Genomic DNA, 72,089 nt, shown 5'->3' on the forward strand with positions numbered 1-72,089 from the left:
GGCTTGAGGCCCAATGGGCCTTGTGTGTGTGTGGAGCGCCCATAAGGGCATAGTGAGGGAAGAGAGAATTCATTTCTCATGTTCTTGTGTTCTTGAGAGAAAGGAGAGAGCTTGAGGAGCTAGGGCAAGAAGAAGAGCTAGGGATTCAAGAGCTTCGTCGTGTTTTCTTCGAATCCAGGTAAGAGAGTAGATTTCATATTCGTGGGTGACTCGAGGAAGGGGAGAATGTCGATTTCTCCTCACCCGAACTTCCTCCACCCCATTTTCGTTTTTGTTTGAATGGATTTTCTTAATGGAAATCGATTCTAAGGTTCATAACATGTTTAACATGCTTTTATCATGATGTATGAACGAATTTATTGGATAAAAATGAGATTTATAAAGGATTAAACTCAAGAACTTTGTGTTCTTGAGAGTTTTGAGTAAAAGTGATAAATCCCTACTTTTTCGTAGTAAAAATGGTAGATCGGTGAAATGAACCGTCCTTTTGTGTTTAGATATGCTTGTTATGCTTGAATATAAACTTATTTGGGGTTTATAACATGAAAAATGGGATTTTTGGGTGATTTGGTGTGGAAAACGCAGGTTTTGAACTGTCCTGACAGGAGGCGCTCGCTAGGCCTTCGCTTAGCGAACGTGTGGCGAACAGCTCGCTGCATGCTCGCCATGAGCAGGTGATCCTCTGGTAAGCTTCGCTAAGCCTTCGCTAAGCCTTCGCTTAGCGAACAGTTCGCCGATTGCTCGCTACTGGTTCGCTTAGCGAACAGCACTGTGACAGCAACTTTTTGATAGTTGTTTTAAGTGCAATTAGGCACTTGTAGCATGGATTTAAGGTATCCTAACATGCAATTAGGTGTTTATAACCATGATTAATTGTATTGTGATGATAGTTGTTGATTATATGTGTGGAATATAATTGTTGTCGATTGTGTTGATGATGTTTGTTTAAATGTCAAAGAAGTATATTAAGGTGTTAATCAACTTAATAAAGAAGGATATCGAATTATGTTATTCGATAAAGACGTATATTAAGGTATAGTGTTATCTTAATAAAGACGGAATGTTGGATAGTGTTCCACATTTATAAATGACGAGCTTAATGCTAATTAAAATGATTGTGAGTAAATTCATGAAAAACATATACATGCATTCATGAATTGTTGTTGTATATTGGCTTGTCCAATAAAGACGGATATCGAACTATATTGTTCGATAAAGACGAATATTAGAGGTGAGATACTCTAATAAAGACGATGGTACCACATGCATTAGAGGTGTCTAGAGGACATAGCATGAATGTGAAGCATTAGATTGCATTAGGGATTATGTGTGCATTTTATGATAAATGATGTTTCACACATACTTGGTAAATGTTGATTGTTAATCCGTATGTGAGGAGCAGAGTCCGTCATGACTATAAAATGAACAACGCAGGGTCCGTCATGACCATAATCTGAACAATGTATTTGTGGTGTTAGATTACATTAGGAACTTTATATATATTCCTATTTGTAACTGAGTTATGTGATATTTGTGGATGTTTTGGTATTGTCCGAGACGACGTGAAACTATATGTTTGGTGTATTTTGTGGATGATTGATTTGGTGATAAATGAAGTATATGCATGATATATGAATATGCATGAATGATGGTGATGTATATGTATAATGTATGATTATGCATGTTTTTATGAAGAAGTGTTTAAGTACCATTTACTTACACTTATATTTTGAGTATGTTATCTAACTCTCTTTTATGTGTTATGTGCTGGATCGTTGGGGGTCCAGATTGACAGGTTTTTGTGGTATTCGATGTCGAGTCGTCGGTGAAGCTCTGCTCTGATTGTGACACGGGAAAGGGTTGTATTTAGACTATAGGGTCTTTATGACTTTCGATATTTATTTGTAAAACTATACATTTTGATAAATGATTATTTTGTATAAACACTGTTTTTACTAATTAATTACATTAGTATTATTTTGATTGAAGAGTGTAATGCTCGAACCATGACTTTTATAATAACAAACTTTGATTTTCCGCCGCGTATTTTGAGAAAGATTTTACTAAAGGTAGAAATATATAAATAATGGGTTTGGGTGTTACAATTGGTATCAGAGCCCCGTTGTCTTCGGACTGTGTGGGTTATGTGTCGATCAGAGCAGGTCTGTGCAGTCAGACCAAGTGAGTGTTGTGTGTCAGTCGTGTTTGTCTAACGATTTGGTTGTGTTTGTTTTGTGAAATCACTTATGTTGTTCATTTAGGAACTATGAGTGGTGTGAATTGGATTAGATTATCCATTCTTTTGTGGAGTAGTAGTGTGAGTGCTATACTTCTATCTTTATAATAGTTGTATATGCTTAGAGTTTAACCTTTTTGTAGTTTAAACTTGGTGGATTGATGCTTATTTGCTAATTGTTGACGATCCGGCATGATATAAAACTGCATGTGATGATCCGGCATGATATAAAACTGCATGTGATGATCCGGCATGATATAAAACTGCATGTGACTATCCGGCATGATATAAAACTGCATGTGGTAATGATTTGAAATAATTTTAAAAACTAATATTATTTCTTGAAGATTTTGGTGAAAATATAGAGTTATTTTCTTTTGGGTGAGTGAAAATTAAATTTTCAAAATGGTGAGAAGAGTAGGATATTAATGTGTCCTGGTATGTGTTTGTTATATGTTTGTTTATAACATGTGCTAGATGATTACTAGGCATTTGAATTGATATGCGTTTTATGAGTAAAAACATGAAGATCTCATAATTCTATGTCGTCATTGTTGATGCATGATTCTAATTGTGCTTTCAAGTCTATAATGATGATATATGCTTGATGTTTTGGATTTTGTGGATTAGTGATTCGAGAAAACGAGAGTTTAGTGAGCGTAAGTTCAAAACCGTAGCAGAGCACCCAGATTTTTGGATGTGCTCGCTAGGCGAAGAATGAACCTCGCTGAGTCTCGCTAAGTCTTGCTAAATCCTGTGAATGTTTTTGACTTGTCTCGCCGGGAGCTCGCTAGCTTTTGCTAAGCGAGGGAGCCAGACAAGAAATTTATTTTGTTGACGTCTTGTTCTGAGTTGATTGAATGTGAGTATGAATTATTGCTATGCAATGTTCATTTTTCTTGTGTTGTTTTGATTTCCTAACTTTGATAAGTGAGGGAAGTATAGGTTACTTGGATGCCTGCATGATTTTGTGTAAGTGTTTAGGTATCGTGGGTTAGGTTTTGTCCCTTGTATGCGACATGCGTGTAAACGATGTCGATACTAGTTTCTTCTTAGGAAGAATATGTTTAGAGACGATAGAACCGTTAGGTGTGAGCACCGGAAGTTCTAGTGGAAGAGTGTAGGTGGGTTTGAGATAAGTGGGGGAGGAGGTTATATCCCTCCGAGATGTTTTGAATGTGAGAAGATGAGATGAGTGGAGATGTTCTTGAAGCGGAATATTCGGGAATTGGCGACGTTGTTCGAAGTGGAATGAATGGGCGCAACAAGTTGTGAGAAACCACTAGAAGGGAAGTTGTCAGACCAAGTGTTTCGCCGTGGGGCGTTAGTGAGATTGGTTAAGTGAGATGAAAAGTATTCGGAACGGTTGGAAATCGAGTGTTGCACTAAAAGTATGGAGGCGTGTTGTGTGGACCAAAGTTGAAGTACCTATTCGATTAGTAGGAGTCGAATATGTAGAAAAGGAAGTGATTAAGATTCTTGAGGAGGTGATGATTTTGAAGTAAGTTGTCATCCAAGTGGATCGGATGTTGTAGCGGATTCTTGAGTAAGAAGATTTACGTGAGTCGTGCATATGGTAGTATGTTGAATTGGTTGAACAATTTGGAATTCTAAGTCTAGTGTGTGAAGTGATTTTCAGAAGAGATTTGAGAAGCTTAGAGAAAGAGATGTGAAGATTAGTGAACCGTTGGTGTTAATTAATCAAGGAAGGGAAGTAAGTTTTAAAGTAGATGAGAATGGAATTGAGAAATATCATAATAGGATTGGTATGTTTGTTGAATCGTTGGAAGTAAGGATTGTATGAGTAGTCGAGTTTATTCGAAGGTAGAAGTAGGATAACAATTCGAAAGATTTTGTGAGAGGCTTGCCGAAGAAAGGGTAATTGGATTTGGATAATGACCGGACAATTTGTGTCACATGTTGAACGAGAACGTAGAGATCCTAGAGGTGGAGATGAAGCTAAATGAGAGGTATCATTTTTGAATGATGAAGAATAAGAAAGTTAGCCGTTGGAGAACGTGTTGAGAATGAGTAGTAGGAGGTCATGTTGGAAGTGACTTGTGTTAGGTGAGAGTTTGCGAAAAGGATTACCGCACATGTGAGTAGATGTCGTGTTTTAACACATATAGTAAGAAGTTGAAGGCTATGCCTAAAGTAAGTGTCAGAGAGCATTTTGTAGTGCCCAAAAGATAAGAGTGAGTAAGTATTTGCTAAGGAATTTGGATTCATGGAATGGAAGAGTCGGTAGAGACTAGTTTTGTTAGATGCATCGTGGATGTTGATGAGGTATGGTCACAATCGGTGACAATGAAGTAAAGGATTTTAAATTGTTTCATCATGGATGATGAAACGGTAGTGACTTGGTGCATAACTTAAAATGTATTTGGACGAGAATTTTGGAAATTTTCTAGAGATGTCATATTGGGATTAGACAAGGAGTCATGAGTAAGAATACTAAGACAAAGGTTGATTAGAATTTAATGGATGGGATTAGATCGTATGACGAGTATTTGAAGCCTTGTGGATTTAATTCAAGAGTTTGATTTTGGTATCGAATGTACTAAGGGGGAGTTTAAAGATAGCTATCCATAGAAAGATGATGATTGGTAGAGGTCGGAGGTGAATAAGAAACCGATGGGTGAATAAACGAAGAAGAGTATACTTGTTGCAATGCAAGATGATGAGGAACATGGATAGATGGATTATGGGCGAATTGAAGATGTCGTTTGGAATCAACAAGATAGAGGTTATGATTGTTTGGAGAACCAATTTTAGGCGGTAGCCTAATTTTGAAGTGGCGAATTACTAAAAGATTAAGAAGTGGTATTGGAAATTGTTTGTGTTAAGGAATGCAAAGGTTGGTTGAGAGATTACTTGGGAACAGAGTAGTCGTATTGGATTCGACTCAATGTGAGAAAAGGAATTTGACGGTTAGAGACGATAGTTTTTAGCATGTGTCAATGAAGTTTGAGAATGTTAGTCATCAAGTGATATGTTGGAATAAGATTCGAATATGAATAAGTGATGTAACACGGTTAAGTGATTGATGAGGGAATCAAAGATTTATGAGAATTATGGAGTTGTGGAAGTATTCCACGAAAGTATCTTTCGGAGAGTTCGATTGTTTGTACCTGTTTTGGGGTAGAGTTGTGAGTATCGTAGAATGTGAGTCTATGGATGTTTCGTGCGAAGTTGACGTTTTAGCGGTTTGATAAGAATGGTTTATGCCGATATCATGATTGTTGAATATTTATCGACAAATTGAGGAACTGGCCGTCCTTGATCTCTTGTTGATAAATGGACAAAAATTGTGTTGGATGGAATAAACTAATTTTGTCATACTTGGTAATGTGTAGCGTTTTGAACGTTTCGTTGGGGCGTCGGATACAGGAGTTATCCGGAGTTGTTTTAGTAGCGTAATTTTCGAGGGCGAAAATCTTTTAAGTGGGGGAGAGTTGTAACGACCCAAATTTATTATTCACTATTTAAGTGTTTAATTATTTGGTGACGTGGTTTTTAAGTAAGATAGTAACTTTAAGTTATTTATCGAGAGTTTTAGTTAACGCGCGAGTTAGTGAGAGTTATCGTGTTATTGGGCCAAGCCAATTGGGCTTGAGGCCCAATGGGCCTTGTGTGTGTGTGGAGCGCCCATAAGGGCATAGTGAGGGAAGAGAGAATTCATTTCTCATGTTCTTGTGTTCTTGAGAGAAATGAGAGAGCTTGAGGAGCTAGGGCAAGAAGAAGAGCTAGGGATTCAAGAGCTTCGTCGTGTTTTCTTCGAATCCAGGTAAGAGAGTAGATTTCATATTCGTGGGTGACTCGAGGAAGGGGAGAATGTCGATTTCTCCTCACCCGAACTTCCTCCACCCCATTTTCGTTTTTGTTTGAATGGATTTTCTTAATGGAAATCGATTCTAAGGTTCATAACATGTTTAACATGCTTTTATCATGATGTATGAACGAATTTATTGGATAAAAACGAGATTTATAAAGGATTAAACTCAAGAACTTTGTGTTCTTGAGAGTTTTGAGTAAAAGTGATAAATCCCTACTTTTTCATAGTAAAAATGGTAGATCGGTGAAATGAACCGTCCTTTTGTGTTTAGATATGCTTGTTATGCTTGAATATAAACTTATTTGGGGTTTATAACATGAAAAATGGGATTTTTGGGTGATTTGGTGTGGAAAACGCAGGTTTTGAACTGTCCTGACAGGAGGCGCTCGCTAGGCCTTCGCTTAGCGAACGTGTGGCGAACAGCTCGCTGCATGCTCGCCATGAGCAGGTGATCCTCTGGTAAGCTTCGCTAAGCCTTCGCTAAGCGTTCGCTTAGCGAACAGTTCGCCGATTGCTCGCTACTGGTTCGCTTAGCGAACAGCACTGTGACAACAACTTTTTGATAGTTGTTTTAAGTGCAATTAGGCACTTGTAGCATGGATTTAAGGTATCCTAACATGCAATTAGGTGTTTATAACCATGATTAATTGTATTGTGATGATAGTTGTTGATTATATGTGTGGAATATAATTGTTGTCGATTGTGTTGATGATGTTTGTTTAAATGTCAAAGAAGTATATTAAGGTGTTAATCAACTTAATAAAGAAGGATATCGAATTATGTTATTCGATAAAGACGTATATTAAGGTATAGTGTTATCTTAATAAAGACGGAATGTTGGATAGTGTTCCACATTTATAAATGACGAGCTTAATGCTAATTAAAATGATTGTGAGTAAATTCATGAAAAACATATACATGCATTCATGAATTGTTGTTGTATATTGGCTTGTCCAATAAAGACGGATATCGAACTATATTGTTCGATAAAGACGAATATTAGAGGTGAGATACTCTAATAAAGACGATGGTACCACATGCATTAGAGGTGTCTAGAGGACATAGCATGAATGTGAAGCATTAGATTGCATTAGGGATTATGTGTGCATTTTATGATAAATGATGTTTGTCACATACTTGGTAAATGTTGATTGTTAATCCGTATGTGAGGAGCAGAGTCCGTCGTGACTATAAAATGAACAACGCAGGGTCCGTCATGACCATAATCTGAACAATGTATTTGTGGTGTTAGATTACATTAGGAACTTTATGTATATTCCTATTTGTAACTGAGTTATGTGATATTTGTGGATGTTTTGGTATTGTCCGAGACGACGTGAAACTATATGTTTGGTGTATTTTGTGGATGATTGATTTGGTGATAAATGAAGTATATGCATGATATATGAATATGCATGAATGATGGTGATGTATATGTATAATGTATGATTATGCATGTTTTTATGAAGAAGTGTTTAAGTACCATTTACTTACACTTATATTTTGAGTATGTTATCTAACTCTCTTTTATGTGTTATGTGCTGGATCGTTGGGGGTCCAGATTGACAGGTTTTTGTGGTATTCGATGTCGAGTCGTCGGTGAAGCTCTGCTCTGATTGTGACACGGGAAAGGGTTGTATTTAGACTATAGGGTCTTTATGACTTTCAATATTTATTTGTAAAACTATACATTTTGATAAATGATTATTTTGTATAAACACTGTTTTTACTAATTAATTACATTAGTATTATTTTGATTGAAGAGTGTAATGCTCGAACCATGACTTTTATAATAACAAACTTTGATTTTCCGCCGCGTATTTTGAGAAAGATTTTACTAAAGGTAGAAATATATAAATAATGGGTTTGGGTGTTACAATTGGTATCAGAGCCCCGTTGTCTTCGGACTGTGTGGGTTATGTGTCGATCAGAGCAGGTCTGTGCAGTCAGACCAAGTGAGTGTTGTGTGTCAGTCGTGTTTGTCTAACGATTTGGTTGTGTTTGTTTTGTGAAATCACTTATGTTGTTCATTTAGGAACTATGAGTGGTGTGAATTGGATTAGATTATCCATTCTTTTGTTGAGTAGTAGTGTGAGTGCTATACTTCTATCTTTATAATAGTTGTATATGCTTAGAGTTTAACCTTTTTGTAGTTTAAACTTGGTGGATTGATGCTTATTTGCTAATTGTTGACGATCCGGCATGATATAAAACTGCATGTGATGATCCGGCATGATATAAAACTGCATGTGACGATCCGGCATGATATAAAACTGCATGTGGTAATGATTTGAAATAATTTTAAAAACTAATATTATTTCTTGAAGATTTTGGTGAAAATATAGAGTTATTTTCTTTTGGGTGAGTGAAAATTAAATTTTCAAAATGGTGAGAAGAGTAGGATATTAATGTGTCCTGGTATGTGTTTGTTATATGTTTGTTTATAACATGTGCTAGATGATTACTAGGCATTTGAATTGATATGCGTTTTATGAGTAAAAACATGAAGATCTCATAATTCTATGTCGTCATTGTTGATGCATGATTCTAATTGTGCTTTCAAGTCTATAATGATGATATATGCTTGATGTTTTGGATTTTGTGGATTAGTGATTCGAGAAAATGAGAGTTTAGTGAGCGTAAGTTCAAAACCGTAGCAGAGCACCCAGATTTTTGGATGTGCTCGCTAGGCGAAGAATGAACCTCGCTGAGTCTCGCTAAGTCTTGCTAAATCCTGTGAATGTTTTTGACTTGTCTCGCCGGGAGCTCGCTAGCTTTTGCTAAGCGAGGGAGCCAGACAAGAAATTTATTTTGTTGACGTCTTGTTCTGAGTTGATTGAATGTGAGTATGAATTATTGCTATGCAATGTTCATTTTTCTTGTGTTGTTTTGATTTCCTAACTTTGATAAGTGAGGGAAGTATAGGTTACTTGGATGCCTGCATGATTTTGTGTAAGTGTTTAGGTATCGTGGGTTAGGTTTTGTCCCTTGTATGCGACATGCGTGTAAACGATGTCGATACTAGTTTCTTCTTAGGAAGAATATGTTTAGAGACGATAGAACCGTTAGGTGTGAGCACCGGAAGTTCTAGTGGAAGAGTGTAGGTGGGTTTGAGATAAGTGGGGGAGGAGGTTATATCCCTCCGAGATGTTTTGAATGTGAGAAGATGAGATGAGTAGAGATGTTCTTGAAGCGGAATATTCGGGAATTGGCGACGTTGTTCGAAGTGGAATGAATGGGCGCAACAAGTTGTGAGAAACCACTAGAAGGGAAGTTGTCAGACCAAGTGTTTCGCCGTGGGGCGTTAGTGAGATTGGTTAAGTGAGATGAAAAGTATTCAGAACGGTTGGAAATCGAGTGTTGCACTAAAAGTATGGAGGCGTGTTGTGTGGACCAAAGTTGAAGTACCTATTCGATTAGTAGGAGTCGAATATGTAGAAAAGGAAGTGATTAAGATTCTTGAGGAGGTGATGATTTTGAAGTAAGTTGTCATCCAAGTGGATCGGATGTTGTAGCGGATTCTTGAGTAAGAAGATTTACGTGAGTCGTGCATATGGTAGTATGTTGAATTGGTTGAACAATTTGGAATTCTAAGTCTAGTGTGTGAAGTGATTTTCAGAAGAGATTTGAGAAGCTTAGAGAAAGAGATGTGAAGATTACTGAACCGTTGGTGTTAATTAATCAAGGAAGGGAAGTAAGTTTTAAAGTAGATGAGAATGGAATTGAGAAATATCATAATAGGATTGGTATGTTTGTTGAATCGTTGGAAGTAAGGATTGTATGAGTAGTCGAGTTTATTCGAAGGTAGAAGTAGGATAACAATTCGAAAGATTTTGTGAGAGGCTTGCCGAAGAAAGGGTAATTGGATTTGGATAATGACCGGAAAATTTGTGTCACATGTTGAACGAGAACGTAGAGATCCTAGAGGTGGAGATGAAGCTAAATGAGAGGTATCATTTTTGAATGATGAAGAATAAGAAAGTTAGCCGTTGGAGAACGTGTTGAGAATGAGTAGTAGGAGGTCATGTTGGAAGTGACTTGTGTTAGGTGAGAGTTTGCGAAAAGGATTACCGCACATGTGAGTAGATGTCGTGTTTTAACACATATAGTAAGAAGTTGAAGGCTATGCCTAAAGTAAGTGTCAGAGAGCATTTTGTAGTGCCCAAAAGATAAGAGTGAGTAAGTATTTGCTAAGGAATTTGGATTCATGGAATGGAAGAGTCGGTAGAGACTAGTTTTGTTAGATGCATCGTGGATGTTGATGAGGTATGGTCACAATCGGTGACAATGAAGTAAAGGATTTTAAATTGTTTCATCATGGATGATGAAACGGTAGTGACTTGGTGCATAACTTAAAATGTATTTGGACGAGAATTTTGGAAATTTTCTAGAGATGTCATATTGGGATTAGACAAGGAGTCATGAGTAAGAATACTAAGACAAAGGTTGATTAGAATTTAATGGATGGGATTAGATCGTATGACGAGTATTTGAAGCCTTGTGGATTTAATTCAAGAGTTTGATTTTGGTATCGAATGTACTAAGGGGGAGTTTAAAGATAGCTATCCATAGAAAGATGATGATTGGTAGAGGTCGGAGGTGAATAAGAAACCGATGGGTGAATAAACGAAGAAGAGTATACTTGTTGCAATGCAAGATGATGAGGAACATGGATAGATGGATTATGGGCGAATTGAAGATGTCGTTTGGAATCAACAAGATAGAGGTTATGATTGTTTGGAGAACCAATTTTAGGCGGTAGCCTAATTTTGAAGTGGCGAATTACTAAAAGATTAAGAAGTGGTATTGGAAATTGTTTGTGTTAAGGAATGCAAAGGTTGGTTGAGAGATTACTTGGGAACAGAGTAGTCGTATTGGATTCGACTCAATGTGAGAAAAGGAATTTGACGGTTAGAGACGGTAGTTTTTAGCATGTGTCAATGAAGTTTGAGAATGTTAGTCATCAAGTAATATGTTGGAATAAGATTCGAATATGAATAAGTGATGTAACACGGTTAAGTGATTCATGAGGGAATCAAAGATTTATGAGAATTATGGAGTTGTGGAAGTATTCCACGAAAGTATCTTTCGGAGAGTTCGATTGTTTGTACCTGTTTTGGGGTAGAGTTGTGAGTATCGTAGAATGTGAGTCTATGGATGTTTCGTGCGAAGTTGACGTTTTAGCGGTTTGATAAGAATGGTTTATGCCGATATCATGATTGTTGAATATTTATCGACAAATTGAGGAACTGGCCGTCCTTGATCTCTTGTTGATAAATGGACAAAAATTGTGTTGGATGGAATAAACTAATTTTGTCATACTTGGTAATGTGTAGCGTTTTGAACGTTTCGTTGGGGGGTCGGATACAGGAGTTATCCGGAGTTGTTTTAGTAGCGTAATTTTCGAGGGCGAAAATCTTTTAAGTGGGGGAGAGTTGTAACGACCCAAATTTATTATTCACTATTTAAGTGTTTAATTATTTGGTGACGTGGTTTTTAAGTAAGATAGTAACTTTAAGTTATTTATCGAGAGTTTTAGTTAACGCGCGAGTTAGTGAGAGTTATCGTGTTATTGGGCCAAGCCAATTGGGCTTGAGGCCCAATGGCCTTGTGTGTGTGTGGAGCGCCCATAAGGGCATAGTGAGGGAAGAGAGAATTCATTTCTCATGTTCTTGTGTTCTTGAGAGAAATGAGAGAGCTTGAGGAGCTAGGGCAAGAAGAAGAGCTAGGGATTCAAGAGCTTCGTCGTATTTTCTTCGAATCCAGGTAAGAGAGTAGATTTCATATTCGTGGGTGACTCGAGGAAGGGGAGAATGTCGATTTCTCCTCACCCAAACTTCCTCCACCCCATTTTCGTTTTTGTTTGAATGGATTTTCTTAATGGAAATCGATTCTAAGGTTCATAACATGTTTAACATGCTTTTATCATGATGTATGAACGAATTTATTGGATAAAAACGAGATTTATAAAGGATTAAACTCAAGAACTTTGTGTTCTTGAGAGTTTTGAGTAAAAGTGATAAATCCCTACTTTTTCGTAGTAAAAATGGTAGATCGGTGAAATGAACCGTCCTTTTGTGTTTAGATATGCTTGTTATGCTTGAATATAAACTTATTTGGGGTTTATAACATGAAAAATGGGATTTTTGGGTGATTTGGTGTGGAAAACGCAGGTTTTGAACTGTCCTGACAGGAGGCGCTCGCTAGGCCTTCGCTTAGCGAACGTGTGGCGAACAGCTCGCTGCATGCTCGCCATGAGCAGGTGATCCTCTGGTAAGCTTCGCTAAGCCTTCGCTTAGCGAACAGTTCACCGATTGCTCGCTACTGGTTCGCTTAGCGAACAGCACTGTGACAGCAACTTTTTGATAGTTGTTTTAAGTGCAATTAGGCACTTGTAGCATGGATTTAAGGTATCCTAACATGCAATTAGGTGTTTATAACCATGATTAATTGTATTGTGATGATAGTTGTTGATTATATGTGTGGAATATAATTGTTGTCGATTGTGTTGATGATGTTTGTTTAAATGTCAAAGAAGTATATTAAGGTGTTAATCAACTTAATAAAGAAGGATATCGAATTATGTTATTCGATAAAGACGTATATTAAGGTATAGTGTTATCTTAATAAAGACGGAATGTTGGATAGTGTTCCACATTTATAAATGACGAGCTTAATGCTAATTAAAATGATTGTGAGTAAATTCATGAAAAACATATACATGCATTCATGAATTGTTGTTGTATATTGGCTTGTCCAATAAAGACGGATATCGAACTATATTGTTCGATAAAGACGAATATTAGAGGTGAGATACTCTAATAAAGACGATGGTACCACATGCATTAGAGGTTTCTAGAGGACATAGCATGAATGTGAAGCATTAGATTGCATTAGGGATTATGTGTGCATTTTATGATAAATGATGTTTGACACATACTTGGTAAATGTTGATTGTTAATCCGTATGTGAGGAGAAGAGTCCGTCATGACTATAAAATGAACAACGCAGGGTCCGTCATGACCATAATCTGAACAATGTATTTGTGGTGTTAGATTACATTAGGAACTTTATGTATATTCCTATTTGTAACTGAGTTATGTGATATTTGTGGATGTTTTGGTATTGTCCGAGACGACGTGAAACTATATGTTTGGTGTATTTTGTGGATGATTGATTTGGTGATAAATGTAGTATATGCATGATATATGAATATGCATGAATGATGGTGATGTATATGTATAATGTATGATTATGCATGTTTTTATGAAGAAGTGTTTAAGTACCATTTACTTACACTTATATTTTGAGTATGTTATCTAACTCTCTTTTATGTGTTATGTGCTGGATCGTTGGGGGTCCAGATTGATAGGTTTTTGTGGTATTCGATGTCGAGTCGTCGGTGAAGCTCTGCTCTAATTGTGACACGGGAAAGGGTTGTATTTAGACTATAGGGTCTTTATGACTTTCGATATTTATTTGTAAAACTATACATTTTGATAAATGATTATTTTGTATAAACACTGTTTTTACTAATTAATTACATTAGTATTATTTTGATTGAAGAGTGTAATGCTCGAACCATGACTTTTATAATAACAAACTTTGATTTTCCGCCGCGTATTTTGAGAAAGATTTTACTAAAGGTAGAAATATATAAATAATGGGTTTGGGTGTTACAGTTCAACAGGCTACAGGCTCGGAGGATTGAAACAGAGAGGATAGCTCAAGAGACGGTTCTGCTGTTAGAATATCCAGAGGATGCTATTTCTACTTCTGACAAGGGCAAAGCACCTATGGAGCCAGATGTGGATGATAAGCTGAAAGTTCTTGAGGAAGCTATTGGAGCTCAAAGGTCTGATCATCAAGTTCTTGCCAGCAAAGTGGACTCATTGGATTCCAAAGTGGATGGTCTTCACGCCAAATTTGACCAAATTCTTGCCATCCTCTCCACCTCTAAACCCTAGGGCTCTATGTCTTTGCACAATTTTATATTTATTTATGTTAAAGATATTTTGTTTTGATGTTAGCATTTCAAACACTTGGTTGTTTTTAATTATTTATGTTCTTGTTTATATTGTCTTGCATGTTCTTGATTGTTTATACTTTCTTATGCAAACGATTTTTTTTTTTACAAGTACCAAAAGGGAGAGACAAAGAAAAACAAGAAGTTAAATTCAAAATTTTTCATTAAAATTTTGGCTGAAACGCCTTGATTACATTAGCAATAAGAAAAAGAAAACCTAGTTCTACTCGGATGAAATCTCGGATGAAATCTCAGATTTTTTCTCAGATTCATCTGAGGAGATTTCAATTGGCTCTGGGTCTTCTTCTTCTTCTTGTTCCTCCTCAGGAACATAATAGCTTGCTAAGAATTCAGCGTAGTCAGCATATATTTCATCTTCTTCAGACTCTGACTCTGAAGAGATGATGATGATTTCTGCTTCTTGCTTCTTTTTGTCTTCCTCTTCTTGTTTCTTGTTTTCTCTCTCACGTTCTTCTTCTTTCCTTCTGCGTACTTCTGCAATGCGAGTACTAAACCTCTTCATTGTTCTTGATTTCTTTCTCTTTGAATAATGAGTTTGATTTTTTTTTTGTGAAGAACGTTTGTTCTATCGTAACGTATTTTTAGCCACTTTGGCGCTTTGGTTTTATCTTTTGAAATTAATTTCACCTCTCGTAACACCCAATTCCTATCTTTGACTGCCTTGGTATTTTCACTTTTGACTGTTGACCATCGCTTTTTGATAATGACAAAAGGGGGAGTAGTTACACGCATTAATTGATATGTTTCAAAAATCTGAAACCACGCTTAAAGTTGTTAAGTTAATAAAGTTTGTTACAAGTATTTGTTTTAATTTTTTTTATGTGGAGACTAAGTGTTTTAACTGAAAATAAATTTCATAAGTAAGGATAAGTTAAGAGTGCAATCTTAACTTAACCTTATGTGACTTAGGGGGAGAGCTTGCAAACCTCCCGTCCTGAAGAAAAATATGGAATTTTATTTTACTTTAAAAACTACTTAATCTTATACTAAATTAAAATATCATGGATAAAACTTAAAGCTAAGGCTTTATGGAGTATCAATCTTAGGGGGAGCTTGAAAACCTCACAAACTTAAGAGAAACATGATAAGCTAATTTAACAACAATTGTCAATTAATACTTATGTTTGTCATCATCAAAAAGGGGGAGATTGTTGGAACAAAATTGATTTAAAAATGTTTGCCCCTAAATTTATTAAGGTTTTGATGATAACAAAGTATTAATGTACAATTGGAGATACCAAAAATTTATTTTAAGTGTGCAGAACTTAGATACAGACAAGCTCTGAAGAAGGCTCAGAAGTTAAGTTCTCAGAGTTTCGCAAAAACTCAGAAGATAAGAATCTTCAGAAGTTATATGCGTCAGAGGATGAAGACATCAAAACTTGTTAAAGTCTGAAGTTAATCAAACTCTGATGTATATCTTGGATTGTGTGAAGATTCGTATTTGAAGGTCAACTCTCTTACCAATGAAGAAAAGGACCTCTCAACCTTGATCAGAACAGCTACTTACATTTTGTCTGTCCATAAGGGAGAACGTGACTTGTCTGACTTCTTAGCTGAATAAGGAAAGTCTTCTCTGCACATGGTCAAAGTTGCTGAAACTCTTACTCAGTTTTAGAAACGACCAAACTGCATCAAGACAGATGCATGAAGACAAAAGGTTATCTTCAACAACGGTCATCTTTGCAACGACTCTTTCTCAGTTATATATATATACTAGAAGAATCAGTTTGCAAACTACAACAATCACAACACGCGCTCGAACAAATTCTCATTTGCGAATACAAGCTCTGAACTCGTGATTTTCACTCTTAGTCCAAATACTCTGTAGTTTTATATACTCACTGTATTTGATCTTAAAGGTTCTCTTAAGAGCATTTGTATTACAATCAACGAACTTTATTTACTTTGTTAGATTGAGAAGTCTCTTGCTGTGTGCTTGAGCATTGTGGTGAAGTCTCTTGTTGTGTGCTTGAGCAATTGTAATCTTGTGTGATTATAGTGAAATCCCTTGGAAGTGCAAGGGGACTGGACTACTCTCCATGTTGTAATCGTTGTATTTAAGTGATGGGGATTTAAATAATTTTTTTTGTTATCTGCTGGAAGTGTTCTAAGTGTGATGTGTTATGTATCATCGTCAGTTGTTATCTGCTCTAAGTGTCCTAAGTCTGTTGTTATCTCGTTTGTAGGAAAATATTGAACTTGTGCAAGTAACCACAATTAGCCCCAATGCACACGACTAACTGAAAAAATAAAAAATACACAAGAACAAAGCTTGCCTGAAAATACCACCACATGAAGCATTACCTGGATTTCCACAAGAAGCACCATCAATATTGCACTTTATCCAATTCAACAAAGGCGGCTGCCAATAGATTACTTTGATAACTGGAACTTTTGGGTGATGGATAGTAATTCTAAACATCTTAAAAAAGATAAAATTTTTGATAGCATTAGATGAAAGTTTACTAGTATTGTTACCAGTCAAAGAAGTGTCAACTATTATCATGGATATTGCAGATTTCCAAGATATAATTGTATTATTGTACCTTGCTTGATTCCTTACTAACAAGATGGTGTTCAAAAAATTAATGATTGTCGCAGTCAAAGTGACTTTACACTGAGGAGACCAATTCAAATCACAAAGTTTCCATATGTCCTCCATTGATTTGAATTGCAAAACCAAGTTTAAGCAACTAGCAGGCCAAGACCAGAGTTTAATTGCAAATTCACACTCAAAGAAAATATGAAAAGAGGATTCCACATGATTATTACAAAGATTGCACATAGAGGGAATTGAACAACCTCTAAGCATGAGATTCTCATCCGTTGGCACCTTATCATGCATAAGTCTCCAGACCAAAAGAGATTTAGATGGAGGTATATCAGGACTCCAAATGATTTTTGCCCAATGTAAGTTGATCGCGTGTTTATCAACTTAACTGCAAGTATACAGTTGTGTCGCGTAGTTTTAAAAGATTATCGAACCCAAAGGACCAATAATCGACCTACCGTTATCTAGTGTTGCTTTGTAAATCTAAGGCTAATGATTTAAAGGGTTTTGAATTTTTGAATAATTAAAATAAGAGAAATAAATATTTTTTAGATTTTTAATATGTAAATAAAATATTGCTAGGACGTGCTATTAGTTGCTTCAGAGGGTTCAATGCTTAATTCGTGCTAGACAAACTGTAAAATTTTCGAAACTATATTGATTTAAAAATACTAATCTCAGCTCTCGCAAATCTTGAGCAGCATTATATAATATAAAGGTGATGCTTAACTCTCGTTCTCACATCCGCTAATAAAATACTCTTTGAAAAGCAATATAATTTGATTAACTCTAATCCCAACTCTCGTTGCGAATTAGAGTTAATGTTCAGTTTTTACTATCTAGTAGAAATCTCACGCTCTCGCTCTATTGATTTTTACTTTAATTAATTCTCACTCTCGTGACGAATTATAATCAACGTTTAATTAAAAACTGCTTAAGAAAATAAAACAGTCGTCAGTTTTAAAGAATTATATTTGATTTAAAAACACTAATCTCAGCTCTCGCAAATCTTGACTAGCGTTATACTTAGATAAAATAAATGCTCTGCTCTCACGCGCTCACTTACCTATATAAGTACCTTTGAAAATCAATATAAAACTCATCAATCCTAAATAGCTCTCGCGGACTTTAGAACTAACAGTCAGTTTTAACTATCTGGCCCTAAACCTCAACTCTCGTCAATGTTGGTTTATTGCGTTTAAAACAATCCTCACTCCCGTGACAAATTGTTTGAAAACGTATTATTTAAAACTGGTGGTTGAAAACTATTAAGCACGAATTAACTACCGAACCCCTATTAGCTACTAACTACACATCCTAGCAATGCTAAATTTAGCTAGACATAACTAAAACTAAAGACATAAAATAAATAAATAAAAATAAAGACATTAAATAAAAACAGAAAAATAAAATAAATAAAAATAAGCATAAAAATAAAGAAAATAAAATAAAGAACCTGAATTAATAAAAGAAATCTTGAGTACGGACACCGACAGCGCAACAGCAAGAAATAAAAATATTAAACTAAGAGAAGAAACCAAGAATTAAATCTAGTCTCAATTCTCTTCCTCAACTGTTATAAGTTGGTGTGTGTTTAAAGTGTAAGAAATGACACATATTTATACTAAAATACAAGTGGGGGGATGAATGGTTTGGCTGATGTGGGACTTAGAATGTGTGGCGAGAGCCACACGATTGAACAAAAGGGAACGGCCAAGATTAAAGGGAGTGGCGAGGGCCACTTGGTTGAAGCTGGCGAGCGGCAGGCTTGCTGCTTTGTGGGCTGGCGTGTTGATCTTGTGGGCTGCATATGTGTGGCCCAATTGGCTGCACATGTGTGGCCCCTTTTTGTCCATTTTTGCTCTTTTTTAGTCCGTTTTTGCTCCTTTCTTCGACTCGAATGATTTTTATCTGATAAAATAAAATACCAGGAATTAATAACGATTTATTATATAAAGTTACGAAATTAAAATAAAAATAACTGAATTATTATATTAATTTAACTAAATAAATAGTGCATTTTCCGGTGTATCAAACTCCCCTAAACTTGAACCATTGCTTGTCCTCAAGCAATTTAGCTTGCATATAGAAAACATTTGAAATGCGAAGCAACTCACACACACAGACTCAGAGAAAAATAACATCACAAGTACTCATACGTGGTCAGAAATTCAAATCGGCTAAGATTAATTAGTTAGGTTCTTTATACAATCAAGAAGGGTATTTCAACGACACACAAATTTCTCCCTCTTATACATACCGAATTTGGATCATGCCGTTGTACTAAAATCTAAATCTTTGCTTTGTTTCATCCCTTTTCATTCTAGACACTCACATTAAGACCCTTTATCTATGTCACACACATGGTAAGAAAGCCGGTTAGCGTCTTTATTCATCTTTTTCAACTCGCAATTAGCTTGATGATGCAAAAAAATTTGTATGAGCAATCATATAAATATTTTTTCCAAAGTTTAACCGTATTACCACAGTATGACCTTATATTATTTTTTCTTTAAGGTTTAACCGTATTACCACAGTATGACCTTATATTATTTTTTTTCTTTAAGGTTTAACCGTATTACCACAGTATGACCTTAAAAATTTGCTTCGATGATTCGCTTATATTCATCGACAAACTTACTTAATGTGTGACTTTATAGATGGTGTCCGACTGGATAGATAAACTACTAAAGGATTCCAAAAATTTAAATCAAGAGATTTTGGCACGATGGTTATTCAAATTGATATCTATACTAGGGAGACTTCTGGGTGTTGGAAAAATACCGATTTTGTTGTAAAATTCCCTAATTTCCTTAACTTAGCCTCTCGTCTTTTCTTAACCTTTATACTTTCTAAGTGAGCTATTATCCTAAGTCTTTGGAAAATTTTTTAATTTGGCTCAAGAAAAGGAAAAATTTAGAAAACCAAAGAATATACTATAAATTCAATTTTTTTTATTATGCGAAAGGAAATAAAAATTCAAATTCAAATAACTAAAAAAAGTAAATAAAGATAGTAGAATGCTCCCCTAAACTTAAATCCAACAGTGTCCTCACTGTTGTGACTTAAGAGTAGAATTGGAGCGTAAAACCTGTGATAGATCATGAGGGAGGCTGTTGATAATTTCGGAAATTGTTGAACTGAAGCCTCAAACCGCCTAGCTCTTGTATGACATTGTCGAGTTGTTGCTGACGGTGCTCTTCTGAGCTCTCCCTTTCTATGATAATAGCCCTGCATCTCGTGTTGGTTTTGAAGAATTTGGTTTTGCTGGGCTTGCATGAATGTCATTTGTTCCATCATCTCCTCTTGTTGTTGGTGCATGGCATAAAATAATCCATCGCGCTCTTGATTTAATGCATTTTGGGCGCGTATCTCATGGAGGACATCATCGATAGTGCTTTGCCTTGATGAGGAGGAACTACCTGCAAAAAGTGTTAGAAAAATGTGTAGTGTGTGCAGGTGGAACAATGCTTGCGGAACAATGCTTGCGCCCCCACCAGCAGCACCATTTGGAGAAATGTGCGTGGGAGCTCTATTAGTCACAGGATCATCAGAGATAGTCATAAAAAAAACAAAAATAAAAGAAAGCAACAATTAAACAAGAATTAAAGAAAACTCATAGGTTGCCTCCCATGCAGCGCTTTGTTTAACGTCGGTTAGCTCGACTTCTTAATCCTTTAGATTAGTATGGTGCCTCTTCCAAACTCACGTTCTTAAAATTATGCCCAACATCCTTAGGTCTCCATTTGAACATGTCAAACCATCTCATAGGTGTTTTCCTTTTTCCTTTCTTTTTCTTGGAGGCAAACGAAGATGTTTTATTTTGGAAGATATTACTTTCTGGGTGGGCTTTTAGTATGTCGGGAGGTACTCGTTTAAAGGGTGTGTTATCGAAATTTGTTTCAGCTATGTCGAGTCTATAGCAAGAGCTTTTCTTTAAACATTTAGCTAGGTCGTCATTACCATTTTCATGAGTCGGAGGGATGGGAGTTTTTAGAATTTTAGAATTTTTGGTTTTATCTTTCTCCATCTCTTTTCTACATTCTTTGACGACGTCTAACATATAGCAACTATCTTCAATGGCCAATGTGTTCATGAATTGTGTTACGATAAATTCAACTTTTTCTTCACCTATTTCAAAGGTGAGCTTTCCTTTTTTCACATCTATTATGGCACCGGCGGTTGCTAAGAATGGCCTTCCTAAGATTATGGGTGTATTGGAATCTTCCCTAATGTCCATGACTATAAAATCAGTTGGGATAAAGAATTGACCTATACGTACTGGCACGTTTTCTAGTATACCTAGGGGGTATTTGACAGAACGGTCAGCGAATTGTATTGACATTTTAGTTGGTCTCAATTCTCCCATTTTCAATTTTTCACATAAGGCTACGGGCATTAAACTGATACTGGCTCCTAGATCACATAGGGCTCTATCTATTACGTACTTTCCAATGACACAGGGTATGGAGAATCTTCCTGGGTCTTTTAACTTAGGGGGCATTTCGTTTTGTAATATGGCGCTACACTCGGCAGTGAGCATGACAGTCTCATCATCCTTGATCTTTTTCTTATTAGTCAAGATATCTTTAAGAAACTTGGCGTACGAGGGCATTTGTGTGATAGCTTCCGTAAAAGGTATTGTGATGTTTAGTTTTTGTAGAAGCTCTACAAATTTCTTAAACTGCCCTACGTTTTTGGATTGTACTAATCTTTGAGGATACGAGATGGGTGGTTTATATGGTAGGGGAGGAACGTAAGGTTTCTCTTTCTCTTTGGTTTCCTCTCCACTATCCTCCTTTTCTTTTGGTTCACTCTCCTTCTCGGTTGTCTTATCAAAATTGGGTTGCATGGCAGGATTTTTAGTTCTAGGATCAGCTGGTCCATCATATTGTGTCCCACTTCGTAATATAACAGCATTCACATGTCCCCTAGGGTTTGGCTGAGGCTGGCCAGGAAATATGCCTGCAGGAGCAGAGGTAGATGCTTGTTGTTGTGCCAGTTGGGCGATTTGTGTCTCTAACATCTTATTGTGAGTGGTCAAGACATCTAACTTGCTTGTTATTTGCTTAATTTGCTCACTAGTTTGAAGGTTGGTTTGAGCTTGGGTAGTTATGAAGTTTTCCATTAATAGTTCAAGGTTAGACTTCCTAGGAGCAGGGTATGTAGTATTTTGGAAACCTGGTGGTGCTTGAGCAGGTGCTTGGGCGGGTGCATATAAAGCGTTGTTGCTCTTGTACGAAAGGTACGGGTGATTTCTCTAGTTTTGGTTGTAAGAGTTCCCTTGAGTGTAATTCACTTGGTCGGTCGGAGCTTCGGTTAGAAGTTGACATTCAGCGATAGCATGACCTTGAGCTCCGCACAACTCACAATTTTGTGTTGTTGCAGCCACGGTTGCTTTGGGTGCGGTGGTTAGACTCTCTATCTTTTGAGTTAAGGCATCTAACTTGGCGTTGATGTGGTCTATGTTGCTTATTTCATACATTCCACCTTTCGTTTGAGGTTTATCTACTGGTGCTCTCTCGCTTCCCCATTGATAGTGATTTTGAGCCATGCTTTCGATAAGCTGATAGGCTTCATTGTAGGCCTTATCCATTAGTGCGCCACCAGCTGCGGCGTCTATGGTCAATCTTGTGTTGTACAAGAGACCATTGTAAAAGGTATGGATGATTAACCATTCTTCGAGCCCATGATGAGGACATATCCTAATCATTTCTTTGTATCTTTCCCATGCTTCGAAAAGAGACTCGTTGTCTTTTTGTTTAAATCCATTAATTTGCGCTCTTAACATAGCAGTTTTGCTGGGTGGGAAATATCTGGCTAAAAAGACTTTTTTTTAACTCATCCCATGAGGTGACTGAGTTAGATGGTAGGGACTGGAGCCAAGCTCTAGCTCTATCTCTTAACGAGAAAGGGAATAAACGAAGTCTTATAGCTTCGGGACTGACACCATTTGCCTTCACGGTATCTGCGTATTGCAAGAATATGGACAAATGTAAATTGGGGTCGTCCGTGGGGTTTCCGGAGAATTGGTTTTGTTGTACGGCTGACAACAATGAAGGTTTAAGCTCAAAGTTATTTGCTTCAATAGCGGGGGCAGCGATGCTATTGTGCGGTTCTTCTTGCGAAGGAATAGCGTAGGACCTTAGCGGTCGTTCTTGTGGGGCTTCAGCCATAACTAAATCGGGAAGAGGAATCTCTAATTGAATATCTAAATTTCTACGTCTTAAAAGACGTTCGGGTTCGCTAACTAGTTGCACCAATCTTTCGCCTCTAGAGCGAGTGCTTGGCATGCAACAAACGAACTAATCGGGGTAAAATAAAAATAAAATTGCCTTAGTCTCTACGGTGTAACACTGGAGTTACGATATCGACTAAATTGGTCCCCGGCAACGGCACCAAAAACTTGATCGCGTGTTTATCAACTTAACTACAAGTATACAGTTGTGTCGCGTAGTTTTAAAAGATTATCGAACCCAAAGGACCAATAATCGACCTACCGTTATTGATAGAAATTTAGCAAGTGTACTAAATAGCCGTCAAGTAGTATAATAAAATCGTTCTCTCCGCAGGGATTGTTGTAAATCAATTGTAAATTGAAGACATACTCATGTAAATTGACATAAATTGTAAAAGGGGGACTTGTTTGGTTTCAAGTTTAAATTTTTAAACTTTGGAATTGCTTTGGTGTTTAGATTGATGTAAGAAAAGTGATTGGTCCTTTTTGGGTCATCTAATTACTATTTCTCTTGGTAATGTCATGTATGATAACGAATTAGTCAAATTAGTTTCATGATTTGATTAAAACATAATTGATTATGCCCAATGTCTTGGTAACATAATCCTCTCTCATGATCATCAATCCCTAATGTCTTAGTAAGACCTATGATCATGTGAGGAAGAAAAACTTTAATCTTTTTATCTCAATTAACAATCCGAAATGTCTTAAGTGAAAGTTAATTGATTAATCATTCCTAGATCGATGATTTATTCCTATCGTCATAGTAAAACAAATCATTGCAATCATCATATAAGTCGCGAATTCATACAAAGCATTAAGCACAAAGAACAATCAATAGAAACTAACTTCGTAATTCATTAATCATATCATATGACAATCACATAATTCAAGATCAAGAGTAATTAGAATCACCTAAGGACCAATCATGAGAATTTAGCTAGACATTGCAAATTCAAAAATTACATCAAATAAAATGAAAGATAGCATGATTACAAGAAGAATCTTGATGTGTTTCCACACTGGAATCCTTGCTTGGTCGCTCTTGATCCTCCAAAAATCGCTCCAAAAGCTGTTCTTTCGTGTAAAAATTCGATAATGATCCAGATCTGATGTTTCCCTTTTATAAAACTGATCAAAAATAACGTTTTCCGCCTGAGGCACAGAATTTCCGCCCCAGGCGTAAGAAGTTTCGTTTCAGGCACAAGAAATTCGCCTGAAACGGCAAAACAGTGAGCAAACCAGCTTCTTCAGTGAAATTTCCGCCCCAGGCGCAAAGAATTCCGCCCCAGGCGTAAAAATACTATAAAATCCACCAATTTTCATTTGCTATCTTCCTTCGCATGTAGCTTCAAATCAATGTCTTATTCTTCATGATTTAGGTCAAAAACCTCTAAAAACACTTGAAAATGGTCTTTATTTCCATGTAATGACTAACGTCATCACAACCCCAAACTTGAACTTTTCCTTGTCCTCAAGGAATATCTCAATCTCTAGGAAAACAAAACACTACCTCAATCCATCTGGCTAAACAAAATCAAACCCAATCAAGTTAGACGTAATTTGCATAACATTTCAATGATCAATTTCGTCATGATTCAAATACACACAGTTTCAAATTTAAGCAAAACAAAGAGCATCAAACAAAGATTGACCATACTTAATCTCTTCACACCCTCACCGACTCTCCTGTTTAAGGGTAATATAATCACTCAATCAACACATCATAACTAGACTACTATAAATTTGCAGACATTCTCAAAAATCAATCACCATGTCATGAGCACACACATTAGAGGACTTTTAAAGGTTATAACGTGGCCTGGTTAAAAGGTGGATGGTGGCTTTTCTGGTAAGTGAGTAAAAAAAACTTGAAGTTAGATACCACTGAATTGAATAGATACAACACCCCACCCCACTTTGTAAGAATTGATACTAGAGAACAATTTTCTTTCACAAAATTTTCTTTCAAGGAATTCCTTTTTGTTTTCAAGAAGATCACCATGGTTATTTTTTTTTTATTTTTTTTTATTTTTTTTTTCTTCTTTTTTTTTTTCGATACTTCTTTTCTTGGTGAACTTTTGAATTTTTCTTTCATAAAATTTTTTAGTTCTCTAGTATACCCACCCCAAACTTAAGTTGTTGCTAGTTCCAAAAGCAACCCCAAACTTAGTGACATGCATTGTGCAAAAACACTAAAGGTATCTAATTCTCCAAGAAAATCAATTTTTTTTTTTTTTTTATATTATTTTGATAACTTGGGTCAGATAACAAACAAACATTTTTCTTTAAGCTCAAAAGGGGTTAAACAAAGGATAAGCAATGATAAGGGTGGCTAGAACAGGCTCAAGGTACCAAACAACTTGCCTCGTGTGTACATCACAACAATAAATCAATTAAAGAGAACATGCGCAAATTCTAGAGACATAGCTAAGTGTGGAATTCTCATAATCATCAAAAGAAATCAGTGTTTGGGCTCAAAATCTCACAGTTTTTGCTGAATTAAACTATGGTCAATATTTGTGAGAGTCCCTAAGCCTTGCCTAAATTATCACTATGATGCATCAGAAACAATCAAAAACATCACAAATTCATATCACGCATTTGGTCAACAATTTTGAATCTAAGATGATAGCCAAACAAATTTCAAATAGTGTGAGGTTTTCAAAAAGACTAAGACATTCAAGGAAAACAAAATGACTAGCTCAAGTACTTATTATAGACCAAAATCAAGCATGCAACAATTTCAACAAAAGAATCATAACACACAGGCCAAAAAGAATTCATAGAGGAGGAGAAGGAAAGTAAGATGAATGGCACAAAACCTCAATCCTGCTCAGGCATGTTATGATCATGATCAAAACGAGGCAAGTTTCCAGGAAATTGCATTGAGGAAGACCCTCCTTCATCCGGAAGGCCAGCTGCCCTCCTTTGGCGAATGTAGGTGGCACGGTTCACTTCAAGTGTAGCTGCCATGCTCCTAACTCTTTGATTATAAGCTTCATCAAAATCATGCATTGTTGGATATCTCGGATAGAAATATGCCGGGACTTGCTCTCGGTAACGCATGGATTCTTGCCATAAGGCGGATGAAGTGTCATAGTGGTCCGCCATATCAATGCCCTGTTGAGTACTCATATCCATCTTCCACACCATATCCGCAAGAACATTCGCATCAAATTGCGGAGCTGGAAAACTCTCCATTTCCGGAGCTTGTGGCATGTCATGGTGCATCATATTTTCAACATTCTCCTCCCTTTCTTCACCTCCTCCCTCAACCGTGTAATCCATCACATCATCCACATCAGCAAATGGAATGAATGTCTTCCCAAAGGTTTTCCTTCTCACATCTCTCACAAAAGCCGTAGTGACTTTTCTAGGTTCTTCTATTTGATCATCATCAAAAGCAGCAACATTTTGATCAAGACAAAGTTTTGTGATCAAACAGAGATGTGTCAGACTATATGAATCGGGATCTTTCTGGATAAGTGAAGCCAAATCATCACTCAAAATTGTGCCCAAATCTATGTCTTCACCTAGCAAGATAGCTTGAAGTGCTAGCCCTACATCCATAGGAATCTCAGAATTGTTCCCACTTGGCTCCACGTTGTTTAGCCAAAATTCAGCCCAAATCCGTGGAATATCCAACAAATGAGCGGTTTTAAACCGCTGGGGTGGGAGCTGTCTAGATGGTCTCACCCACATACTTCCAGGTGCAGTCAACTGAGATTTTAATGCCTCACGTTTATCTGATGCCATGATTGCCCTATTCTCACGTCGATGTTTCAAAACACAGAATTCAGGAACAATAAAATGGAACACCCTATTGATAGCTTCCGGGGAATAGTCTACATCTACCCCGCGTACTTTAGCAATCCGCGGTGACACATTTTTCACTCGCCATGCATTACTCAAAAATTCTAATGCTAAAGTACGATTCCCAGACCTAAGACAGAAATTAAATTCATACCAATGCCTGTTGCGGAATTCTGCTTCAATTAAGGGATATGCTAACACTTCATCCGTGAGACGCCTTTCGGGTTTGAAATCCTTACTTTGGAGAGTCTGGTACCGATTGAAGGCCGTTTGACGAACAAAGCGTGACCGAGGAATTTCAGTCACAACCGGTGGTGGAGGAGGTGGTGATTGCTCTCTAGGCGGTGATGGTGGAGGAGAAGGCGAAGGTGACGGTGTAGGAGTTCGGGCTACTCTCTTTTTTTTTACCACCTTTGATCTTGATTTTGAAGACCCAACTTCAACTTCTTTGTCTTTTGAAGATTTTTTGAATATGTTCTTCATGGTGAGAAAGGTAAAGATTGAAAAGGGTAATGGTTTATGGGTGATTGATGGAAAAGATGAAGATTTATGGTGTTTTTGGGTGAATTTTCGTGTACGGTTTTGAAGGGTATTTTATGGTGAAATTTTGGGAATTATGGTTTTAGGGTGAAAGATGTAAGGATTGGTGAGGGTAGTGGTTGTTAGATGAGGTTTGTGGTGGTTATTGATGAAAAAGATGAAGATTTATGGTGGTTTTGAAGGATTTGGGAGGTTTGGGTTCAAGAGGGTTTTGAGATTTGGGGGTAGAATTTGTGAAAAAGAATGGGTGAATTTGTTGTGGTTGTTGTTTTAATGAAGGATTTGTGTTGGATTTGAAGGTTTGGTTGGTTGTTAATGGAGGATTTGTGTGAGAAAGAAGATGAAGTTTTGTGAGAAAGGATAAGGTTTGTTGAAGGAGATGATGTTTGAGAGAAAGAAAGAGGGTTTCACGTGAATTTCTTCGCCTAAAACGAATTTCTTACGCCCAGAACGTGACTTTTTCCGCCCCAAACGGCAAAACAGTGAGCAACCCTTTCTTCAGTATGTTTTTTCCGCCCCAAACGTAACTTCTTCCGCCCCAAACGTAAAAACTGTGAGCAACCCAATTTCTTAATGATACTTTACGCCCCAAACGTCATTTTTTTTCACCTAAAACGTGAAAACAGTGAGCACCACTTTTCATCATTATTTTTGCGCCTTAGGCGCAATATTTCTGCCCCAAACGTCAAAACTCTCAGGATTTGAATTTTTCTGCTCCTTTCTTACGCCTTAGGCGAAATTTTTGTGCCCCAAGCGTAAATTCCTGATTGTGACACTTTTCACACTCCTTTTTTTTCCTTTTCAATTTGACCTGCAAAACACAAAAATCAAAAGAAAAACTATTACGGTTAAATAAAACCTTGGGTTGCCTCCCAAGCAGCGCTACTTTTAGCGTCATTAGCTTGACGGTCTCGAAACCTCAAGGGTCTTCGAAAAGTACTGCCACCTTGTGGCGATTAAAATCTCCTCCTTTATAAAACTTGAGTCTTTGTCCATTTACTTTGAAAGATTTCTCCTCCTCTCCTGGTGTAAAAATTTCCACAGCCCCGTGTGGAAAAACTTCCTTAATGACAAATGGACCAGACCACCGAGACATTAGCTTACCCGGGAACAACCTTAAACGAGAATTGAATAACAAGACTTGCTGTCCTTTCTTAAACTCCTTTCTTACCAACCCTTTATCATGATACTTCTTTGTTCTTGCTTTAAAAATCACGGCATTTTCATATGCTTGCATTCGCCATTCTTCAAGTTCATTCAGCTTAAGCAATCTTTTCTCACCCGCAAGACCTGCATCAAAATTTAAAAATTTCACAGCCCAATATGCCTTGTGTTCTAGCTCAACCGGTAGGTGACATGATTTGCCATAAACTAGTTGGTACGGAGAGAACCCCAAGTGTGTCTTGAACGCGGTTCTATAAGCCCAAAGTGTATCATTAAGCTTCATTGACCAGTCTTTCCTTAAAGTAGAAACCGTTTTCTCCAGAATTTGTTTCAATTGCCGGTTAGATACTTCAACTTGTCCACTTGTCTGAGGATGGTATGGAGTGGCCACCTTGTGCTTGACATTGTATTTCTCCAATACATTCTCCAAGTATTTGTTACAAAATTGTTTGCCTCCATCACTAATGAGAATTCTAGGAACCCCAAACCGAGTAAAAATATTTTCTTTAAGGAACTTCACCACAGTATGAGAATCATTTGCTTGGCAAGGAATAGCTTCCACCCATTTTGTAACATAATCTACACACACCAATATATGAAGGTTAGACCGTGAAGATGGAAAAGGTCCCATGAAATCAATCCCCCAACAATCAAAAGGTTCTACTTCGAGCATTTGGTTCAGAGGCATCTCATCCCGCTTTGAAACATTGCCAGTCCTCTGGCAATTATCACATCTTCTAGCAAACTCTACACAATCTGCAAACAGTGTCGGCCAAAAGAAACCACTTTGAAGCACCTTTGCTGCTGTTCGTGGACCACTGTGATGACCACCATATGGAGAACTATGGCAATGCCACATTATGCTTTGCGCCTCTTCTTCATCAACACATCTACGGATCAAGCCATCTTGCCCCACCTTAAATAGGTATGGATCATCCCAAAAATAGAAGTTAGCATCTCTAAAGAATTTCTTCTTTTGCTGATAGGAATAGTCCTCCGGAATTTCATTTCCTGCTTTGAAATTAGCCATGTCAGCAAACCAAGGCCTTTTAGAAACCATCAGCAATTTTTCATCCGGGAACTCTTCGTTAATGCACTTCTCTTTTGTGGTCACCATTGGATTTTCTAACCTTGACAAATGGTCAGCGACCACATTCTCCACACCTTTCTTGTCTCTTATCTCCAAATCAAATTCCTACAAAAGTAGTACCCACCTCAAGAGTCTAGGCTTTGAGTCGCCTTTTGTGATGAGGTACTTAAGTGCCGAATGATCTGAAAAAACAACAACTTTCGATCCAATCAGATAAGAGCGAAATTTTTCCAAAGCGAATACTATTGCAAGCAACTCTTTTTCAGTAGTTGTGTAATTGATTTGGTTTTCATTCAAAACCTTGCTTGCATAATATATAGCGTGGAAAAATTTCGCATGTCGTTGGCCGAGCACCGCTCCAACCGCATAATCACTTGCATCACACATTAATTCAAAAGGGAGATCCCAATTAGGTGCAACGATTATGGGCGCGGTGACCAACTTTTCTTTAATCACAACAAAAGCATTCAAACATTCATCATCAAATTTAAATTCATTTCCCTTCACAAGGAGGTTACTTAAGGGCTTTGCTATTTTCGAAAAGTCTTTGATGAAACGCCGATAGAAACCGGCATGACCCAAAAAACTTCTCACTCCCTTAACATTAACGGGAGGGGGCAATTCCTTAATAACCTCTATCTTTGCTTGGTCAACTTGAATGCCCTTTGAAGAGATTTTGTGTCCAAGCACAATACCTTCTTTAACCATAAAATGACATTTTTCCCAATTTAAAACTAAATTGGTACTTATGCATCTGTTCAATACACCATTCAAATTGGCTAAACATTTATCAAAAGACTTACCAAACACAGAAAAATCATCCATAAATACCTCGATTGTGTCCTCCATCATATCAGCAAAAATAGAAAGCATACACCGCTGGAATGTGGCCGGTGCGTTGCACAACCCGAAAGGCATCTTCCGGTAAGCAAATACTCCAAAAGGACAAGTAAAAGCTATTTTCTCCTGATCCTCTGGGTCTACCACAATCTGATTGTACCCAGAATATCCATCCAAAAAGCAATAATAGGCCTGCCCTGCAAGCCTTTCCAACATTTGGTCCATGAATGAAAGAGGAAAATGGTCCTTCCTTGTTGCTGAATTCAACCGCCTGTAGTCTATACACATCCGCCACCCAGTGACGGTGCGAGTGGGTATCAGTTCATTTTTTTCGTTTCTCACGACTGTCATACCACCTTTTTTCGGGACCACATGGACAGGACTTACCCAAGCACTATCCGAGATTGGATAAATCATACCAGCTTCTAGAAGTTTAAGAACCTCTTTCTTTACCACCTCTTTCATTGTTGGATTTAGTCTTCTTTGAGGTTGCACCACAGGTTTGTATTCATCTTCCATTTTTATTTTATGCATGCAGAATCCGGGACTAATCCCTTTCAAATCAGAGATGCTCCAACCCATGACTTCTTTATTTTCTCGCAAGACTCTAGTTAGTTTCTCTGCTTCCAAAGAGCTCAACCTGCTGCTTATGATTGCCGGTTGTGAAGCATCTTCTCCTAAGAAAACATATTTTAAGTGAGGGGGGAGCTCTTTCAACTCCGGAATAGTAACTTTTAGGTCCTCCTTACCACTAGCTTTCTCTTCCACAGCATACACATTTTCAAAATCTTTTTGTGCTTCTTCTTCTTTACATGACTCAAGTTGACGGAGACATATTTCGATCTCTTTGTCCCATTCCTCCTCTAGATCATCAATAGAATTTACAATTACTCTTTCTAAAGGAAAGGAAGGTGTTTCTTCAATTAGCACATCTTCAGACACCTCCTCTATGACATCAATCTTAAAACATTGTGGTTCATCATCATGATGCTTCATGGCTTTGAACACGTTAAACATCACATGTTCTCCATGTGTCCTTAACATAAGCTCTCCCATTTCCACATCAATCAACGCTCTCCCGGTAGCAAGAAATGGTCTACCCAACAACAATGGTTCTACATCTGCATCATCTTCCATATCAAGGATGACGAAATCAGCCGGAAAAACAAACTCAGCAACTCTTACCAAAACATCATGAAGTACGCCGTAAGGATGTACAATAGAACGATCAGCTAAAGAGAGCTGCATCTTTGTGGGTTTTGCAACAGCTCCGGGTATCTTCTTCATCATTGACAATGGCATTAGGTTGATGCTAGCTCCTAAATCACATAGAGCTCGACCAACGGAGATGTTACCTATTGAACATGGTATGGTAAAGCTTCCAGGATCCTTCTTCTTTTGAGGAAGTTTCTTTTGGATTATGGCACTACATTCCTCTGTCATCTCCACTGTATCATCATCAAGAGGTTTCCGCTTCTTTGTCATAAGTTCTTTCATGAATTTGGCATAGACAGGCATCTGTTCCAACACTTCAGCAAAAGGAATGTTAATTTGGAGATCATGAAGCATCTTCATAAACTTTTTGAATTGTTGGTGATCATTAGCCTTTGCCTTCTTCTTGCGCGGATATGGCAATTTGGCATGGACAGAACTTTCTTTCTCCTCTACACCCTTGCCTCTCTTTTCAACTAACTTCTCATCATTCTCTTTTTCAATTTTTTTATCTTTCTCATCTTCAACTAACTCCTCTTTCTCAATCTCAATCATTTTCTCCAACTCATTTTCAACTTCTCCCTCATTCTCATTTTCAACTTCTCCCTCAACATTATTTTTTTCTTTCACTCCCTCAACACTAGACTCACTCTTTTTCTTCGTTACAATCTCAGGTGAAGGAACCACTCTATTTCTCAAATTAATCGCCTTGCAACTTTCATTCCTCGGATTATCCTTTGTAGAACCTTCAAAACCATTATTTTGAGTAGCCGCGAATTGCCTTGACAATTGCCCAACTTGAGTTTCCAAGTTCTTAATTGAAGCTTCATGATTCTTGTTGGCAATATCTTGGTTGGCTTTCATTTGATCTTGGCTAACCTTCATAGCTTCGAAGTTCCCTTGAGTCACCTTTATGAATTGAGTAAGTGTATCCTCTAATTGAGAAGGTCTCCTTTGTTGAGAGTTTTGTGAAGAAGATTGTTGTTGAGATTTATTTGAGTTTTGATTTCCTCCCCAACCAAAGTTTGGATGATCTCTCCAACCTGGGTTATAAGTGTTTGAATATGGATCATACTTTGGGTTGTTCCTTTTGAAGTTGGCTAGGTACTTTGCCTCTTCTGACCCTTCAGGAAAACATTGGCCATTAGCATGCCCTTGTCCACAAAAATCACATTTCACTTCATTAGCTGCCATGACTGGCATCTGGGAATTTGGAGTGCTAGTGAGGTGTTTCAACACAGCTGCCATTTGAGAGTTCATCAATGTAGATTGGGCCAAAAGAGCAGTTTGAGTATCAAGCTCTAGCATGCCTGCCTTCTTCTTTGCACCACGATCATTTTCAACTCTGTACTCATTTTGAGCCATGGATTCCACCAACTCTCTAGCTTGAGTTTGATTTTTATTTTTCAAAGATCCACCTGCCGATGCATCTAGAAACATTCTAGTTTGAGCTCTCAATCCTTGTGTGAAATGCTGCATTTGAGTATGACTATCGAGCCCATGCTTAGGACACTTCTTCAGGCACAATTTGAATCTTTCCCAGACATCATACAATGTTTCGGAGTCTCCTTGCTCAAAACTTGTAATGTCAGCTCTTCTTTCAAGATACTTGTGAATTGGAAAGTACCTATCCATGAATTTCATCTCTAGCTCTTGCCAAGTAGTGATGGTGTTAGGTGGTATTGTGTCCAGCCAGTCTTTAGCTCTTCTAGTTAACGAGTACTTGAAAAGCCTTAATCTTTTATCTGATTCAGATACTCCTGGTGGGTCTGTATAGTCATAAGCTTCATAGAAATGCTCCAGGTGGAGATTTGGACATTGTGTTTCTGCCCCTGAGTATTGATTCTCTTTGAGGGCGCTGAGCACTGAATTCTTGATATCAAATGACACATGATTCCTCGGTTGAAAACCCAGATTGGCAAGCTCTCCATTGTTTCTTTGCCCATAGTCACCTACCGTCCTCTCAGGCACAACTGGTGGAGGTGGTGGTGGATTCTCAGCCATGATGTTGGCTTCGTTTTCTGATGTGTTTGGATTAGAAACCACTTCTTCACTACGTTCTTGTGCAACACCTGCTAATCGGGCAACCTCTCGGGCTAACCGAACCGCTTTCCTGTTTGCTTTAGCTGTTTTCTCTATTTCAGGATCAAAGATAAGTTCTCTTGCTACTTTCCTACCTTGCATAAACAACCAGAAAATACCTTAAGAAGCAACTGCACTACACAAGAATGAAAATGAAAATAAAATTCAGAACTTATTTTTTTTTTTGTATATATATTTATAATTAAAATAAACAAAAACTTAATCAATAAAACAATAAAATTTAAAAAGTATGAATCAATTGCCTTGTTGATTTGATCAACAATCCCCGGCAACGGCGCCAAAAACTTGATAGAAATTTAGCAAGTGTACTAAATAGCCGTCAAGTAGTATAATAAAATTGTTCTCTCCGCAGGGATTGTTGTAAATCAATTGTAAATTGAAGACATACTCATGTAAATTGACATAAATTGTAAAAGGGGGACTTGTTTGGTTTCAAGTTTAAATTTTTAAACTTTGGAATTGCTTTGGTGTTTAGATTGATGTAAGAAAAGCGATTGGTCCTTTTTGGGTCATCTAATTACTATTTCTCTTGGTAATATCATGTATGATAACGAATTAGTCAAATTAGTTTCATGATTTGATTAAAACATAATTGATTATGCCCAATGTCTTGGTAACATAATCCTCTCTCATGATCATCAATCCCTAATGTCTTAGTAAGACCTATGATCATGTGAGGAAGAAAAACTTTAATCTTTTTATCTCAATTAACAATTCGAAATGTCTTAAGTGAAAGTTAATTGATTAATCATTCCTAGATTGATGATTTATTCCTATCGTCATAGTAAAACAAATCATTGCAATCATCATATAAGTCGCGAATTCATACAAAGCATTAAGCACAAAGAACAATCAATAGAAACTAACTTCGTAATTCATTAATCATATCATATGACAATCACATAATTCAAGATCAAGAGTAATTAGAATCACCTAAGGACCAATCATGAGAATTTAGCTAGACATTGCAAATTCAAAAATTACATCAAATAAAATGAAAGAAAGCATGATTACAAGAAGAATCTTGATGTGTTTCCACACTGGAATCCTTGCTTGGTCGCTCTTGATCCTCCAAAAATCGCTCCAAAAGCTGTTCTTTCGTGTAAAAATTCGATAATGATCCAGATCTGATGTTTCCCTTTTATAAAACTGATCAAAAATAACGTTTTCCGCCTGAGGCACAGAATTTCCGCCCCAGGCGTAAGAAGTTTCGTTTCAGGCACAAGAAATTCGCCTGAAACGGCAAAACAGTGAGCAAACCAGCTTCTTCAGTGAAATTTCCGCCCCAGGCGCAAAGAATTCCGCCCCAGGCGTAAAAATACTATAAAATCCACCAATTTTCATTTGCTATCTTCCTTCGCATGTAGCTTCAAATCAATGTCTTATTCTTCATGATTTAGGTCAAAAACCTCTAAAAACACTTGAAAATGGTCTTTATTTCCATGTAATGACTAACGTCATCAGTTATCTAGTGTTGCTTTGTAAATCTAAGGCTAATGATTTAAAGGGTTTTGAATTTTTGAATAATTAAAATAAGAGAAATAAATATTTTTTAGATTTTTAATATGTAAATAAAATATTGCTAGGACGTGCTATTAGTTGCTTCAGAGGGTTCAAAGCTTAATTCGTGCTAGACAAACTGTAAAATTTTCGAAACTATATTGATTTAAAAATACTAATCTCAGCTCTCGCAAATCTTGACCAGCATTATATAATATAAAGGTGATGTTTAACTCTCGTTCTCACATCCGCTAATAAAATACTCTTTGAAAAACAATATAATTTGATTAACTCTAATCCCAACTCTCGTTGCGAATTAGAGTTAATGTTCAGTTTTTACTATCTAGTAGAAATCTCACGCTCTCGCTCTATTGATTTTTACTTTAATTAATTCTCACTCTCGTGACGAATTATAATCAACGTTCAATTAAAAACTGCTTAAGAAAATAAAACAGTCGCCAGTTTTCAAGAATTATATTTGATTTAAAAACACTAATCTCAGCTCTCGCAAATCTTGACTAGCGTTATACTTAGATAAAATAAATGCTCTGCTCTCACGTGCTCACTTACCTATATAAGTACCTTTGAAAATCAATATAAAACTCATCAATCCTAAATAGCTCTCGCGGACTTTAGAACTAACGGTCAGTTTTAACTATCTGGTCCTAAACCTCAACTCTCGTCAATGTTGGTTTATTGCCTTTAAAACAATCCTCACTCCCGTGACAAATTGTTTGAAAACGTATTATTTAAAACTGGTGGTTGAAAACTATTAAGCACGAATTAACTACCGAACCCCAATTAGCTACTAACTACACATCCTAGCAATGCTAAATTTAGCTAGACATAACTAAAACTAAAGACATAAAATAAATAAATAAAAATAAAGACATTAAATAAAAACAGAAAAATAAAATAAATAAAAATAAGCATAAAAATAAAGAAAATAAAATAAAATAAAGAACCTGAATTAATAAAAGAAATCTTGAGTACGGACACCGACAGCGCAACAACAGGAAATAAAAATATTAAACTAAGAGAAGAAACCAAGAATTAAATCTAGTCTCAATTCTCTTCCTCAACTGTTACAAGTTGGTGTGTGTTTAAAGTGTAAGAAAGGACACATATTTATACTAAAATACAAGTGGGGGGAGGAATGGTTTGGCCGATGTGGGACTTAGAATGTGTGGCGAGAGCCACACGATTGAACAAAAGGGAACGGCCAGGATTAAAGGGAGTGGCGAGGGCCACTTGGTTGAAGCTGGCGAGCGGCAGGCTTGCTGCTTTGTGGGCTGGCGTGTTGATCTTGTGGGCTGCATATGTGTGGCCCAATTGGCTGCACATGTGTGGCCCCTTTTTGTCCATTTTTGCTCTTTTTTAGTCCGTTTTTGCTCCTTTCTTCGACTCGAATGATTTTTATCTGATAAAATAAAATACCAAGAATTAATAACGATTTATTATATAAAGTTACGAAATTAAAATAAAAATAACTGAATTATTATATTAATTTAACTAAATAAATAGTGCATTTTCCGGTGTATCATAAGTCCTGATACTGCTGTATTTTAAATTGATAAGCTTCCTTGAGCTCCAAATCACTAGAATTAGTATGCTTCCATAAGAGTTTGTCTTGAGATTGAACCATGGGGACTATAACTTGATGAACAATTGAAGTAAGATTGTTGAACGCCTGAGACAACTGAGGTGGAATATTCCATTGACCATTTAAGATGTAATCACTCACTGTAGAGGAAAGCAATGGATTAGTTTGAAATGGAATATTGAACTGATCAGCTAAAGGTGCTCCACACCAATTATCATTCCAAAAATTGATCTTCTCCCCATTGCCAAGAAGCCAAATTGTTTTTTCCATAATCATCGCAAATTCATCCTTTATACTGCTCCATATAGAGGAGAAGATGTGATGCTGAATAGTCTTTCTTTTCTGAAAACTCTATCTCTTAACAAAATTTCCCAAGAAGTTTGAGAATTGAAAAGATTCCAACATAATTTGAGATTAATGGCTTTGTTCAACTTAGACAAGGATCGTAAGTTTAGACCACCTTGAGAAAAAGGCCTACAAATCTTCTTCCAAGAAGTAGTTACTAGTTTTCTTTTGTCAATGTCTCCACTCCATATAAAATTCCTAACAGATTTCTCAATATCTTTAAGTAAAGAAGCAGGCCAAGAATAGAGAAATATAATGTACGTTAGCATGCTTTGTATTACAGATCTAACTAATTGAACTCTTCCAGCTATAGATAGTAGTGAAGCTTTCCAAGCTGAGAGTTTCAACTTAATTTTATCAGCAATTGGTTGTAAGTATGAAGCTTTAGGCTTACCTTTAAAGATTTGAACCCCTAAATAATTGAAAGGAAGAGTGCCTATGTTGAAATTAAGCAACTGCACTATTAGATTCAATCTGCCTTGAGTAATGGAACCCGAAAATATGGTTGATTTTGAATTATTAATAACCTGACCAGATTCAAGAGCATAGTTAGTAAATAAATCCTTCAGAGCTTTAAGACCAGCAAGAATACCTTTGAAAAAGATCATCAAGTCATCCTGTAACGCCCCAAAAATTAGGATTCATTTTATTTAATTATTTAGTTATTGTGGTGTTGATTTTCTTGTTGTGGTGTTGATTGACGATGTTTATGTGATGTTGATTGACGATGTTTATTTAATTATTTTGTGGCGAATAATTAAATAATTGATAAATAAAAATAATGACGTTGCTAATTAGAAAATAAAATTAAAAGAAAAAGAAGTAGAAAAATTAGATAATGAGGTGTTGAGAGCAAAGAGGAGGGGGGTGTGAATAATATAGTAGTAAAAATAAAAATAAAAGAAAACCATGATTTTAATTTTAATAAATTCATTTTAATTGTATTAAAAAGGTTGTTTCTTGGAATTAAGTGGTTTAAAGTGGGTGAAGTTAAGAAGAGTCAGGAGAGTGATACAAACAAGAAAAAAAAACATACACAAAAATAATAATAGTGCTAGTGGGTGAGAGAAAAGAGAGAGAGCTCATGGGAGAGTGAAGAGAAGCAAAGGAAGGAAAAGCTTAACCTCAATTTAGGGAGTTCACTACAATCCAAGTAAGGGAGCTTTATATACTCTTGAAATTCTGAATTCAATAGGCATACTTGTATATTCATTATATGTGTGATTTAAGTTGTTGGTCTTATGCTTCTTTTCTGTAAGACCTCGAATTTCCACAAGCTTATTTACGTATTTTATCGTTTAAATATAGGTTATTAATCGTTAAAAATAATTATGTGCTTGGTGAAATTATATGTTGTTGAGTCTTGGCGCAAGTTGATTTATGTTTGTTTGGTTGAAGTAGGAACAGATATGTGTCTTTTGGGGCTGATTCACCCCTGGTAGATGCGCCGAGCGCAGGGAAGAGCTGAGCCGCGCGCAGAACACTGTTCACAGGGTGGCTTTTGGTTGACTTTTTATGGTTTTTGCACCCGGAGCCCTTTTTGCTTGGTTTTTCGCGTAGGTTTCGATTTCGAGAGTCGTTTGTTGTTGAGAGTCTTACCTTGTATCGTAGGTTGGTTTGGGAACCTTGAGTTTTGGTAGGTTGGATTCGAGTTTCGTTTAGTTAGTTCGAGTATCGTCGATTAACGACATTATTTGCTGAGATCGTGTCTGTTTCTCGCTCGAGTGTCAGAATTGTTTGGGGTTTGTTTTGTTGGTCTTCTTTTGAGAGAGCGAACGTTCCTGTGTTTTTAGAATTTCATTTTTCGCGTTAACCTATTTTCTTATAAAACGATCTAAAATTTGTCCGACGTTCCGAAATCTTTCGAACTCGGAATTCTTTTAAAATTTAACCCGAAGTTTTATATATCGGCGTGAGTTAGGAAATGTCTTTAAAATATTTTTAAGAGTTAGGGTTGAGAATCACAGTCGAGGAAAAATATTTCGAGTAACTTTTCGTAAACCATTTTTAACGGACATTTAAATTCTTAATTTTCTTATTTCGCGACTTTTGTCCGTGAGCGTAACGCGACTCGTCTGTGGAGGGTTTTAATCTCTAAACTTTATGAGAATATCTTTGTCACAAAAGTAAAAGATCTAATGGTGAGGATTCAATTTGCTTTTTGATCCAATGGCTAGGGAATGCCTAGGCTTTACTTGTGAAGGAAGGTCACATTGCTTTTTGTACTTAGCCAAAATCAAAAGATCACTTTTTCTTTCTCCTTTCTTCTTCTCTTTGCCGTGGCTTCTCCTCTCTTAAACCCCATCTTCATAAATTTTTCCTTTCCACCATTTTCATTAAAGATCAAGCTTGCTTTCCATTAGTTCTTTGCTAGCTTACTTCCTTCTTGAGGTATATCATTCTTTCTCTTCATTTCACTAGTTTTTCTCATGATTTTTCTTAACTCTAAACTCTATGAAAAATTTCTTAACTTGTGAAAAAGAGTTTTAATCCATGGAAAAGCTTCATTGTTGTTAAACTAACATGGATTAGGCTTTGTTTCTCTTGATTCCTTTAGCTATTGAATTTTTCATGGATTTCTCTCTAGTCTAGGGTTTTTCGAAAATTCTCTTGATCAATGAGTAGTCTAATGCCATTTTGTGCATAGGAGAGAAGTGTTTAGAATGTGTTTGTGAGCTAGAAAACATTGTCAAAAATCATTTGTGAGAAAAATAAATTTTTTTGTCATAAAACACTTAGTGAATTTTATGAAAATTTCATGAATTTTGGGTGTGTTTGGAAAATGTTTTGGGTATGCAAGAAAATTATCTTAAGAGCTAGGTGATCAAGGCTATGGTTTTAAAAATGAAAATTTGTGGGAGAATGCCTTGATTTCTCAATTCTGGACAAACTGTGCAGGGGCATTTTCGTCCATTTAAAATTGTTCCAGTTCCAAAAAAACTTAACCATTTGATCCGTCTTTTCGAGACGAAGAGTTTGGCGTATGGTTCGTCTCGATTGGACAAGAATTGAATGTGTTATGGTCATTTTAGTTTGAAAACTATTTGGTCGAAAATTGTGTTTAAAAGAGTTTTACTTGAATTGGTGATCAATTAGGGAGGTCTCGAAAACACTATCCGAGAGTGTTAGAACGTATCCTTAGAACCCCTTTCGATTGTGTAGAATAGGTTCGTTCCTTTGGTTTTGTCGGAGAGTGACTTATGGTATTATGTGTATTATTTTAGGAAACGAGTAACGGTGTTTAATTGCGCGTTCGATTGTGTGATTGGAAACTTTTGCCGAGGTAAGGGCATCTTCTATCCATGACTTTAAATCATGTCAAAAGCCATGAAATATTTGATGTTTGAATTTGTTTGAAATGCATGTGAAATGTATTCATTTTTGGATGGTTTGTAGGGTTGCATTAGCATATGATGTGAAGTTATATGTTCATGCATTCATTGGTAGACATGTGCGTACAGTGAATGGCGTTACTAAATGTCTTTTGTATTTTTGAGTATTAGACTCGTAACGCACAGTGAATGACGTTACACAAGAGTCTCTTATCTATTTATTTTAGTAAGCTTGTGATGTACAGTGAATGGCATTACTAGAATGTTTACGACTCCCTGCGGTGAGGTTAATTTCCGGAAATCATGCATGTGACGTACAGTGAATGGCGTCACGGTGACGTACAGTGAATGGCGTCCCAGTGGTGCACAGTGAATGACACCACCATTCATTAGAGTTTTGCATTAGGCTATGTGCGCATTTTATTTATTATGCTTGTGTGCGACTTTGTGGTAATTGCCTAATATTTGTATACATGTTAATTGCTCAATACTTGTATTTATGTTAAATGCTATTTGCCTATTTGTTACTGTTGGTGACCCTTACTTTTGCATGTATACATCGCGGGCTCCTCCCACCCCTAGATGACATTCATGAGCGTGGTGCCGTCGGCCACGAGGATGAGATTGATTTGGAGCGCTCTTAGGATTGTGGTGTTTGTGATGAGACGTTCTCCACCACGTCCATTTGATCAGACCTAGAGTCTTAGTTCATTTTGCTTACGTATCTAGTTTATTTTGAGATGTATTACTTTGACAGACTATTATACTTATGGTGCCTTAGTGGCCTTGCGATACATTAGGTTCACGTAACCGTCTTTGTGGTTCGTGAACTAATTGTATCCCTTTTGATATGTATATTATTCAGGTGAACACTTGCTTCCCGTAAGCCCTATATATATATATATATGATGGTTGGTTGTATATTATATTTTGTCTTGTGTAATTTAATTTCTTGAGCCGATTTCGAGTTACGCGCACTCTGATAAATTTTTAAAAGGCGTGTTTTATTTCGAAAAAAAAATATGCCCTTGTTTGCTTCCGCATTGTTTTTATTTGAAAAATCGGGCTGTAACATTTTTGGTATCAGAGCTCAGGTTATTAGATTATCAAACAGGGAAAGTGTTCACATGAATAGATAGTCTGGAGTCGGTCGGTCTAGAGTTAGAGTTGTGTCAGTTTCGTGAGTGTTAGAGTGTCTCCTTGATTTAGTCGTGTCTTTCACCAAACATAGACTTATATATTTAACGTTTGATTTTCTTGGACGTGGAACTCTGTGGAATTGGAAAAGGAGTAAATTAACAATTTGGTTGTCTTACCATTACGTTATTCTGGATTGTGCTCGTAAGTTAGCGTTCTTTCCCGAGCCGGGAGTTGCTAAATATTTGTCTGCTAATAGGCTTGTAGTGTCTTTGAATAATGGAGAGACTGAGTTTGTGTCACTTGCTAGTATGGAAGTAAGTTCGGAAATTCTTGTGGGAGAAGTGTGTGTGGTCCAACAATTTCAGGATGTTTTTCCATCAGAGATTCCGGGTTTTCCACCAGTCAGAGAAGTGGAGTTCTTTATTGATTTGCAACCGGGTACCGGACCAATTTCTGAGTCTCCTTATCGTATGGCTCCAGCTGAGTTAGTAGAGTTGAAAAGTCAGATTGAGGACTTGTTGCAGAAAGGTTTTATTAGGCCGAGTGTGTCTCCGTGGGGAGCACCGGTTTTGTTGGTTAAGAAGAAGGACGGGAAGTCAAGGTTGTGTGTGGATTATCGGAAGTTGAACAAAGTGACCATTAAGAATCGTTACCCTTTGCCTCGAATTGACGATTTAATGGATCAATTGAAAGATGCATCGGTGTTTTCCAAGATTGACTTGAAGTCGGGTTACCACCAGATAAGAGTGAGGAATGAAGATATTCAGAAAACGGCTTTTCGTACGCGTTATGGACATTATGAGTATTTGGTAATGCCATTTGGAGTGACGAATGCACCTGCAATTTTTATGGATTATATGAATAGAGTATTTCATCCGTTCTTGGATAAGTTCGTGGTGGTGTTTATTGATGATATACTTGTGTACTCGAGGAGTGAAGAAGAGCATGAAGAGCATCTTCGGTTGGTTTTGCAAGTTTTACGCGACCGTGAGTTGTATGCTAATCCGTCAAAGTGTGAATTTTGGATGGAAAAAGTGAATTTTCTTGGTCATGTTATATCTAAAGAGGGTATAGCTGTGGATCCGGCTAAGATTGATACTGTGCTTTCATGGAAACAACCCGAAACTGTTACTGAAGTGAGGAGTTTTGTTGGTCTTGCGGGTTATTATCGGAGATTTATCGAGGGTTTTGCAAAGATTGTGGCACCTATGACGCAACTTACTAGAAAAGATCAACCTTTTGCTTGGACTGATAAATGTGAATCTAGTTTTCAGTTGTTGAAAGAGCGTTTGACTACATCACCAGTGTTGATTTTACCACAGTCGGACGAACCGTATGAAGTGTATTGTGATGCGTCGCATCAAGGGCTTGGTTGTGTGTTGATGCAACATAGGAAAGCGGTGGCTTATGCATCGCGTCAGTTGAAAGTGCATGAGAAGAACTACCCCACTCATGATTTGGAATTGGCTGCGGTGGTTTTTGCTTTGAAGATCTGGAGGCACTATCTGTATGGTTGTACTTTTGTGGTGTTCAGTGATCATAAAAGTCTGAGGTATCTGTTTGATCAGAAAGAATTGAATATGCGACAGAGACGTTGGATGGAAACGCTTAAGGATTTTGACTTTACTTTGGAGTATCACCCCGGGAAGGCTAATGTGGTGGCAGATGCCTTGAGTAGAAAGAGTGTATCGGCGTGTTCAGCTGTAATGGCAAGTCAACAAGAGTTACTAGAGAAGTTTCGAGATTTGCACCTTTCGGTTAAGTTTGCACCTGGAGTTCTAAAGTTCGGTATGATTACAATTTCAAGTGGATTTTTGGAAGAGATTGCAAATTGTCAAGATGACAAGTTGCTTTTGGCGAAGAGAGATTTGATAGTACGAGGAACGACCACAGAATTTAAAGTAGGGCCGGATAATATTCTGAGATGTAATGGGCGAGTTTGTGTGCCAGATGTTAATAATTTGAGAAATACCGTTTTGGAAGAGGCTCACAAGAGTAAGTTAAGTATTCACCCTGGAGCTACCAAGATGTATCAGGATCTGAGGAAAGATTTTTGGTGGCCGAGTATGAAAAGGAATGTTGCGGAGTATGTGGCATCGTGTTTGACATGTCAGAAAGCGAAGGTGGAACATCAGAAACCTGCTAGGTTGTTACACTCATTGGATATTCCGGAATGGAAGTTGGGACGACGTGCTACCATTGATAGAATTTACCTACAACAACAGTTATCATTCGAGCATTGGTATGGCTCCTTATGAGGCACTTTATGGGAGGAGATGTCAGACACCGTTATGTTGGTATCAAGGTGGAGAAAGTATGATATTAGGACCTGAGATGGTGCAACAGACAACGGATAAAGTGAGGCAAATCCAAGCGAGGTTGAAAGTTTCTCAGGATCGCCAGAAAAGTTATACGGATAAACGTCGTAGACCTTTGGAATTTGAAGCGGGAGAGCATGTTTTTCTTCTAGTTACACCTACCACGGGCGTGGGGAGAGCTTTGAAAGCAAAGAAGTTAACACCAAAGTTTATTGGACCGTATCAGATTACGGAGAGAATAGGAAAAGTGGCCTACCGTATTGCTTTACCACCGGTTTTATCAAGGATTCATGACGTGTTTCATGTGTCGCAATTGAGGAATTATATTTCGGACCCTTCACATGTTATCACACCAGACGATATTCAACTTAAGGAAAATTTGTCGTTTGAGGTTCCACCAATTAAGATTGCGGATAGAAAGATGAAGAGTTTGAGGACGAAAGAGATACCGTTAGTCAAAGTTATTTGGAACGAGGTTACCGGAGATGCGACTTGGGAGCTCGAGAGCAAAATAAAGGAGCAATATCCGGGATTATTTATCGACGTTTGAGTTTCGAGGACGAAACTTCTTTTTTGTTGCGGAGTAATGTAAGACCTCGAATTTCCATAAGCTTATTTACGTATTTTATCGTTTAAATATAGGTTATTAATCGTTAAAAATAATTATGTGCTTGGTGAAATTATATGTTGTTGAGTCTTGGCGCAAGTTGATTTATGTTTGTTTGGTTGAAGTAGGAACAGATATGTGTCTTTTGGGGCTGATTCACCCCTGGTAGATGCGCCGAGCGCAGGGAAGAGCTGAGCCGCGCGCAGAACACTGTTCACAGGGTGGCTTTTGGTTGACTTTTTATGGTTTTTGCACCCGGAGCCCTTTTTGCTTGGTTTTTCGCGTAGGTTTCGATTTCGAGAGTCGTTTGTTGTTGAGAGTCTTACCTTGTATCGTAGGTTGGTTTGGGAACCTTGAGTTTTGGTAGGTTGGATTCGAGTTTCGTTTAGTTAGTTCGAGTATCGTCGATTAACGACATTATTTGCTGAGATCGTGTCTGTTTCTCGCTCGAGTGTCAGAATTGTTTGGGGTTTGTTTTGTTGGTCTTCTTTTGAGAGAGCGAACGTTCCTGTGTTTTTAGAATTTCATTTTTCGCGTTAACCTATTTTCTTATAAAACGATCTAAAATTTGTCCGACGTTCCGAAATCTTTCGAACTCGGAATTCTTTTAAAATTTAACCCGAAGTTTTATATATCGGCGTGAGTTAGGAAATGTCTTTAAAATATTTTTAAGAGTTAGGGTTGAGAATCACAGTCGAGGAAAAATATTTCGAGTAACTTTTCGTAAACCATTTTTAACGGACATTTAAATTCTTAATTTTCTTATTTCGCGACTTTTGTCCGTGAGCGTAACGCGACTCGTCTGTGGAGGGTTTTAATCTCTAAACTTTATGAGAATATCTTTGTCACAAAAGTAAAAGATCTAATGGTGAGGATTCAATTTGCTTTTTGATCCAATGGCTAGGGAATGCCTAGGCTTTACTTGTGAAGGAAGGTCACATTGCTTTTTGTACTTAGCCAAAATCAAAAGATCACTTTTTCTTTCTCCTTTCTTCTTCTCTTTGCCGTGGCTTCTCCTCTCTTAAACCCCATCTTCATAAATTTTTCCTTTCCACCATTTTCATTAAAGATCAAGCTTGCTTTCCATTAGTTCTTTGCTAGCTTACTTCCTTCTTGAGGTATATCATTCTTTCTCTTCATTTCACTAGTTTTTCTCATGATTTTTCTTAACTCTAAACTCTATGAAAAATTTCTTAACTTGTGAAAAAGAGTTTTAATCCATGGAAAAGCTTCATTGTTGTTAAACTAACATGGATTAGGCTTTGTTTCTCTTGATTCCTTTAGCTATTGAATTTTTCATGGATTTCTCTCTAGTCTAGGGTTTTTCGAAAATTCTCTTGATCAATGAGTAGTCTAATGCCATTTTGTGCATAGGAGAGAAGTGTTTAGAATGTGTTTGTGAGCTAGAAAACATTGTCAAAAATCATTTGTGAGAAAAATAAATTTTTTTGTCATAAAACACTTAGTGAATTTTATGAAAATTTCATGAATTTTGGGTGTGTTTGGAAAATGTTTTGGGTATGCAAGAAAATTATCTTAAGAGCTAGGTGATCAAGGCTATGGTTTTAAAAATGAAAATTTGTGGGAGAATGCCTTGATTTCTCAATTCTGGACAAACTGTGCAGGGGCATTTTCGTCCATTTAAAATTGTTCCAGTTCCAAAAAAACTTAACCATTTGATCCGTCTTTTCGAGACGAAGAGTTTGGCGTATGGTTCGTCTCGATTGGACAAGAATTGAATGTGTTATGGTCATTTTAGTTTGAAAACTATTTGGTCGAAAATTGTGTTTAAAAGAGTTTTACTTGAATTGGTGATCAATTAGGGAGGTCTCGAAAACACTATCCGAGAGTGTTAGAACGTATCCTTAGAACCCCTTTCGATTGTGTAGAATAGGTTCGTTCCTTTGGTTTTGTCGGAGAGTGACTTATGGTATTATGTGTATTATTTTAGGAAACGAGTAACGGTGTTTAATTGCGCGTTCGATTGTGTGATTGGAAACTTTTACCGAGGTAAGGGCATCTTCTATCCATGACTTTAAATCATGTCAAAAGCCATGAAATATTTGATGTTTGAATTTGTTTGAAATGCATGTGAAATGTATTCATTTTTGGATGGTTTGTAGGGTTGCATTAGCATATGATGTGAAGTTATATGTTCATGCATTCATTGGTAGACATGTGCGTACAGTGAATGGCGTTACTAAATGTCTTTTGTATTTTTGAGTATTAGACTCGTAACGCACAGTGAATGACGTTACACAAGAGTCTCTTATCTATTTATTTTAGTAAGCTTGTGATGTACAGTGAATGGCATTACTAGAATGTTTACGACTCCCTGCGGTGAGGTTAATTTCCGGAAATCATGCATGTGACGTACAGTGAATGGCGTCACGGTGACGTACAGTGAATGGCGTCCCAGTGGTGCACAGTGAATGACACCACCATTCATTAGAGTTTTGCATTAGGCTATGTGCGCATTTTATTTATTATGCTTGTGTGCGACTTTGTGGTAATTGCCTAATATTTGTATACATGTTAATTGCTCAAGACTTGTATTTATGTTAAATGCTATTTGCCTATTTGTTACTGTTGGTGACCCTTACTTTTGCATGTATACATCGCGGGCTCCTCCCACCCCTAGATGACATTCATGAGCGTGGTGCCGTCGGCCACGAGGATGAGATTGATTTGGAGCGCTCTTAGGATTGTGGTGTTTGTGATGAGACGTTCTCCACCACGTCCATTTGATCAGACCTAGAGTCTTAGTTCATTTTGCTTACGTATCTAGTTTATTTTGAGATGTAGTACTTTGACAGACTATTATACTTATGGTGCCTTAGTGGCCTTGCGATACATTAGGTTCACGTAACCGTCTTTGTGGTTCGTGAACTAATTGTATCCCTTTTGATATGTATATTATTCAGGTGAACACTTGCTTCCCGTAAGCCCTATATATATATATATGATGGTTGGTTGTATATTATATTTTGTCTTGTGTAATTTAATTTCTTGAGCCGATTTCGAGTTACGCGCACTCTGATAAATTTTTAAAAGGCGTGTTTTATTTCGAAAAAAAAATATGCCCTTGTTTGCTTCCGCATTGTTTTTATTTGAAAAATCGGGCTGTAACATTTTCCCCATTATGTGATGTTGTTGTTGTTCCTATACTTGTTCTTAATTTCGATTTTATCATCTGATATGATAATGTTTCTATGCTTCTGTTGTTGGTGCAAATTCGTGTTATGATGTTGAGTAAATAAAATTGTGAATTGACGTTGTGCTTGAGAATTAACGTAAGGGGGTTAATTCTTTCATTTAAGTTCCTAATTTTGTTGTTTTTCTGAGTTGATTATATATTCTTTGAAGTTGTGTTGTTGTATGTATATATATATTCTTTGGAGTTGTGTTGTTACTGTTATTGTGTAGTTATGATTTTCATTCATTGAAATTGTGTTGTTGGTAATGCCGCTGTCCAATTTCGTGTGTGTGGTGGGATTATAGATGAACCTCTAAATTCATCATTTGGAGAGGATTATAAGTTTTGGGGAAAGATTCAATTTTATAAATAAAAAAAAAATAAAAATAAAATATATATCAATTTTGAATACAACAAATTACACGAAATGTTTTATGATGCCTAGAGGTCCTAAAATAATTAGGGACGAGTTCTAATGATGTTTTGGGTCAAATAGGGGCTGTATCGGAAGCTGGGAGTGCTCATATGGAGCTATTTTTTTAAACAAAAATTCGTGATAACTTTTCCTTTTGAGAACGTTCGAATTAGTTATCGAATATTAAATAAAACACCGGGAAACTCTTTAAAATTGAATGGGGATCAAAACGGTATAAAGAATGTTGTTTTTCGTTGAGTATAGAGGTAGAACGATACGGGTCACGAACCGGGTCGGATCGACCCATACGCAGACCCGCTGGGTGAAGAAGATGAACAGTAACTACCCGACGATGCCCAGTCTCGCTGGCGGCGAGTGGGGGCGCGTGAGAGGCTATGGAGGGCTTGTTTTTAAAATATTTTTTTATAGAAAAATAATAATTAATTTTCTGGGAATTTTGGCACCGGTTTGAGAATTTTCGGAGACCTGGAACTATTTTTAGTTAATTAAATGAGGTAAATATGCTATTAAAAATATTAGAATTTAATAAAAGTTTCCCAAAATTTTATTTAAGGTGTTTTTAATAATTTGGAACAATTTGGGATACCTCACTCTCTCTGGTTGTATATAATCTTAAGGATTTGAATTTATTTCACAATTGTTATTAATTAAATTGATTTAAAATTCATACGTTTCGTGGATAAACTAAACCGATTTAAATTGGGTTAAGGGTGCTGTTAAACACGAGTAATAAGTTGTTGTCATGAGAGGAGTGAATGACTAATTGGGTTATTATATTTTAAGTTGGCGTTGTAATCGAAGTTGCTAATAATTGTTGTGTATCGGTGTTGTTTAAAGTCGTTGCTCGTTGATAGTAATTGTGTTGTTTCAATTGTTGTTTTGTTGAATAATGATGTTGAGCTACATGGTTATAACGATGTTGAATTATCTATTTTAATGATGTTGGAGTTGTGCCGAAATTATGATGTTGTAATTGTTATTATTGTAGTTTCTTATGGACGTTGTTTATTGATGTTGTTATAATGATGATGAAGTTGTCTATCGAAGTTGTTAAATGATGTTGCCTATTGACGTTGTTTATTATAACCTGACATGCATTCATTCATGTGTCCAATGACGTTGCCTAATGAAGTTGTATAATTGACGTTGAAAATGATGTTGCTTAATGACGTTGAAAATGATGTTGCTTAATGAAATTGAAAATAATGACGTTGATCCTCTATGATATAAAACTAGAAATGACGTTGCTATTGGTACCACATGCATGTAGCGAGTCTAGGCGCATTGCATGCATTTTAATTATATTTCTTTATTTAAATGTTGTTGTTATTTCTCTTTATTTAATTAACGATTGATGATTGTGGTTGACTAATGAATGTGCGCGGCCATCCGCTTAGGTGGTCTTGTTGTTGTTTACGATGTTGTTAGTTATTGAGTTGTTTTAATTCAGTTACTTTCTTGATGTATTTTGACTCACCTTTACATTCCCCCTTCTGGCTTGGCCCTACGGTGTGCAACCGTAGATTTTCAGGTAGGAGACGAATCATAGATGGTGTGTTCGGATAGCCGTTGCTTTGCTATTTATTTGGAGTCGCTCTGTTAGGATGTTGTTGGGAGAAACTTTTATTTAATCATGTTGTTAAATTTTTATGACAATTGAGCTATGTCACTTGATTCAGTATTTTCAATTCGGACTTTGAAACTTATATTATTTTTGTATTTTCCGCTACATGATTTTTAATCATTTGAGGAATTAGTTAATTGGAGTAAGTGTGACATCCTTATTAAATAAATGAAATTAACCTTTTTTCACAAATAAAATAAAGGGGTAAATTAAGGGTGTTACAAAGTGGTATCAGAGCAGGTCGGTCCAGTCAGACCAAGATGACGATGTTTTATTTTGCAGGTGACATGTGTGTAAACACTGTCGATGTTTCGTACCTTTGCGAGCGAAGGAAAGAGTTGGAGGTTAGTATAGGAAGTCTGACCTCGAACCAGAAGGCTACGTGTGGGTTTAAAATAAGTGGGGGAGACAACCGATTATTTTAGATAAAATTGTTGTTTCCCGAATCTGGAGCGAATGAAGATTGGAGATGGCGTCCACTCGACAAGTGGAAAAGTTAAGGAAGGAGAATGCTCAGATGTCTACGACGTTCGCTGCAATGGAAGTGGAAGCAGGAGTTGGAATCATCGACTTTCCAATGATGCGGAATTTCTTAAACGATATCAGCGATGTAACGCTAAACGAGAAGCAGAGTTTACCAATGGTCTACCTGATATTCGACTAGTATCGGTGGTTCCCTAAAGAATGTTGGGGCAGAGTTGAGATAATTGAAGAAGCAGTTAGAAGAGCTGTTGGAGAAGAAGTTTGTTTGACCAAATATATCATCGTGCAGAGCTCCAATGTTGTTGGTGAAGGAGAAAGATGGGAGTAAGAGACTCTGTGTTGACTATCGTCAGTTGAACAAGGTTGTCACCGAGGACAAATATTCCCTTGCGTGAATTGATGATCTGATGGACCAATTAGTTGGAGCATGTGGAAATGACTTGAGATCGTGATATCCTCATAACAGAGAGGCGCAGCAGAAGCGTGGTGGAATAGCAGTTGACCCGTCTAGAGAGAGTGCAGTGTTGTAGTGGTAAGCCCTAAGTCATCAGTAGCCGAGATACCTCGTTGGGATTGGCTGGTTACTATCGGAGATTCGTTGGAGGTTTTTCGAGGATAGCTTTATCACTGACTTAGCTTACCCGGATATGACGAGCCTTCTTTTGGTACAGGACGTGTGAGGAAAGTTTCCAACAGTAGAAGCGGAGATTAACATCAGCGTCAATGTTGAATTTACGTGACGTGAATGAATCCTCGAAGTGTGTTGTGATGCATCAAAGATGATCTTGGATGGAGTTCTGATACAGAAGGGTTAAGTAGTTGTGCATGCTTGAGGCAGTTGAAAATCAACAAGAGGAATTATCCAAATAACGAATTAGAGTTGGCAGTCGCAGCGGTCGTGTTGAAAGTTCGGAGACGTTATCTGTATGACTCAAGTTTGAAGTCTTCAGCGACCACAAAGTTTGGAGTACTCATTTGATTAGAAGGAGTCGAATATGAAATAGAGGAGGTGGTTAGAATTTCTAAAGGGTTGTGATTTTGATTTGAACTACCACTCTGGTGAAGCAAATGTAGTGGCGGATGCGTTAATTAGGAAGACGTTGCATATGTTAGCACTCATGGCAAGAGTGATAAGACTAATCGAGGGATTTAGAGACCATAGTCTAGTATATGTACGAAAGCCAAGAAATGTGAAACTAAGAATGTGGGGGTTAACCAGTGCTATGTTGGAAGAAACCAGAGAAGGTCAGAAGTGAGACTTGAGATTAGTCGACCTGTTTAGAATTAATTAACTTGGGTAAAAGAAGTGAGTTACGAAGTTGCCGAGAATGGGGTCATGAGATTCAAGAACATAGTTGAATAATAGAAGCCAATAGGATTGTTGAAGCCGCTGAATATTCCAGTGAGGAGATGGGATAGTTGCATACCATTGATAGAGTTTACTTACAATGACAGCTACCATTCTAGCATCGGAATGGAACCGTTTGAAGCCTTGTATGGGAGAAGGTGTAGGACACCTTTGTGTTGGAACGAATCCAGTGAGCGAGTAGTGTTGGGGCCTGAAATGATTAGGCAGACTACTGAAAAGATGAAAAGGATTCAGTAGAAAATGAAGCCATCCCAGGATCGACAAAAGAGTTATTACGATCAAAAGAAGAGAGCAGTAGAGTTTCGAGAGGGACATCATGTGTTTATGAGGATGACTGTGATGACATGTGTTGGACGAACTTTGAAGTCCAAAAAGCTCGCTCCGCGGTTTATTGGGTCGTACTATATATTTAAGAGGATAGGGGGCGTGGCCTATCAGATTGTGAAATTCTGGTATAGCAGAACCAGATGTTGTATAGAAAGTCGAGACATCTGGTCTGACATGAATAACACGGCAAGGCATATAACATTAAAACGGATACTGAGAAATAATGTTTTATCAGATGTTCCAACATTCAATTTAAAGAGAATGTCATACTTAATGTTGGAACATCTTACGAAACATAATAAAATCAACAAGTAAATAAACTGCACAGGAAATTGTTAACCCAGTTCAGCCAACCTGCCTACTCTGGGGGATACCAATCCAGGAAGGAAATCCACTAATAGATCTAGTCACTAAGACCTCCAGCAAACCCTTTGAATTTACGTCTTACACTAAGACCTCCAGCAAACCCTCGGTTTACGTCTTACACTAAGACCTCCAGCAAATCCTAGGTTTACGCCTTATGACCTCGACACTACTCATGCAACTTCTGCCTAGGAACTCCTAGACATGAGATCCCATCTCACTTCCACACAACCAACACAACCTGTGTTGTTCATATAATGTTGAATAAAATGTGGCGACAATCACCGTGACATATTTTACTCTTGCTTAAAAGCTTCGAGTAAATCACACACAGTTAACTCCGTACTTCAAAGCTTAGGAGTAACCTTAAAACATTACAACTCAATAAAACACAGTCCTACTCAAGTATTAAATCAATACGTGAGAGGCTCACAAACACTATCTCCTTGCTTAAAAGCTTCGGAGATATTAAATACTCTACTCATTACCTAAAGGTTTCTGAGTGAGGACATAGTGACCATCTCACAACCCGAGTGGTTCACTTACACCAACTCTCCTAGAGAGTGGCTTAAAGACACGAAACCCTAAAGACTACATCTTTTATGAACAATGGTTTCGGTTCATTAAAATCTTGGTCTTGAGTCTTCTTTATATAGACAGAGCTAGCACGCTCCTGATCTTCCAAGATAAGCTTCAGAACACAGCTGGTCTTTGAGTCACGTCCAGCTAAGCAAATCAGACCTTAATAAAAAGTTTCCTAAAATAGTTTATCCTCTTTAGGAAATAAACAATGTGTTGAATCATTCCATTAAGTCATGATAAGAACATATCTTCACTAATAACGTCTTGATCAGATCAAATCTTGATATACACGTTTGTAGAGTGGATTTCCATATATAGCAGATACGTGTAATAAATGCGCGAGATTTGGGCAATCTGACTGTCGTACCCTAACATGTTACAACATTTGGTCCAACATCTTTTGTACCCAACATGTTGAAACATTTGGTCCAACATCTTGCTTGTATATTTGTTTTAGCAAAATGAGGCCAACACACAAATATCCAACAATCTCCCCCTTTGGCAATTTTTGGCTAAAACAACTTCAGCCCATTAATTAGCACAGAGAGATTTAAAAACCATACAATCCTTCAAGTCAACGTGAGCACACAAATATGAAGGAAGGTAGAACATCTTCTATGTTACTTCCAAAAGAATTCCTCAAATGAAAATAACGCACAGGGTAAAGAAATAAACTTTACCATACACCATCAGAGGCATACACAGCAGCGGAATCATAACATACTTAGCTTCATCCTTCAGTAGAGAGAAATAAACTCTCACAAGCACACTTGGGAAAAATAAATTCCCACATCAGCATCAAGATGGTTCAACATTTTGTAGCGCATCATAACATCCATACATTAAGCACATATAGGCAAAGAACTTGATATTGCATTACTCCCCCTTAATATCAGATCAGAGAAAAACATACTTTTGCTCCCCCTGAATACATCAGCTCATGCATCTCATCAGGCCATCAGAAAAACTGGTTCTTACTCCCCCTGAATTCATGCATGTCGCTGCACACACTACTACTTCTTCATAGAGAGGCTACTTCTTCATAGACAGGCTAGACTAGCATGTCACAACATCAGATACAACATTATAAAGTAGCAGACAAACACAAACATACTACTCCCCCTTTTTAGCCACAAAATATGCCAAAAAAAACTTCGTGCATTAAGAGCAATAGTAATGAACATCACAGAAATCCATAGTGCAGAATATCAGAGCATAACAGGTCCATATATTAGTATCTAGCAATCCATAGTCTTGAAATAGGAGAAGCATTACATCACGTACCAACAGAAAAGGCAAATGTCCTCAACATTATGCTCCATATCATATAATCATCAGATACCATACATCACATACTGCTACCGCACACAAAACACATCACAGATCACAACTCCTTAAGCAAACCACAAAATAGCAGTTGGGAAGAGTAAATTCCCACATAGCTGAGAAAAATAAGTTCTCATGCATCCAGGATGTTCCAACATATGGCATGACATCATCCAGAGCAAACAAATAGAGCTTTGCACAACAGAATAGTAACTACTTACTGCATTATGCTACTTCCCCTCAAAATCAGAATCAGAGCAAAAATTAATTTTACTCCCTCCAAATACTTTGGCACATGCTTATCAGAATGATCATCAGAAAACAATTCTTACTCCCCCTCAATTTTTCATCCATATCAGCACATAAGCATACAACAACACATATTCAATACTACACCACTCAAGATTAGCAGATGTCTAAGCATCAGACACCACATCATATAGTAGAACACATCCAACCACTAAAAGAGCATGCATATGTTTCAACATCAGGTAACACAACAGACATTAGCAGCAAAACATATCATGCCTTCCAACTACTAAACTACTTCCCTTTTTAGTCAGAAGTTTAGACAAAATAGGGTCTTCATGCATTAATCAAAGAGTACAATAGTATAGATATCCAGGAACATAGTGCACAGACCTACTACAAACGAAGACAACACCATGGGATACATACCTCATCAGATATAAATCAGCAGTGGAGTCATCATCAAATAGCCTAAAATAGATCACACTTCATCAGCACAAAATTTTCAACATGATGGCCAAGATGTTTCACCATCTAGTACCACATCAGATAACACAGGTTCCTCCGGTATGATATCAGAGCATTGATAACAAAGATGTTTCAACACATGTTAGCACAACACATAGCATATGTTAGAAAAGATGTTTCAACATGTTTATCTAGCGTGGTATCAGAGCGATTAGGAGCAATCACAAAATACGTCACATGTTAGCAAAGATGTTGCAACATATGGTAGAACAGCTTCTAGCACAAGTTCTTCCAGCATGGTATCAAAGCATGTGGTCTTCCAATCAGGACATGGAGCATCCATCTAGCAAAAACTCCTCCTGTACACATGATCCCATCTTTGTGCAAAGGAAGCACGATGAAAGGAAACATTGTCACAGAGAGCAACAGGCACATTCTGAGGGATCTTTTTCCCACCAGACTTTTTCTTTGAGGCAGAGGGTGTGATGTCTGGTACATCCTCCTCAACATTATACTCAGAGTTACTTGAAGGTGTTTCCTTTCTGTTCAGACTCTATCTCTTCTTACTAGCAGGCACAGTAACCTCATATATGTTCTTCAACCACTTCTTCATTAAGTGGCACAGTTTGATGCCTTTCTTTAGACTGAGAGACCCTTCCTCAACCTTAGTAGAATTCTCTTCATCAGACCCTGTTTTTTCATCAGATGAGTCAGATGGGTCAACAGATGTCCCAACATCTTTCACCACAGCAGTTTCTTGAACAGGTTTCTGGACAATAGTAACATCAGCCTTAGGTTGGTCCACAGATGTGTCAACGTCTGTCACAACATCCTTTTCAGGAACAGTTTGTTTTGATTTATCAACAACAGAACCAATAGCATCTTTTGTCTGAGATACATCAGCAACAAGAACATCTATAATAATGTCAGGAGCTAGTAATACTTATCATAGCTTCTTTCTCCTTTAAAGCACAAAAGGAGAAATAAACTCCCATATACTGAGGGAAATGAATTCTCACACATCAGAGAAAAATAAATTCTCAAAAATCAGATCAGGATGTGTAGACATCATGGATGACATCATAACATAACATATTTCATGAGAACATAAAGCTAGAGGTTTCAGAAGCAGATCTGAAACTATCACACATAGTAGTAGTAATCACATTTAAGTATCACATATATGAGCATTATCACATCTGATCACAACACATCTGAACACATATAGTACTTCTCAGCAAAATGCACATCCACACAAACAGTCATAGCATGACCAGTTCTCTTTCAGTCATACTTTGAGCAATAGCTTGGTCACGTGGAAGATCATCAAGATCAGTTTCTTCCACCACAGTCTAAACTTCAATACTCCAAACCACCATCAGGTTTAAGACTCTCAGAACCATATTAGCATCAATTTGGGGAATTGTAGAACAGGTTTCAACAACACGAACAGGTTGGTCCAAGATGTTTCGACATCTGATGTGACATCAGACTCAGGTGAGGTTTCTTTGGGAGACACAACCACAACATTAGTGGGGATAACAATGTGACAGAATCAACAACTTTGAAAAATGACACATGAAAAAAAATCAAAAAAAATGTCATCAACAACCACAACATTCATACTAGACTGACCTATGGTTTTAAGAGATCTTGGTTTATCTAGACTTACAATTTCAGAGGCAGATCTCACAGATGTTTCAACACTACCCACAACATTTGAACTAACAAAAACCTTTAACAGAGGTAACAAAATTTGATTCAACATTTAGAGGTGACAACTGAATTAATGAGGTTATCAAAACGAGTTTGGTAGGTTTATTAACATCATCAACAAACATAGATAGACTTTTCTAGGATCTTTTGAAAGATAAGATTAACCTGGATAATGGATTTAGAAATAGGTTTCCTAGATGATGCACATTTTGTTGACAAAGCAAAATAGAAGTAGATTCAGATGGATTCAAAGTATTCACAGACCTTTTATGCATTCCCTTCTGACACGTGAGTGATCACACTGTCCATTTCACTTCCTTGTTGATCTTACAGGAAACATGTCTCGAATAATGTTCTAACATTCAGTCAGACATTGTCTTCTTTTACTTGCATTGATCAACACATCTTCAAACATATTGTCTTCCACTTGATTCTAAGTGTTCTCCTTTCACTTATACTTAGTGACACATACCAAGACATCTGAATATATGAATTTGTGACATCTCTCAATAATGAAGACTCTTGGAAAGTCCTTCAAAAAATCTGTAAAAAAAATAAATTCTCCCTGACTCAACAATTTAACCACTCGAGAGATATGTGGATAACTGATATAATTATTCAGCTTTACATGACCATAATCAACCATGCCTTGTTAATAATTTCATAATGTCACAACATGTTGTCTGACATCATATTCTCATATGAGGCATAAGATCTCCACAAACTTGTACAACACTCTAGACAATATATATGTACCAATGCAGTCCACAGATAAACACATGACTCTATATGTCATAGATAATCAGGGCTCCAGCTGAAGATGAAAACTCGAGCACTAAATGAAAGCGTGTGAAAGACTTCATGCTTTCATGTTGAAGAGAAACACCAACTCCCTCAGTAGAGTCGATTCTGAGACAGATACTCTCACTTCTTGAGAATACATCCAAGCATTCTGACCTCTTCACTTAACAAGGACACATCTGATCAATGTCCTAGTAGAACCACACTATGTATCATGACCTTTTGAATAGGCAGGATATCATGCATACAAGGTGTAAAGTCACTCACAAACTCTAAAACATCTTAGTTTGCTTAAAAGCTTGACTAAGATCCTGATTATCAACCTTTTTCTAGAGTGACTTGCAACAGAAGAAAACCAAAGACAATTATCAAACCTCAGTATTTGACAATATTCTTCTGGCCTTACATTCACTAGTAGTTGTTGATACTAGTGGAATAAATAGTCATGCATTGCTAGAGCATACTATTAAAACAAGATCAGAACCTCCACATTCTGATTCACATAGTCAGAAACACGTCTTCTGACCACACAACTTGAGCACTCCCATGCAAAGTCTCAAGCACCTTCCACAGAACAGCCATCAGTAAATATGATGTTACAACATCATTTGGGATATCAACTTCTGATTTTGGAACCCAATTACATTGGTTCATAAATCATCATTCAAAAGGATTCATTGTGCATAGACATTCTTCAAGAAGCTCCCAATAGAGTACCATCAATGCAGATCATCCAGGTTTTTCAAAACACCTGAATACCATTAAGAGAAATATACTCTCCGAACAATAAAGTTCAGACTACATAATTGCACAGCTCTTCAGACAAATATATCAGTTTTATGCATAACTTCAACAAAGGATATACAAATACTTAGCTCTCATTAAAGTATTTATCATTTGTCAGATAGGATTACCTTCTCACACAAGGTAGGACATTAGATCTGACATCATTCTTCTGCACATATATGGCACCAACAGATAACATCCACTCATGACAGTTATTCTTACAAAAAAAATCATTCCAGATTAGGTCAGTTGCTTGACCTTGTACTCCACCCTGAGTAGAACCAGCTTCCTTGACTGAAGGAGAAGATGTTGGAGAAGATGTTTCAACATTAATTCTGACATCAATCTCAATCCCATCGGTTTCATCCTGAACTATGGTCTGAAGATGCCATAGTAGTTCATAACTCTTGCAAGGGGACACAGGAGAATCAACCATCGGTAGTTGATTAACCTTCAATATCAAATCATCCACACATGCAGGGACGTGCATATTTTACATCTCAAAAACTTCTTCTAATGTTCCAACCCCTTGTCTTACTTTGAGATGTTTGATGCCATTCTTCTGAACCTATAGAGGAGATTCCCTCTAACAGGTATCTGGAACACTTTGATCCAACATAATATCAGGTACCACAGATGTGACAGTACTTAGCACAACATCAGTCTTAGGTGCCAAAGATGTACCAACATTCGACACAACATCATTTTCAGAGACAGATCCTTTGAGAGACTCATCAACAAACTCACTTGTGACCTTAGTGGAAGTATTAACCACATCAGATGGATTTCCCTTGATTAACGTACACCAGACAATGGAGAGAGGGATGCAACATATACTTCATTTCACTTCAACACAAACACTCATCTTGAAGGGAAGTAGAAACTTCGTCAATCTTAATTCAAGAGATATCTTTAATGCACAAGGTAAAGAATTAACTTCACCAAAAATACCAGAGAACCATAATCCTTTGGTCCCAACAATAATAAATCCTCCTTACTTAATCATGCATTCATACAACTAGATATTATCACACGAATATAACATGCATGGTTAAAACATCAGATAACACATCAACACTGCACACAACTTCAACTACCACTTACTTGGATTAGACATGAACTAACCCAAGAGGTCAACCATATGTTGATCGTGTCCCAACAAACTTATCTAAGACATGTTTCTAGTGTAGAAACCATCTCAGACACAGATGCCTCCTCTTCCAGGTCAGGAGAAGGTTCCAAACATATGTATCCAACACACACTTGTTTAGCACCCAAGCATCTGTCATGCCCTACTGTCATCCAACAAAATTCTGCAGAATCTGCTCGTCAGATGTTCCGTCAGATGTTCCAACATCTAGTAAGACATCAGTTCCCTTCTAACGAAACACACCAAGAAATCCTTTATCAAAGCCAATGGAGGTTAGCTTTTGGAAGCAAATATAAATTGCTCATAACTTCCTTCAGATCCCTTTTCAACAAACTCATACATGAGTGCCTTTATGAGTGGACTTAAGATCACCCCTAAGTATCTTTGGCATCTCTAACAAGTTAATTAAAAAAAAAAAAACTCTCCTCGAGCATCACCACACCAGGGCTTACATCATAGAACAGAGTGGTGCATCCTCAACAAACAAAACCACCAGGAGTTTTCCATCAGATATATATGCAGCGGAATTCAAACCACAAAACTCCTCAACAAACTTCAGGCACACTACAATAACACACGTTTGAAAATAAATCAAACCATACAGCAACTCATCACAAGATCTACACGCCTGAACAACAAAAGATAGGTCTAATACACACCCTATCATGAATAGTCCATCCTCCACTTCTAGGGACCATTCAATCAATGTGAACTTCTCCAAGTTCAAACAAATTTTCAGTATTCCTTACTTACTCATAACCAGAAAGTATCTTCCCTAAGATCTGATGGAAAATTGATACGATAAAAGCAGCGGAATTTTAAAATTTTCCTTTTGTGATCCTTACGAATGGTCATGAATTGTGTTTAGAGTTTTACCTTTTGGTTCGAAAACTCCCTTTAAATCACGAACGGCTATCGAACACTTCGAATCACGAACAAGGTCACGAACAAGAACCTCGAACCGTCACGAACAAGGTCACCACCAAGTCACCAACGAATTTGATCACAAGCGTTAAAGGTATAACGCCTCTAGCCAGTCCACACGAACAACAACCTTCAATGGAGTGCTAGCTCCAATGATTTGAAGGGTTAGGAGAAAGGAGGCACAAAATAAGGATTAGGGTTTTTCACAAAAACTCTAGAAAGGTGATTAGGGTTTCTCAAGAGAGAAGAGAACAAAGGCTCATGAGAATGAGTAACAAAAGTGTGTAACTCTTTCTCCTTACCACAAGGGTTCTATTTATAGAACCACTTGCCATGGCAAAATTACACTAAAGCCCTTTTAACTAAATGGGCTATAGTGGGCGCCATTCTCATGTAAATATGTCTAGTACATATTTGCACCCCCTTCTTGCTACATCATACCATATGATGTAATGCTCATTTTAATTACCATAATACCCTTATCATATTTCCTTATTTCTCCAAGGTGCACCGTACCTTACGGTGTTCCAATCTCACTAGATTGTTCTTATGTGTGTGACCCTGTAGGTTTCCGTAACATTGACAATTATAATAAATCACTATTTATTACAATAAACAGTGAGCGGTATCTAGCAACACATCACTGCTACTCAAGTTACGAGAAATTAACATGTGATCTAAACATAACCTCTTGTGATAATATCAGTGTGTATAATTACCCCTTTGCCCTTTATGTCTATATTGAACACAAAACATACTTGGTGTCATCTTTGTCCAGTTCAATATTGGGCCCATGACATTTATCCTGTTATGCAGGATTGACAAATTCCATCTAGGTCACTACTGTCCCTCAGCATGCTTTGTGAAGTACCCATCAACTGCCTTTATGGTTATCCTGTTACGGATAACGTTAGATCAGCAACAAAGTACTTGACTCCACATCTAGGGTACAAAGTGGTTTCAGGTCTAAGGGCGGTTTACACCATTATCACCATGAGAGTAACTTATGACACTTTGCATAACTTTGCATGTAGTACTCTCATAGCGGGTCAATCCAGTATAAATATTACTCCTAATATTTATACCTACGTCAAGACTTGATAACTCCTTATCCCATGATCCATGAGATGTGATCATCAGTCTATCTTCATAATAGTCTTTATGCTTTTAAGGTTATCCCCTTTACCTTAAAGCTCGACTACGGATACTTTAAGAATAGTGTCCTTATGTTTAATATTATCTCATGATTAAGTCACACTTAATTATTAAACGGACTTTCTATTCTAGGGACTTCATTATTTTGCAACCTTACAAATATAATAAAGAAATGCCATATTTATATTCAAACTCCTAAAGCAAATACTATGAAAATAGATTGGCTCTTAGGGCTTACTCCAACAATCTCCCACTAGCACTAAAGCCAATCTAGGTTTCTCTTAATACCTATAGACTTAGTATGCCCATCACGCTTCAACTGCGCAAGAGGCTTTGTTAGTGGATAAGGAACTATTTCCTATGTTGGTATCTTACGTATCTTTCAACGTTCTATTTCGATCTCTATCGAAATATATAAGTGTCTAAGTATATTCATGAATCGTCGGTGAGATCTATTTTCAAGTGTTCTTGCAAGATTAAACTATTACCATCACTAATGTGATTAATGTGACTTGTAACACCGGAAACATATCTTTAGCTCAATCATGAGCCAAACGATCCAATCTTAAATACTCAACTTATTTAACTGAAACAAACATATTACGAAGCTTATCTTATAGCTTTCAATGCTTGTATTCAGCCATGATATACAATACATTGGTATGGAAACTTCCTTCATTATAACTTCCTTATAATGATCCTTCCCATACCTATCTATTTCAAGAAATAGGCCTTAGTTCCTTTAAGGTCCTTAGGGATATTCTTGAAGGTAAGTTAGTGTCAAACACTAATTTCAATTTTGGTACATAGGTTATTCCTAACTCTTTAGGAATTCTTGCCTAAGTGTTTCATCAAGAGTTATTTTCTTAGTCATGTCTCACATGTATAAGAAAAATGTCTTGATGATTAATATGATATCAGATATTATCACTCCCACTAAAACTTTGTATGCACAAGATTTATATTTGTCCTTCATTTGTTTTCCACAAAACTTTCAAAAGGAACAAATATTCAAATTTATTCGATCTAATCAAAGTTAGATAGGTTTGTCCTTGTTAATTTGTTTTCATAAAACTTCATAAAAGGAACAAACAATAATTTAATTTTCTGAGAACTTTATCTAATCAAAATTAGATAGCTACAAGTTATATACCTTTCTAGCATCATTTGGATCAACAAAACCCTTACGTATATGTCCAACGCATATATATGAGGTCATTCCAATTAAGGAATGCAACTTTGTTATCCATCTACCAAAACATGTAGTACAACATTTAGCAGAAGCAATCAAATATTATAAGGTATTCTTAATACCATCCATATCAGTGTTCAAAAAGAATACTCACTTTCATCGTATGAGTCTTACTCATCTTGAAGACATAACCATTATCTACATAAGGTTAGTGTATATGGATTCTGTATGAGATTTCATGGCATTTAGCCACTTCTCATAATCTAGATCGTCTTACGACCTTTTAGAAAGTCAAAGACTCATCTTCCATGAGAATCATATCACATTGCTGAGTCATGATAAAACCATACCTTGTAGCCATATGTGATATGTTAGACTTATCTTGGATTTGTGCAACTTTAAAACAATGGTTCTTCAACAACCTTGAGGAACCGGTTTGCATTCCCTTTTAAATAAATATGTTTTGTGGTACTTGAATTTATTCATGTTCTATATCACTCCCACTGTCTCTTTTAGAGACACACTCCCACTAGAGGAATGTTTCAAACCTAGCAACAAAACAACCTTTTGTCCTTAAGAGTGATATAGGACCAATATCCCTTTCTTTAGGATATTTCCACTTATTCATTCATTCATTTGGAATTAGATTTATCTAATAAATTTTAATCCAAAATTCTCATAAAGACAAACTTGGTACTCTTACCTCCATATCGCATATGGTGTCTTTATGATCATTTTAAAAGGGAACTAATTGTGGGTGAAGATTAATTATAAGTAAAGAGATTTATAGAAAGAGTCAATATATAATTAAACTATCCTTAAATCATGTCAAACATGATGTGATAAAATAGTTATTATAGTCTTTTAATTAAGTATTTACTGATATGACTCATTCATATAACTTAAATACTTTTGTCGAGTTCTATTTTCTTCATTGTTGAATTTCTTTGACAAATTCAAAGATTTCTAATTGGTGTCATACACCTACCAACATCTAATGATTTTAATCATCAATGTTAATGAAGTAAAATAAACTCAATATACAAAATATGTTTAGTGGTCGACATACATCTCATGTATATTGTTCAAATAGGTCATGCGTTATTTTATTGACACATCGAATATTTGTACTAAACAACAATGCTCTTGATATATTTAAGGTCCAAATCATATTTGGCTCTTATCACGATTGTTATAGATAACCCTATCAAGACCATGGAACCCTAGTCCATTACTTGACTTGGAGTAATAGTATAGAAAACTTTGCTTAAATGATAGGACCATTACTTGTCTTATCATTTAAGGCTACAATTCATATATTGTCAATACAAGATATACAATTGCTACTTCTATTACTAGATGGAATTCAATAACAATTATTGTGTTCCATTTCAAACTCGATTTTAAGTCATTGCATAAGCTCTCATTATCAATGAAACAATTTTCATTCTAGATATGGGTTGACTTAAAATTATAGCCAATGTTCTAATTCTTTAAGCATCTCTATTTTCGAAAAATTGAGATTCAACATCTTGTATCATATACTTTTGATGTAGAAATAGAAATTTTGACTTTCTATAACAATATGTGCATTATTGAAGTCTCACTTCATACTTTTGGTTTGACTCTTCCAAGAACTATTTACGTCATTTTTATTTAATGGTCTAACCATAGCCGTTCTACTTTGACAACCATTTTGTACTATTCAAATAAGAGGAATATAAATCTTATTTATATTATATCTCAAATCTTTGATAGTGCAAATTAATTCTCATTCAACTCAACAAATTCCGGTAGATATTCAAAACAATTTTGTCTATATCTATTCCATTATAATTTGTTAGATTGATCCTATGACCAACTTTTGATCCATTGAGAAATTTATCATACTCTAAAGTTCTTTCAAAAGGATCTTACTTGAGATTAAATGATCACATCATTTATTATATATTCTATATCTAGACGTCAACTTGATGCTTCTAACAAGTATCCCTTTTCAATCTAGTTATGGTAGGTTGTTCACAGTTTATAGTTCAAGACTTATAGTTTTCTCGCATTTGAGAACAATTCTCAATTTGTACCAATACAGAAACTCCTTTCTGAAAATCTTGTCCTTCATAAGGACAACTTAATATGTATTGTATTTCGAAATTCTAATTACAAAGATATGTAAGATATTATGACTAAATCATATTTAATTTGGTCTTTAATTAAATACGCTCTCTCACTATTTTACTCAAAACAAATGACCCTCGACATTTGATTCGGAAAATCCCGTTGGAAGATTTTCTAGTGAGAATGAGATCCATATTTCACTTCGTTTTAAGTCAGCGTTGGGCTGATTACACAAAACTTAGTTATTTAGGTAGGAAACTCCTTTCCAATTGTATCTCATACAACTCTCATATCCTTTCTATTGGGTGAATAACACTTATTCTAATCCATCACATGGAATGACCCAATACTTGCTTCTAAAGTCATATAATCTTATTATATTTTCTTTAGTTAAGTTAGACCCATTAAATAGCGATCGGATAAATAAATTACCTCACCGCAACTTATCAATATTGACAATGCACTTCGCGTTGGCAAAACCTACATTGATCGATATTGATCTTGAAGGGCGCTATTCGTTGGAAAGCAATAAAACTTAATATTAATTCCTTTGAGGGCTTTTATAATTAATTTGATCTCACCTTACCACGGCTTACATACAATGACGTCACTCCATTCATAACATGCATCAATATACATAATATAATAAAATGAAACAGTTATGGCCCATAGCGCATTTGTTCTCCCAAGCCAATGAGAGAACCTAATCTAACCTAAAACGATCTATACTTCTCCAAGCATGATCTCCAAGGTTGACCTCCATTGTTCTTCTTCTTCATAATATTACATAATAATATAAAAGAATACTCGTTTTACATACGAGGGAGTGGATGAGAAGAGAATATAGAGAATAGAGATAAGGCACGACACGCAGGCCGTATTTAAAAACCAAATGCAATAAAATAAATAAACTAAGGCCATAACCGATCATCAAATATAATAATAACAAACAAACTTTATTATTATTAAAGTCTCATAATTAATTAAATCCGGCGATTGATCAAATCAGGTAAGTTTGATTCAAATATTTAATTCACAATTAAATATTTCGAATCAAAATTTGCTAAAATAAATAACATTATTTTAAAGTAGAATTAAATCTTTTGACAATTCTCCAAATATGGAAAATTATTTAATCAAAACCTTTTTGAATAAAATATTTCCAAAATTGGTAATATTATCTTTTAAAACAATTTTAAAAGATATTTCTAGAGATTTGAAACGATTTCATAATTAAATATATTTGTCAAATATGGAAAATTATTTAATCAAAACCCTTTTGAATAAAATATTTCCAAAATTGATAATATTATCTTTTAAAACAATTTTAAAAGATATTTCTAGAATTTTGAAACGATTTCAAAATTAAATATATTTATCATCTACTTTTCGCATCAACACTTGATACGTTTTGCAAATCCTAATTTTAATGACACAACATTTGTGCAACCCTTTCATGCCGTCAAAATTCCTTATGACCAAATTCAATCCAATTGATCAACATGTCATTGTTTCACCATACAAATGTCGGATTCCGAAACAAATGAACACGGCTCGCTTTAATTGAATAACTTTCATAATAATTTTAACGAAATTACTAACGGTATATCACATACACCATTTTGTATTACGGTTACTTATATCATATATAAGTTTATGGCCGTTCTTGATTGTGTAACCTTAGGACAATTAACATATCGCATGCTTCACCATACAAGTGTCGGATTCCGAAGCCGTTTCAATGTTAATTACCCAATTCATACACAAAACTTACATCACATGTAAGTATTGACCGTTCTTGTTCGTGTAACCTTAGGACAATCAACATATCGCATGCTCCACCATACAAGTGTCGGATTCCGGAGCCGTTTCAATGTTAATCATCCAATTTATACACAAACAACCGTCAAATTTTAATTACTCGATTTTAATCTTTTATTAACTGTTTTAATCATATTAAAACTGAATTCATGAATTTAAACAAACATCAATTCATGGTTTCGTAAGTGGCTCTGATACCACTGATGGAAAATTGATACGATAAAAGCAGCGGAATTTTAAAATTTTCCTTTTGTGATCCTTACGAATGGTCATGAATTGTGTTTAGAGTTTTACCTTTTGGTTCGAAAACTCCCTTTAAATCACGAACGGCTATCGAACACTTCGAATCACGAACAAGGTCACGAACAAGAACCTCGAACCGTCACGAACAAGGTCACCACCAAGTCACCAACGAATTTGATCACAAGCGTTAAAGGTATAACGCCTCTAGCCAGTCCACACGAACAACAACCTTCAATGGAGTGCTAGCTCCAATGATTTGAAGGGTTAGGAGAAAGGAGGCACAAAATAAGGATTAGGGTTTTTCACAAAAACTCTAGAAAGGTGATTAGGGTTTCTCAAGAGAGAAGAGAACAAAGGCTCATGAGAATGAGTAACAAAAGTGTGTAACTCTTTCTCCTTACCACAAGGGTTCTATTTATAGAACCACTTGCCATGGCAAAATTACACTAAAGCCCTTTTAACTAAATGGGCTATAGTGGGCGCCATTCTCATGTAAATATGTCTAGTACATATTTGCACCCCCTTCTTGCTACATCATACCATATGATGTAATGCTCATTTTAATTACCATAATACCCTTATCATATTTCCTTATTTCTCCAAGGTGCACCGTACCTTACGGTGTTCCAATCTCACTAGATTGTTCTTATGTGTGTGACCCTGTAGGTTTCCGTAACATTGACAATTATAATAAATCACTATTTATTACAATAAACAGTGAGCGGTATCTAGCAACACATCACTGCTACTCAAGTTACGAGAAATTAACATGTGATCTAAACATAACCTCTTGTGATAATATCAGTGTGTATAATTACCCCTTTGCCCTTTATGTCTATATTGAACACAAAACATACTTGGTGTCATCTTTGTCCAGTTCAATATTGGGCCCATGACATTTATCCTGTTATGCAGGATTGACAAATTCCATCTAGGTCTCTACTGTCCCTCAGCATGCTTTGTGAAGTACCCATCAACTGCCTTTATGGTTATCCTGTTACGGATAACGTTAGATCAGCAACAAAGTACTTGACTCCACATCTAGGGTACAAAGTGGTTTCAGGTCTAAGGGCGGTTTACACCATTATCACCATGAGAGTAACTTATGACACTTTGCATAACTTTGCATGTAGTACTCTCATAGCGGGTCAATCCAGTATAAATATTACTCCTAATATTTATACCTACGTCAAGACTTGATAACTCCTTATCCCATGATCCATGAGATGTGATCATCAGTCTATCTTCATAATAGTCTTTATGCTTTTAAGGTTATCCCCTTTACCTTAAAGCTCGACTACGGATACTTTAAGAATAGTGTCCTTATGTTTAATATTATCTCATGATTAAGTCACACTTAATTATTAAACGGACTTTCTATTCTAGGGACTTCATTATTTTGCAACCTTACAAATATAATAAAGAAATGCCATATTTATATTCAAACTCCTAAAGCAAATACTATGAAAATAGATTGGCTCTTAGGGCTTACTCCAACAAGATCTCATCCAGAAAACAGAACAGGATGCCTGCTCTGATACCAATTGAAATTCTGGTATAGCAGAACCAGATGTTGTATAGAAAGTCGAGACATCTGGTCTGACATGAATAACACGGCAAGGCATATAACATTAAAACGGATACTGAGAAATAATGTTTTATCAGATGTTCCAACATTCAATTTAAAGAGAATGTCATACTTAATGTTGGAACATCTTACGAAACATAATAAAATCAACAAGTAAATAAACTGCACAGGAAATTGTTAACCCAGTTCAGCCAACCTGCCTACTCTGGGGATACCAATCCAGGAAGGAAATCCACTAATAGATCTAGTCACTAAGACCTCCAGCAAACCCTTTGAATTTACGTCTTACACTAAGACCTCCAGCAAACCCTCGGTTTACGTCTTACACTAAGACCTCCAGCAAATCCTAGGTTTACGCCTTATGACCTCGACACTACTCATGCAACTTCTGCCTAGGAACTCCTAGACATGAGATCTCATCTCACTTCCACACAACCAACACAACCTGTGTTGTTCATATAATGTTGAATAAAATGTGGCGACAATCACCGTGACATATTTTACTCTTGCTTAAAAGCTTCGAGTAAATCACACACAGTTAACTCCGTACTTCAAAGCTTAGGAGTAACCTTAAAACATTACAACTCAATAAAACACAGTCCTACTCAAGTATTAAATCAATACGTGAGAGGCTCACAAACACTATCTCCTTGCTTAAAAGCTTCGGAGATATTAAATACTCTACTCATTACCTAAAGGTTTCTGAGTGAGGACATAGTGACCATCTCACAACCCGAGTGGTTCACTTACACCAACTCTCCTAGAGAGTGGCTTAAAGACACGAAACCCTAAAGACTACATCTTTTATGAACAATGGTTTCGGTTCATTAAAATCTTGGTCTTGAGTCTTCTTTATATAGACAGAGCTAGCACGCTCCTGATCTTCCAAGATAAGCTTCAGAACACAGCTGGTCTTTGAGTCACGTCCAGCTAAGCAAATCAGACCTTAATAAAAAGTTTCCTAAAATAGTTTATCCTCTTTAGGAAATAAACAATGTGTTGAATCATTCCATTAAGTCATGATAAGAACATATCTTCACTAATAACGTCTTGATCAGATCAAATCTTGATATACACGTTTGTAGAGTGGATTTCCATATATAGCAGATACGTGTAATAAATGCGCGAGATTTGGGCAATCTGACTGTCGTACCCTAACATGTTACAACATTTGGTCCAACATCTTTTGTACCCAACATGTTGAAACATTTGGTCCAACATCTTGCTTGTATATTTGTTTTAGCAAAATGAGGCCAACACACAAATATCCAACAGATTGCATTGCCACCGCCATCAAATCTTCATGGTGTTTTTCAAGAGTTGCAGCTGAAGGAATGTATTTTCGATTTGTTGCACGTGATTCAATCTGATGATGTGCAAGTGAGAGGGTATCTGACAGTGGGATTCGTGTAGTTGAAAGTCGAAGATAGAGCGGTGAAACACCTAAAGAACAAAAAAAAAATCGTTACAGTGAATGTAGACTGGGAGGACCTACCAGTGTGGAATGCGACATGCGAGTTGAAAGAGTCGGATGAAAGAATCCTATCCAGCGTTGTTTCCTTCAGGCAATTTTCGAGGACGAAAAATCCTATAAGTGGGGGAGAGTTGTAACGCCCCAAAAATTAGGATTCATTTTATTTAATTATTTAGTTATTGTGGTGTTGATTTTCTTGTTGTGGTGTTGATTGACGATGTTTATGTAACACCCAAACCCATTATTTATATATTTCTACCTTTAGTAAGATCTTTCTCAAAATACGCGGCGGAAAATCAAAGTTTGTTATTATAAAAGTCATGGTTCGAGCATTACACTCTTCAATCATTTTAATACTAATGTAATTAATTAGTAAAAATAGTGTTTATACAAAATAATCATTTATCAAAATGTATAGTTTTACAAATAAATATCGAAAGTCATAAAGACCCTATAGTCTAAATACAACCCTTTCCCGTGTCACAATCAGAGCAGAGCTTCACCGACGACTCGACATCGAATACCACAAAACCTGTAAATCTGGACCCCCAACGGTCCAACACATAACACATAAAAGAGAGTTAGATAACATACTCAAAATATACAAGTGTAAGTAAATGGTACTTAAACACTTCTTCATAAAAACATGCATAATCATACATTATACATATACATCACCATCATTCATGCATATTCATATATCATGCATATACTTCATTTATCACATAATCAATCATCCACAAACTACACCAAACATATAGTTTCACGTCGTCTCGGACAATACAAAACATCCACAATTATCACATAACTCAGTTACAAATAGGAATATACATAAAGTTCCTAATGTAATCCAACACCACAAATACATTGTTCAGATTATGGTCATGACGGACCCTGCGTTGTTCATTTTATAGTCATGACGGACTCTGCTCCTCACATACGGATTAACAATCAACATTTACCAAGTATGTGTCAAATATCATTTATCATAAAATGCACACATAATCCCTAATGCAATCTAATGCTTCACATTCATGCTATGTCCTCTAGACACCTCTAATGCATGTGGTACCATCGTCTTTATTAGAGTATCTCACCTCTAATATTCGTCTTTATCGAACAAATATAGTTCGATATCCGTCTTTATTGGACAAGCCAATATACAACAACAATTCATGAATGCATGTATATGTTTTTCATGAATTCACTCACAATCATTTTAATTAGCATTAAGCTCGTCATTTATAAATGTGGAACACTATCCAACATTCCGTCTTTATTAAGATAACACTATACCTTAATATACGTCTTTATCGAATAACATAATTCGATATCCTTCTTTATTAAGTTGATTAACACCTTAATATACTTCTTTGACATTTAAACAAACATCATCAACACAATCAACAACAATTATATTCCACACATATAATCAACAACTATCATCACAATACAATTAATCATGGTTACAAACACTTAATTGCATGCTAGGATACCTCAAATCCATGTTACAAGTGCCTAATTGCACTTAAAACAACTATCAAAAAGTTGCTGTCACAGTGCTGTTCGCTAAGCGAAGGCGTAGCGAAGGCTTAGCGAAGGCTTAGCGAAGCTCTCCAGAGGATCACCTGCTCGTGGCGAGCATGCAGCGAGCTGTTCGCCACACGTTCGCTGAGCGAAGGCGTAGCGAATGCCTCCTGTCAGGACAGTTCAAAACTTGCGATTTCTACTCCAAATCACCCAAAAATCCCATTTTTCATGTTATAAACCCCAAATAAGTTTATATTCATGTGCAACAAGCATATCTAAACACAAAAGGACGGTTCATTTCACCGATCTACCATTTTTACTACGAAAAAGTAGAGATTGAACACTTTTACTCAAAACTCTCAAGAACACAAGTTCTTGAGTTTAATCACCTATAGACTTCGTTTTTATCCAATAAATTCGTTCATACATCATGATAAGAGCATGTTAAACATGTTATGAACCTTAGAATCAATTTCCATTAAGAAAATCCATCCAAACTAAAACGAAAATGGGGTGGAGGAAGTTCGGGTGAGGAGAAATCGACATTCTCCCCTTCCTCGAGTCACCCACGAATATGAAATCTACTCTCTTACCTGGATTCGAAGAAAACACGACGAAGCTCTCGAATCCCTAGCTCTCCCTTTGCCCTAG

The 72,089-nt window shown here is 36.6% G+C and overlaps 1 protein-coding gene, 2 long non-coding RNA genes and 1 other non-coding gene across 4 annotated transcripts; all 4 read left to right on the plus strand.

The window, feature by feature from the left end:
• The first annotated feature begins 22,356 nt into the window (after window positions 1–22,356).
• LOC123887782 lies at window positions 22,357–22,463 on the plus strand. Its single transcript, XR_006801779.1, has one exon. It is a non-coding gene; the product is annotated as a small nucleolar RNA R71 (small nucleolar RNA).
• Window positions 22,464–39,341: 16,878 nt separating this feature from the next.
• LOC123882833 lies at window positions 39,342–41,354 on the plus strand. The gene is made up of 3 exons (XR_006800000.1): window positions 39,342–39,514; window positions 40,348–40,406; window positions 41,038–41,354. It is a non-coding gene; the product is annotated as an uncharacterized LOC123882833 (long non-coding RNA).
• Window positions 41,355–43,911: 2,557 nt separating this feature from the next.
• Window positions 43,912–44,463, plus strand: LOC123886442. The gene has a single exon (XM_045935757.1). It carries the CDS (start codon window positions 43,912–43,914, stop codon window positions 44,461–44,463), a length of 552 nt encoding a protein of 183 aa, XP_045791713.1.
• Window positions 44,464–44,825: 362 nt separating this feature from the next.
• Window positions 44,826–47,460, plus strand: LOC123882835. Its single transcript, XR_006800001.1, has 3 exons — window positions 44,826–45,638; window positions 46,472–46,530; window positions 47,162–47,460. It is a non-coding gene; the product is annotated as an uncharacterized LOC123882835 (long non-coding RNA).
• Window positions 47,461–72,089: the final 24,629 nt, after the last annotated feature.

The sequence above is a fragment of the Trifolium pratense genome, linkage group LG5 (genome assembly GCF_020283565.1).
Source record: "Trifolium pratense cultivar HEN17-A07 linkage group LG5, ARS_RC_1.1, whole genome shotgun sequence".
Lineage (NCBI taxonomy): Eukaryota > Viridiplantae > Streptophyta > Magnoliopsida > Fabales > Fabaceae > Trifolium > Trifolium pratense.

What these genes read in the sequence shown, in the direction of transcription:
- LOC123886442 (XM_045935757.1), top strand. Translation starts at nt 43,912, where the DNA reads ATGATATTAGGACCTGAGATGGTGCAACAGACAACGGATAAAGTGAGG.